At 50.4% G+C, this 72,089-nt stretch overlaps 1 long non-coding RNA gene across 1 annotated transcript; it reads left to right on the top strand.

Moving 5' to 3' along the window:
- Positions 1-25,924: 25,924 nt before the first annotated feature.
- Positions 25,925-55,425, top strand: LOC140428761 (uncharacterized). The gene is made up of 3 exons (XR_011948863.1): positions 25,925-26,023; positions 40,626-40,763; positions 54,936-55,425. It is a non-coding gene; the product is annotated as an uncharacterized lncRNA (long non-coding RNA).
- The last annotated feature ends 16,664 nt before the right edge of the window (positions 55,426-72,089 follow it).

Raw genomic sequence — 72,089 nt, 5'->3', positions numbered from 1 at the left:
CTACCTATGCGGACAAGGCCCACCCACTCATCCACTCCACCGGTTTCCCACTGACGGCCAAGGCTCACCAGGCCTTCAACCTTATCAAGGCCGACATCGCCAAGGCTGCAATTCACGCAGTTGACGAGACGCACCCCTTCCAAGTTAAGAGCGATGCATCAGGCGTCACTCTGGCCGCCACCTCAACCAGGCAGGCAGGCCCATGGCATTCTTTTCCCGCATCCTCCATGCCTCTGAAATTCGACACTCCTCCGTCAAAAAGGAGGCCCAAGCTGTCGTTGAAGCTGTGCGGCACTGGAGGCATTACCTGGCCGGTAGGAGATTCACTCTCCTCACATACCAACGGTCTGTTGCCTTCATGTTTAACAACACACAGCGGGGTAAGATAAAAAATGATAAGATCTTGCGGTGGAGGATCGAGCTCTCCACCTTTAATTACGAGATTTTGTATCACCCCGGTAAGCTCAACGAGCCCCCCGATGCCCTGTCCCGAGGTACACGTGCCAGCGCACAAGTGGACCGACTCCGGACCCTGCACGATGATCTCTGTCACCCAGGGTTCACCTGCTTTTATCACTTCATTAAGGTCCGCAATCTGCCCTAACTCCATCGACGAAGCCAGGGCTGTCACCAGAGACTGCCAGGTCTGCGCAGAGTGTAAACCGCACTTCTACCGACCAGACTGTGCGCGCCTGGTGAAGGCCTCCCATCCCTTTGAACGCCTAAGCGTGGACTTCAAAGGGCCCTTCCTTTCCACCGACCGCAACACGTATTTTCTCAATGTGGTCGATGAATATTCCAGATTCCACTTCGCCATCCCATGCCCCGTTATGACGTCTGTCACTGTCCTCAAAGCCCTCAACACCATCTTCGCTCTGTTTTGTTTCCCCGCCTATGTCCACAGCGACCGGGGATCCTCATTTATGAGCGATGAGCTGCGCCAGTACCTGCTCAACAGGGGCATTGCCTCAAGCAGGACGACCAGCTACAACCCCCGGGGAAACGGGCAGGTGGAGCGGGAGAATGGGACGGTTTGGAAGGCTGTCCAGCTGGCCCTACGGTCCAGAAATCTCCCGGCCTCCCGTTGGCAGGAGGTCCTCCCCGACGCACTTCACTCCATTCGGTCACTCCTGTGCACAGCGACTAACAAAACCCCCGATGAACGTCTCTTTGCCTTCCCCAGGAAGTCCACCTCCGGGGTTTCGCTCCCAACGTGGCTGGCAGTTCCAGGACCCGTTCTCCTCCGCAAGCACGTGCGGCTCCACAAGGCGGACCCGTTGGTTGAGAAGGTACAGCTACTCCACGCAAACCCGCAGTACGCCTACGTAGAGTACTCCGACGGCCGCCAAGACACAGTCTCCCTCAGGGACCTGGCACCAGCTGGGGTCCCCCCCACCCCCTCTGCCCCCGGAACCACCCTCCCTTCCCCCAGCGCACCTCACCACAGCCCCCGCTCCAGGAAAATCCGTCCTCCCCTTGGTGCCACTCGGGGATGAAGAGGATGTCGACACGCTCCCGGAGTCACCGACGACCGAGCCGACGCCTGACTCACCACCAGCACTACGGCACTCTCAACGATGGATCAAAGTGCCCGACCGTCTAAATTTGTAACCTTCTCTGAAATTTTAATGACAACCTGTATGTAAATAGTTTTCCACCACCCCCACTGGACTCATTTTTAACAGGGGGTGAATGTGGTAGTCACCACTGTTGTATTATATTGTATATACTGCACTGCATACGAGGGTATTACGGTAAGGCCCCTGTACTACAGGTACGGGGGTAGATCCCTGTCTGCTGGCTCCGCCTAGTAGGCGGAGTATAAATGTGTGTGCCCTCCAAACTGCAGCCATTTCGGCAGCAGCTGTAGGAGGCCACACATCTCTGTGTAATAAAGCCTCGATTACTCTCTACTCTCGTCTCGTCGTAATTGATAGTGGATCAGGGTGGGAACAGGAGATGTTTAAATTGATGGTGTTGGTCATAGTGCTGTCTCTCTCCAGATGCCAGTCACAGTGGGACCATATGGGCAGTCACAGCCCAGCTGCTTCAACAGAGTTAGAATGGGCTTCATGATGGGCTTTTCAGTTGGCATGGCGGCTGGTGCACTTTTTGGCAGGTTCTCATGCCTCCGGTGAGTATGATCATTGTTAAGTGTTTAACTTTGTTTCCTTTCGACGCAAGTACGAATGAGAGTTTCTTTAGCAGCTGACTATCCCACAAAGAAGCCCTTCCAATATCTGCCAACCACAGTTTGGGTGACCATTGACCACTGGCTGAGTTGAGGCCAGACTAGCCTCCCCTCCACAGATGGAGCAAATTCAGATTGCCCAGCTCCAACTCCCCACAGAATGGGTTCAATCACCCCAATCATCAATACCATGTCAGCAAGCTCAGGGAAAGATACGGAGCTTTGGCAATCTTAGACCAGGGTGAGTTCTATGCAGTCTGGACAACATGGCAAAGTCTTTCCCTTTCCCGCATGGGAATTGCCAAGTGGACACGGACCCTAAAGGGACCAGCTTGATTGTTTGCTGACAGAAATCGCAGTTGAATTTTCTAAGCTACTGGGCATTTGGCCATGGTCCTGTGCGGAGAGATTGAGCTTGACCTGCATTCTGGGACAATAGCTGAGTCACTGATCCTTATCCAAAATGAAGCCAGCTCTTCGAATTTTCTGACAATGGCTGTTTTTCGTTTGGGGTTACTGAATTAAATATTGTTGCCCCTTTAAGGCTGTCAGTACAGTCACTGCATTTTTCACCCACGCTGTCAGTAGCTGTCGGTTTTCTTTGCTGTGAGTTTCCTGTGCTTTTATGATCATTGGCAGGCTCCCCCCACCACTATTGGCCTTTTGTACTTTTAAAAGAACTACTGGAGGATCAGCTTTTGAATTTGCTTAAAGCTACAGCACTTTTCTCTCAGACTCTGAAGGTCTTTTTTTCACTCCGCAGTTTTTCTTCTTGCACTTTTAACTCTGCCAGCAGATTTTTATTTAACATTTTTTAACTTGAGTGCAGCATGGCCACTACTGCTGAAATCTACTGAACCTATTCTGTAATGTACAGTTTCTTTGTAACTTTTCTCAGACACTGACCAGGTCCTTTGACTCTGCAGCACTCAGTGCCTTGCAATTCCTGAATTTTTGATCACTCATTTTTGTGATTTGACCAGGTTTTTCCTTCCTTATTCTGCATCACTTGGTGTTCTCACAATTTACTCACTCTGGTGGATTCCTCAACTTCTGGGTCTGTAGCAAAGCTTCATCTTTTCCTTCAATTTGTATTCGAAGATGCATGTTTCTCCCCTCCAGCTTCAGTTGCTTTCAATTTTTCATATTTTGGGATGCTGTTCTAGGTTCATTGTTTAAAATGTCACCTTTCATATCACCGCTGAGCACCAAGTTGTGTTGTGGTGTCGGGACCACTGCTGCCAACCATGTTGTAAATATGCAGGTGTCTCCCTACTGCAGGTGTGTCTCAATGGTGAGAACATCTTGAGAGTTTTATGTTTAAACACGAACCATTTATTGTTCGTCTTTAACTATTTACAGATCCCAGTTTTTGGGCTGAATTCTCCGTTTGGGAGACTTGGGCGTGCTCTTCCCAAAAGGGAACAAAGTTCCTGAGCGAGCGCGTTTAGCCGCGTGTTTGCAGGCACTCACAGTGCTGAGAAACACATGGCTATTCAATATGATTCACTTTGAATAAAGGGCCTGAGCAGGAAACGCATGGCCGAGGCGGCACATAGCTACGCTTTTTACAATGAAGACCTCTGCTCGCCAAAACTCCCCGTTGTGGTGAAAGATCGGGACGCTATTTTTAAATGGCGTCCCAATCTGTGACGCCCCCAAAGGAATCCCCAACACCCTCCCCCCAGCCCAAACATAATATGGGAGGGTTCCCCGGCCCCCACCCCCCACACGGGGCAACCCCGGCCCAACTGTGCGTGTGTAAAAGTTGCCAGCTTGCCACCCCTGCCAGCTGGCAGTGCCACCTGGGCACCACCAGGCCAGCAACCAGGTGGCACTTCCAGGGTGACATGCTGGCATTGTCAGGGTACCCAGTTGGCACCAGCCATGCCAGGGCACCACCCTGCCCAAAGGACATGTAGCTGGGGGCCTCCAATCCCCTTGGAGACCCCGATGAGTGCCATTCCGTCTGTACTCTGTTTGTGGGGACCAATACCAAATAGCGCTCACCCGAGGTCCCGGAAGCGAAGGGATTAAATCCCAAAGCCTCAGGTACCTCGGGAATCTGCACATTAGAGTAAGGCTTACTGCCTCACTCTAATATGCAGATTTGCCAAAACGTGATCCCGCCCATTGTGGCAGGATTCAGATCACAACATCTCGCGAGATTATATTGAATTTTGCGAGGTGTTGTGAGCCAGGTAAATCCCAGGAACGGAGTCTCCATACTTTCAACGGCCACTCTGTGCGGTGGTGAGCTGCTTTTCCAGTGCACCGTGGCTGGAGGATTGCGCCCAAAGTTCTCCCACTGGAGATCAATCGCCTCTAATTTGTGCTCGTGCTTGGAGAGGGCAACCAGAGATGATTCACTATCCCTTGCCATGGAAATTTATGAATACAGGGATTGTGAGGGATTCTGTTGCAAATCCCACTATCGGGTCACCTGCTCAAAATGGTAGGGGGCTCTTTTATGGGAGCGTCTCTGGTGGGGAACCTTTAATGAGGGCTCTGATGAGGTGGTCGGGTGGGGTGGGCATGATTTGCATTGTGGGAATAAGCGGGGCCCTCCGATGGACTTTGGGGGACACCCATCTTGAACATTTACCCCTTTGACTCACTGTGAGGTCCACCATGCCAGGGTCACACTGATAAAATACCTGTACCACTACACACCCACATGAATCCGGCCAAGAGGACCGGACAATCACGGAGGCGTTGAGAATCCAGTGCCCAGCCTGTTAAGAGGATGGAAATAGGTCAATTTGACCTGTTTGCATCCTCTCGCTGTCTCAGGGCGCAAATCTTGATGATGCTCCCAACAGGGGACCAGAGCATCAGGCGGCGGGAGATGAAGAATTCAGCAATTGTCTTGCATGGTGCTGCTTCTTCACGTAGGTAAACCTCCATAGCCTGTTGCCATGTGACTTTACAATATACATCATAATGTGGGCAGTGCTACTCTCCAGTCCCATGGTAGCCCTTGCTCTTCCAAGCACCGTTGCATTAAATTGGCATACGCAGGCACATAGTGGAACAGTCACCTCCTGCAATCTTTAGGAAATAGATATATTATGCTATGACCATCCCATTGTGATCACTCAAAGAATACTCTTTGATTTCTAATCTTTCTGTTCTGCTGTCCTCAAACTTTGTTAATTTCATTTTGATGTTCAAGCAAGTTAATGATATTAATCAATGTGCTGTATGAATCAAATAAGCACTGTAAATTGTATACCTGCCCCATTCATTGCTGTTAACTGACTTTTTTGACTTGAGAGTGCTTGTTATTTCAAGGTTAGTTTATAGTCTGTGTTGGACGCTTTTGCTCCCAGGAGCAATTTTGAGTATTAGTTAACAGTTGCTTTTTCTCCATTAATACTGATACTCAAATTTATTATTGTTCCATGTCCAATTAGTGAGTAGATTCATTTGTTCTGTGTACTAAGGTTAATCGTTGCACAGCAATGCAAATTCTTGATTTCACGTTTGCTGTTTTGTGAAAACTGAAACAGTTTTTGCCAACCTTTCATAGAATTAACATAGAATGTACAGCATAAGAACAGGCCATTCAGCCCACTTGGCTTGTACTGGTGTTTTGTTTTTAAAAAAAATATTTTTATTCTTCTCCTTTTTCACGTTTTCTCCCGCATTTACACCCATCAACAATAAACAATAATCAGCAACAGATATGTCAATCCCCATAATAACAACGATCCCATCCACCCACCAACCCCCAAACCTCAGCCCGCATGTTTACATAAACAAATGACAAAAAGGAATCAGGGATTACCCATAGTTACCCTTAATATACACAGCCCCCCTCCCCCCCCAACCCTCCCACCCCCCCCCCCCAACTAATGTTCGATGTTATCCAGTTATTGAAAATGCACAATAAATAGTGCCCATGACTTGTAGAACCCCTCCGAGCTTCCACTCAGTTCGAACTTAACCTTCTCAAGGGTCAAGTATTCCAACAGGTCCCCCCGCCACGCCAGGGCACTGGGTGGAGAGGCTGCTCTCCATCCCAGCAAGATCCGCCTTCGGGCGATCAACAAGGCGAAGGCTAGGATATCAGCCTCCGCACCAGTTTCCAACCCTGGCTGGTCCGACACCCCGAATATGTCCTCCCGGGGACCCAGGTCCAGTTTCACACGCACCACCTTGGAAACTACTCTAAACACCTCCTTCCAGTACTCCCCTAGTTTTGGACAGGACCAAAGCATATGAATGTGATTAGCGCCCCTCCCCCCCCCTCCCCGCAACGCTCACATACATCCTCTACTCCTTCAAAAAATTGGCTCATCCTCGCCCTCGCCACCTTCAGCTGTATCAGCCCCAGCCTCGCATATGAGGTGGAGGCATTCACTCTCCGGAGCACCTCACACCAGACCCCCTCCTCTATAACCTCTCCCAGCTCTTCCTCACACTTTGCTTTGATCCCTTCCAGTGGTGCCTTATCCTCTTCCAAAATAGCTCCGTACACCGCTGACACTGCCCCCTTCTCCAGTCCCCTTGTCGTCAGCACCTCCTCCAGCAACGTGGAAGCCGGTTCCTCTGGGAAGCTCTGTATCCCCTTCCTGGCAAAATCGCGAACCTGCATGTACCTAAACACTTCTCCCTGCTCCAGCCAATACTTCGCTTCCAGCTCCCTCAATCCTGCAAATCGACCCCGAAGAAACAAATCTTTTAGCGTCTTAATCCCCCTCTCTTCCCATTTCCGAAAACTTCCATCCCACCTTCCTGGCTCAAATCTGCGGTTCCCCCGAATCGGCATTTCCCTTGACCCTACCCCCAACCCGAAGTGTTGGCGAAACTGCCTCCAGATTTTCAATGAAGCTATTATTATCGGACTCCCTGAGTATTTCCCCGGACCTATCGGGAGCGGCACTGTTGCTAGTGCTTTCAGCCCCGACCCCCTGCACAAACTCTCCTCCATTCTGACCCACTGGGAATCAACCCCTCTGACCCAGCTCCTCACCTTCTCCACATTCGCCGCCCAGTAGTAGTAAAACAGGTTTGGGAGAACCAAACCTTCCCCCTCTGTAGCAGCACCTTGGCTTGTACTGGTGTTTATGCTCCCCATGCACGTTCTACTTTATTTCATCTAACCCTTCTATCCTTCAACTTGCCTTTTTTCTCTCACCAGATTACACCACAGTAAATTCCCAGCAATTCTTCTGATGGTCAATTTAATCTATAATGGAAATGGCATTTTTTCTGAATTCTGCCCTTGTCTTTGCACTGAAAGATATGTGACATGTTAGAAATTAAACCTACTGCATGTTGCACTTTAGAACTAGTGGGACCAACAGAAGAAAAGTAACATTGGAAAGGCATTGCAAGAATTACTAAATGGGAAAAAAATGAAATGAATCAGCTAATTTACAATCAATCATGAACTAGCCAGAAAATCAATTCAACAAGGCATTGAATGGCATCAGGTCTCTCTATAAATAGAAGGTTTTACAATTTGGGAAGAAAACAAATTGTCGCATACAATCCAACACAGTAGTTAAACTTCAGCGGAGCCAATGAAGCAATGCCACAGTGTATCCGAGTACAAACAACAAATTACTCCAACAATATGCAAATTTAAAATTAACAACACCTCCAAGGAAAATCAAAATTTCTCTGCAGCTGAAATCAGCAGCAACTGACATAAACAATCTTATAACAACCGATCCTTTCAACATTGTATCAAACGTATGGGTAAGTAGAAATCTAATATCCTTCAGCAGAATTAACAGTCGGTCGGTGCATGTCAGTTATTATGCCAAATATTTAGGGCTATCCAAAATGTTACAAGACACGGATAATGTATGAAAGCTGAGTTTCTTTGTTTCAAAAAAAGTGTATTATAAACATGTGTATCATATTTTTCCAGTGTGAATTCTGGAAGTCATTTTTTTAAGAACATGCCTGCAACTGATCGTTTCATGAAAGATACGAAGTAGGAAATGCCTGCAACAGTGTTGCTAAACCATTTGTCAATCGACAAAGTACTGCTCTGCAATATTCATGCTGACTTTTCGTGTATGGGAAACCCGTGCACTCTATGGACCTCGTATGCACTCAGCCCCAAGAAAGTGACCCTTCTGTTTTTACAAATTGCAGCTTGTTAAGATTCTGGTTCCCAAGAATTAACCTTATTGTTCCTTTTGAGGTTTGTTCAGCTGAGATACGTGTGCGACAACTCATTGATCAGGTCAGTAATTTGTTTTAAATCGCAAGGAGGGAGTGAAATCATCATGCATTTACAGGAGTACTGCAAGGGGATTGAAAAATGTTCCACTGTTGCACAGGGAAAATCATGCACATTATGCTTATGTGATTTGGGAGATAGTTTACAAGCTACATTCATATTGATGATATTTGTAAACATTTCATGATTTTGTACTGTAACTAATAAAATGAAGCACGCAAGTATAATTGTATTTGAATTTAACATGCATAAAAGACAATCACCATTTATTGGTTTTACTATTCTCCAATATCTTGTGCATTCAAGTGGAACCATTATTATAGGACATGCAATGGAATCACAATAAAATATGTACTCCCATTTACTACCTGACATAGTAAATTATTGGTCGTTATTCTTCATGGCCATTCTCTGATATGTGAGCATTATTCCACAGCAAGAACACAGATTAGCATGAAATAAAGAGTATTGATATTTAAAAATTAAAAGATTTTCATGCACATATTTCATAAAACACAACTACATCATTGACGATTAGTATAGAATTCCATAGGTCAGTGCCGCAAAAGCCTGACAGTATAAATTAATCCTGCAATGCTGATTGAATCTTCATGATATAAAGATAGCTCCCGGTAGCAGTAAACAACTCCCCTATTTACTTTAGCGTCATTTTATCACATTGCTACCTACATTTTAACGCCGATATTCTGTAGGAGAATAATACACTGTCCAGTCAGGAGTAAAGTAGGTTAAATTTTAGCAGTCTTGGGACCTTACATCACTCCTATTTGTAATAGGCTGCCATTCTGTACACAATAATTCACAAAGCAATGTCACAATGTTTCTGAAATTGTGTAATATTACCCAGTTCTGCCCACCATGAAGATGTGGTAGATCACACAACTTTGATATAAATGACAGTGTATGCCAAGACACCCACATTGTTTTTGTGACATATGCAACACCTTCTTTTCAGTCAGCTGTATTTACTGTTCATATATCAGTCAGTGTCACTATTCTTCTTACTTTTGTCAGTGTCAGATCATCTTTCCATTCCTTCTGCTTTAGACATATGTGTGTGCTTGTGCATACTTGCACACACATGCGTATATATATATACAAAACAGCCTGTAGGAACCACTAGATTATTATCCATTCAGGAACATGGGGCGGGATTTTCCATTGCACAACGCCGAAATTGGGAATGCGATTGGGCGGAGACTAGCACCCGACGCCGAAGTCGCGGCAGGCAGCGGTTTGATGCCGAATCGCGATGCTCCGCCCCACCAAAATGGCGTCTTTGCGATGCGCACCACACGTGGTTGCAACCACGTTTGCATCTCCTTATGGGGCCCATCTGCGATGCTCCACCTCTGATGGGCCGAGTTCCCAACGGCGCGCGGTCCACTTGTGCTCTCAACAGCCATGAACCTGACGTGGTGGCTGCGGATAGAGAGAGGGCGTATTGACAGTGTCCCACACCACCATATATTTCGCCGATAGCCGTGCCCCTGGCCAGAGGGCTTCTGCCAGGGTTAGGGAGAGTAAAGGGGGTGGCCAGGAGGTCGGCTGTGGGGCCGGGATGGACAGGTACATGGTCCAGCACAACTGGCGCCTTCTTTTTGGGCGCGATCGGCGTGTGCGTGGGAGGTGTACAGTGTACGTGCGACTGCAGCTTGTCAGCAGCTGCACGTGTCCGTCACGGACCCGCCAATTCCTGAACCATTCTTTGTGTGTTCTGCAGGTGTTCCACCCAGCGACGGTGCTAGCCCCTCACCAGTAGCGGTATCGGCAAGGGTGTGGCGCCGTTTTTTCTGATGTGGAACTCCACGGATCCTCCGCTGGCGCATCAGCACTTAGACTCAGGAATGGAGAACCCAGCATGATACTTTTACAATTCTGAAAACAAAGCATCTATCAGGGGCAGCACGGTAACATAGTGGTTAGCACGGCTACTTCACAGCTCCAGGGTCCCAGGTTCGATTCCCAGCTTGGGTCACTGTCTGTGCGGAGTCTGCACGTTCTCCCAGTGTCTACGTGGGTTTCCGTCAGGTGCTCCAGTTTCCTCCCACAGTCCAAAGATCTGCAGGTTATGTAGATTGGCCATGCAAAATTGCCCTTAGTGTCCAAATAGGTTAGGTGGGGTTACTAGGTTAGGGTGGAGGCTTGGGCGTGGGTGGGTGCTCTTTCCAAGGGCTGGTGCAGACTCGATGTGCCAAATGGCCTCCTTCTGCACTGTAAATTCTCTGATTCTGTGATCAGGAACATATTTTCAGTGCTAGCTACTGTGTTGGTAAAGGCATAACAAGTTACTTGAATAGTCTTCTTTTCAGGAAGATATGCTTAAAATAGAAGAATAAACTAACAATATGAACAAATCTAAAATGCATTCTAAAGGTTTCTAAGAGGATTATACATGGAATAATGTCTATCTCATAGCGTCTCCGAGACAGAAGTCTAGTCAAAATGTTCAAGTGACATCCATAACTGGCAATTGAAATAAGATTATTCCCCTGAAATCACCTTGAGGATATTGGTTCTCTGTTAAATAATATGTCATGTTAAATTTATTTGATTACCTTATTCAGTCTGAGACCACTTTTTGTGCTAATTGAGTATTGATAGTGTCTTAATGATCAGAACAAAAGAAAAAAACTTACATTTTTATACAGTGACTTATTACATCTCTCAAACATCTAGAGGAATTCTACATACAATGAATTACTTTCAAATTCAATGACTGTTATGCAGTCAAGCTCTTGAAGAATTAGCTATTATAATGTCATTATGAGAAGTACACTGAAATAATTTATAGTAAATAACTCAGAAATGGAATGGCTACTGTCATTCTTCTGTTTTCCACTTATGAACAATGCTTGCTTTAATTCCAGGAAGAGACTGTGGTATGGCCTTTTAAGCTCTTCCTCAAGTTGTTTATAGCTGCAGGTAAAAACCTCCAATCACATACCTTTAGCTTTCTATAATTCCTCCACAACTGTTGAATTACTTGACCATTCCGTCACCTTAAGTTTTGATAACTTGCTCCTAGTAAAACTTTCTCTATGACCCATGACACCATATTTTGTTCTCTTATGTCCAAGAAGCACAAACTTGTTTGCAATGGGAAATGCAATTGGTTGTGTCCTTACCAGGGTCTGAGTTTTATGCTCTTCTGTCAATGTGCTTTGAGGCGAGGGAGGAAGCATGACATTTGAGGAATGGGATTCTCTCTGGGTTCCCACCCATGCTGACCACACAGCGATTTTACTCTGGGGTGGACAAGGCCTCAGATGGGACCCATGCTCTTGTTCCCATTGAGGCCCTTAAGTGGCCAATTACCTGTCCAGGCTCAATTTTTAGGCTGGCGGGAGGTTTGACTTGCTGTGGGGAAGCTTGAAAAAGAATGGACTTGGATCCCAGGCAGGAAGGGATGTGCGGCACCCCCTTCTGTCTGAGACACCCCTCCTGTGGCCACTAAACCTCCTTGCCATTCCCAACCCCAGGCCTTTCCTCTGACTCTATTTACACTGTCCCTACACCTCCACCGGGACCCCTTAAATTTACCTTGTCCGCCAATCCCAGGGCATAAGCTCAGGTATCTTCCTGAAGTTCCTCTTCAGGTCCATGCAGCAATTGTGACTGCAAGGACTGGAGAGCAGCCAGCCAATCATATTGGCCGGCAGTTCTCTAAGGCGGGGCTTGTACCCCGTTGAGGGACGGATGTCCCGACTGCAGCCAATTGATGAAGTGTGCAATTGTTACAGGGCAGGTGGAGTATAGTGGGAAGGGGAGCCCTGCCACGAAACATTCAGGTCCAGATCTGACTGGACCACATGAAGCGCTACAAGACCTTGCTTTGATCTGCCAAAACTGCCAAGTACTGAAAGATCATTCCACAGAGAAAGGTAACATCTGTCTTTTCTCCACTGCCAGAAATTCCTCTCCCCTGCCCTCACTTCTGAGTGTAAACATCGCATAGATTTCATGAAAATCACTTACATAGAAGAAAATAAAAGGCAATGCTGAATTGTTTACCTTTAAGTAAATTGGATGCAGGATGAAGTCTCAATTTTATCCGACAGAGTTCAATTGATGCAAAAGATTTCCCTGCAACTCTTATCAATTTAACTCCAAGGTCCAGGAGGAATCAAACTAAATATTAAAGGAGCTCGATGGAACTCTAAAGTACAAAGGTAAGAAAATGCTCTGACAATCTGTGGGCAGGATTTTCTGGCTTCCCAGACACTATCAATAGGATTTCCCATTAAAACCATGTGATGCCACTGGGCCGCCGGGGGGGGGGGGGGGGGGGGGGGTGCTGCTGCTGATGGGACCAGAGAATCCCGCCACCTACGAACAGCTGGAGAATTCTAGCCTACGTTATTCAGAATCACAAATACTCTTTGAGAAAAAAAACTTGCACATGGATGAGAACAAGACAACAAATTTAGAAGAGACTTTCCAAAACTCTTCAGAAGCTTGGAACATTCAAAACTGTGGACGATATCACGCAGAAGGCGGATGCAAAACCCATTTGCCTATTTATACCCATGGAGGTCCCGCACTCACTTCTGAAATTGGTCACAATTGAAATTGAGGCACTGCTTCAACAAAAGGCGATTTCACCAGTCACTAAACTAATAATAATAATCACTTATTGTCACAAGTAGGCTTCAATGAAGTTACTGTGAAAAGCTCCATGTTATTCTATGGCTCAACAAAAAAAGAAGAAAGGCAAAAGGGTAAGAGCAGTCTTTCGCAGTCTGCAAAATGCTGCCTTGACACTCAACATGCAATGTGAGTTTTCCAAACCTGCAATAACATTCCTAGGCCATATTTTATAGGCAACCAGAATTCCTGCAGACCCATAGAAGTCATAAGGAATTCCCAATGTCCAGGAATATCACCAAACTACAAATAAGTTTAAAAGGTGGTGAATTAACTGGGAAAATATCTACATCACTTTTGTAAGGGCCCCGAAGAATCCAGCACGAGTTTTAAGGATACAAAATAATAAAGTTTATTTACTATAACAATATATACATAGCAGTAACTTCCCTTGCTACCTTCTCCTTCCTCCTGGTTCCTGGACTGGCCAGCTTATTTATAGTAGGAGTTTCTCCGCCCCCCTCATTGGGGAAGTTCATACTCCCATAGGATTGTGGGATAGTCATTAGTCCCCAGCCAATCGTCAGTAGGCAGGTTATAACATCCCTCCCCCCCAAAGTCCAAGGAATCCACCGTAGGCCCTGGCGAAGGAAGGCGTCAAACTCGTTTGGCCGCAGGCCGGACGCCATTTGCACGCGGCGCTGGATCAGGCGGCGTATAACGAGACGGAGACCGGCGCTTCCGTGATGAACGGCGCGGTTGTACATCCACGGCCTGTGGACCCGAGGATTCTCCCTCTGATTCATCTTGTGTCTCCATCTCGGAGTCAGAGTCTGCTGCCTCCGTCATGTCAGCGTCTCTGTCCCCATTCGGTCCCGTCATGACCTGCGTAGGCTTTGAGTGAGGCACCAGTGGAAGATTTGGAGGACTACCTTCCCTTGTTTCTGGTCTTTGCCGCTGTTGAACTGAGCTCCGGGGGCGGGGAATCTTTTGCGGGGATGATCTTCTGGACCGGACGTGGTCTACATGTTTTCGCTGGAGACGACCCTGGGCTTGCACTTGGTACGATATAGGGCCCGTTTGGCGAAAGATTACCCCAGGAACCCATTGGGCACCACCAGCAAAATTCCGCACGAATACTGGGTCACCGGGCGCAAACTGCCGAATCGGACGATGCTGAGACAATCCCGGTCCCTACCGTTCTTGTGTGCGGCGTACATTTGCGCCAATGTCCGGGAAGACCATACTAAGGCGGGTGCGAAGTCTCCGGCCCATTAGGAGTTCTGCGGGAGCTACCCCAGTCACTGTATGGGGGGTGGTCCTGTACGTAAACAAAAACCGAGCCAGTCTCGTGTCCATTGATCCGGAAGACTGCTTCTTTAGGCCTCTTTTGAATGTTTGCACTGCACGCTCTGCCAACCCATTTGAAGCCGGGTGGTAAGGGGCAGTGCGGATATGGCGGATGCCGTTCATCTTTGTAAACCTAGCAAACTCCTCACTCGTGAATGGAGTGCCATTATCCGTGACCAGCACCTCGGGGAGGCCATGCGTGCTAAATGATAAACGCATTTTTTCAATTGTTGCGCAGGACGTTGTCCCCTGCATCTTATGCACCTCCAGCCATTTGGACTGGGCGTCAATTAGTAGAAGGAACATGGATCCCTGAAAAGGGCCTGCGAAATCTGCATGTAAGCGTGCCCAAGGCCGCCCTGGCCATTCCCAGTGATGTAGGGGCGCGGCCGGCGGAAGCTTCTGATGCTCCTGGCAAATGGAGCAGTTTTGGGCCACCTTCTTAATGTCGGTGTCGAGGCCTGGCCACCAGACATAACTCCGGGCCAACATTTTCATCTTGGTCACGCCCGGATGCCCATTGTGCATGTCTGATAATATCAGCTCCTGGCCTTTTTCCGGGACAACCACACGCGTCCCCCACAAGAGGATGCCCTCTTCCACGCTGAACTCTGACAGCTTGGAGGAAAATGCCCGTAACTCGCCTGGGAGCTGTCTATGCTGCCCACCATACAGGACTATGTGCCGAACCTTTGACAGGACTGGCTCCGTCTGGGTCCACTCACGGATCTGTGATGCTGTGACAGGCAAGGTGTCCATAAAATTTAGGGTTGCGACCACCTCACCGGTCGTGGGGGTCGACATGGGGCCGGTCGATAAAGGCAATCGGCTCAGTGCGTCGGCATTTGCTATCTGCGTACCTGGTTTGTGCTCCAGAGAATACTCATATGCAGCAAGCAACAAAGCCCAGCGCTGGATCCGTGCAGAAGCAATGGGCGGTATCGGCTTATCCTCTCTGAAGAGTCCCAGCAGGGGCTTATGATCAGTCACGATAATGAAATGGCGGCCGTACACATACTGGTGGAAGCGTTTCACCGCGAAAACCACTGCCAGGCCCTCCTTCTCGATCTGCGCGTACTTCTTCTCCGCTGCAGTCAATGTGCGGGAGGCGAAAGCTATCGGTCGCTCGGCCCCGTTCTCCATCTTGTGGGACAGGACAGCCCCAATACCATACGGGGATGCATCACATGTGACGAGCAAAGGCTTTCCCGGATCATAGTGGGTTAGTAACCCAGACGACGACAATTGTTGCTTTACCCGCCGGAAAGCGGTTTCTTGCGGCTGACCCCAAACCCAGGTGTGATTTTTCTTTAGCAGCAGGTGTAAGGGGGCCAGCGTAGTTGCCAGATTGGGGAGGAACTTCCCGTAATAGTTTACGAGACCGAGAAAAGAACGAAGATGCGAAGTGTCAGTCGGGGTGGGGGCATGTTGAATTGCACGCACCTTCTCTGCGATGGGGTGCAGACCCTCGCGGTCCACCCGATAACCTAGGTAGACTACTTCTTTTGCCTGAAATACGCACTTTGTGTGACGTAAACGGGCTCCAGCCTCCGAAAGGCGTTTCAGGACAGCCTCCAGATTTTCCAAATGCTCTTGCTCCGATGTCCCTGTAATCAACACGTCATCTAGGTAGACAGCCACACGTGGTAAACCTCTCAAAATGCCCTCCATAACACGTTGAAAAATTGCGCAGGCAGAGGATACTCCAAAGGGCAACCGTGTATATTCATACAGGCCCTGGTGTGTGTTAATTGTTACATATGGTCGGGAGGCAGGGTCCAGCTCCAACTGCAGGTAGGCGTGACTCATATCTAATTTTGTGAATGAGAGTCCGCCTGCAAGTTTCGCGTAGAGATCCTCTATGCGAGGCATTGGGTATCGGTCGAGTCGGGAAACTGTATTCACTGTAAGTTTATAGTCGCCACACAAGCGAACTGTGGCATCTGGCTTCATTACTGGCACAATTGGTGCTGCCCAGTCAGCAAAACGGACGGGCCTGATAATACCCAAACTCCCCAAACGAGTGAGTTCCCCTTCTACCTTCTCGAGCAAAGCGTAAGGCACTGGGCGCGCCCGGAAATAGCGCGGTGTGGCTCCTGGTTCAACTTGGATACGGGCTACGGCCCCTTTTATTTTCCCCAGACCAGGCTGGAATACCTCTGGGTATCGTCCTAGCACCTCAGTCAACCCTCCAGAAACAGTTTGGAGGATGTGCTGCCATTGCAACCGCAAATGGCGCAACCAGTCCCGACCCAACAGGCTGGGCCCATGGCCACGCACTACGATAAGTGGGAAACGCCCCTCCTGACGTCCATAGACAACAGGGGTCATTGTAGTTCCTGCAATGTCCAGTGGTTCCCCCGTGTAGGTGGCCAACCTGGCCTGTGAGTCAGTTAGTGTAAGGGTCTGTATACCCTGCTTGATGCGGTCGAATGTCCTCTGGGCGATCACGGAGACCGCTGCGCCAGTATCCAACTCCATCTCCAGCGGGTGGCCATTGACCCGTACTGTCACCTTAATGGGGGCCACACGGGGAGCTGCCACAAAATGCAGCTGCAGGCAGTCGTCCTCCGTCTCCACGTCCTCAGGAGTGGTCGCCGCAGGTTCATCCACATGGAAGGTACGGCCTCTGGGCTGGTCCCAGTTACGGCCCCTGGGCTGGTCCCAGTTTCGGTCGGAACGACGGCGCCTCTGGCGTCCCCAGGACCGCCGTCCGCGACGGGGTCGGCGCCTACAAGTCTGACACGGACATGGCTCCTCATCCATTGGCTCTGGAGAAGACTCCCTTCGGGGAGGAATGTCCGATGGCCACTGGCGTCGGTCTGGTCGTTGCCTCGCCCATGGTACCGCAGGAGTGCGGGGGGACGTTTTTGGGCGGAAAGGGTTTCGCCCCAAGGCATGCACTTCCATTCCCTGTAGCTCCTGTACTCCTCGCTCTGCGCTCTCTCGGGACAAGACTATTTGTATTGCCTGTTGAAAAGTCAATGTTGGCTCCGCTAACAACTTTCTCTGGGTGGCCGCATTGTTAATACCGCAAACCAAACGGGCGCGTAACATTTCTGACAAGGTCTCACCATAGTCACAGTATTCCGCAATCCCGCGTAGCCTGGATAAAAAAATCGGCAAGGGATTCTCCAGGGGTCCTCTCAGCGGTATTAAACCGGCAACGCTGGACTATCGTGGACGGGGTTGGGTTAAAGTGTTGCCCCACTATATTCACAAGTTCGTCAAACGTTTTGGTGTCCGGCGCAGCTGGGTACATAAGGCTCCTAATCACCCCAAACGTATGCGGCCCGCAGGCGGTGAGCAATATGACCACCTGGCGCTCGTTTTCAGTGATATTGTTTGCCCGGAAATAGTAACGCATCCGTTGCGTGTACTGGTTCCAGCTTTCCAGCGCAGCATCAAAAACATCCAAACGTCCGTACAGAGGCATGGTATAATAGAAAACAACTTCCAAGCTGTATCCAACAAAAATCCAGGGAGGTGGCTTCAGCAGTGTAGACAGCTATTCACTTTTACCTTCGTCGCCAGTTTTGTAAGGGCCCCGAAGAATCCAGCACGAGTTTTAAGGATACAAAATAATAAAGTTTATTTACTATAACAATATATACATAGCAGTAGCAGTAACTTCCCTTGCTACCTTCTCCTTCCTCCTGGTTCCTGGACTGGCCAGCTTATTTATAGAACATAGAACATAGAACATAGAACAATACAGCGCAGTACAGGCCCTTCGGCCCACGATGTTGCACCAAAACAAAAGCCATCTAACCTCATTGTAGTAGGAGTTTCTCCGCCCCCCTCATTGGGGAAGTTCATACTCCCATAGGATTGTGGGATAGTCATTAGTCCCCAGCCAATCGTCAGTAGGCAGGTTATAACAATCACTTAATTAGCCCAAGTAAATGAACCTCAGACAACGTTTGTGATGAGATCAGGCATGGTGCTGGACAAGAACTATGAACAGATGAAATCATGCTGACATCTTCAGAGGCCCTAGCGCACTATGATCCTGATTTCCAACTATTGTAGTGATGGATGCAACAGGACTAGGATCAATGCTATTCCAGGTCCAGAGTGATGGGACTAGAAGACCGGACGATGCATCAAGGCCCTTAATCAAGACTAAACAGTGCTATGTCGTCGTAGGGAAAGAAGCCTTCACAGCTAAATTCTCGGGTTACGTCTTGGGCCGACAGTTAAAGGTTGAAACTAACCATAAGCCACAGGCAACTTTGACCATGAAAGAAGTCACAAAGGTGCCATCCCCAATCCTGAGATTCAGATTGAGGCTCATGCAATACAACACTATATTATGCAGGGTAAATACCAAACTACAGCTGACCCTCTGTCATAGATGCTCACCAAGTACCCAAAACACAAGAGATAAAACTTTCATTGAGGAAGTCAAGGCCTTCGTGACCTGAGCTACTCAATACTTGCCAGCAACAAAGCAGATGTTGCAATAATTTTGAGAGGCTCATAGACAAGATACAAAATGTATGCAAATTTGTGCATACAGTCCTTGACAGATGGCCACAGTATATTCCTAGTAGCCCCCTCCTGAGGTAGTTCTTTGATCAACTTCACATTAGAGAACACCTTATAATCTGTGATGACCGATTGGTGGTATCACAAGCTCTCTGCCTGAAAATCAGCCAGAAGATTCACCAAGAATATTCTGGTATTACCAAATGTTAAGCCTGGACACAACAGTCCATATGATGGTCAGGTAGTTCATGTTGTATAGGTCTCCAGTTGCATCACTTGCGTCATTCACAAACAGGAGCAGTAAGAGCCACTTCTGCCCTCCTTCCAATCCAGGCTTTGGGAACGTTTTGGTATGGACCTATTCAAAGGGAGTGTTTCTCATAATTGTGGCTTATTATACCTGCTGGATAGAGGTGCAAAAGCTGCCTCACCTTTTGAAGCCATTATTACCTCTCTGAAAAAGATGCTTTCCACACATGCCATTGCTGACAATGGGCCACAATTTGCCAATGAGTGTTCCCATAGCGACTTTTCCACATGTCTAGTTTGTTTAAATACCCTCAGTCTAATAGAAAAGCTAAGAGTGGAGTACATACTATAAAATGTCTGCTGAGAAAAAGTGAAGACATTGAGCTAGCTTTGCTCAGTTATTGCTTGACACCAGTGCAGAAAGATTTCGCCCATGCAATTGTTTTTTGATGGACTGAAGACTAAGAACCTAATTTCCTACCCTACAATGATACCAAATGTCACCGTAGACGACCATGTTCGGGCCAGTAAAAAGGAAGAATGTTACAGAGCAAGTCAAGCCCGTACGTTCAACCAATGATACAGAGCTTATGACCTTCCCACTCTTGAAAGGGGAGAGACGGTGTAGATCAGAGACCAGCAGTAAGAAGGTAGAGTAATAGATAGGTTACAACAACCAAGGTCATATCTGGTCCAGGGCATCATCTAAAGGAACATGAGTGCCTTGATTTAAAAGTTCTTTTCAACGTTCCCTTATGTCACCTGTTGATTATTCGTCTCACGCCGATATGTAGCCTTAGATGGATTGTACATGCAGCTTTGGGCTGAATTCAAAAGAAACCCAACTCCGAGAAGACGCGATTCCAATGAGCCAAGGGCCGCTACCTGCCTCCAGCCAAGGGGAAACCAAAGTCTTATATTCCTTGAAGGTCACAGTGGCCTTCAATATCTTTGCGACAGATTCATTCCAAATCTTGACATCTGACATTGGTGGGGTCTCAACCTGCAGCACATCCTCAGGCCACCAATGTCTTCTTTGAAGGATGGATGACTTCACCTCACTCAACATAGATGTTTGACACAGACAGAGTATGACAGGATTTGCTTTCCTCTTGGTATTTCCCAGGTGCAGAGTGTAGTCAAAATCATGCCTGTGTCAATGCTGAAAGGTACATCGACCAAAAGGAAATCACTCCCTGAATGTCCAACTCCTGTGGGACCATCACAAAAAGTTTTCACATGTTTGTGGCTGCTACCCCAGCAGTTGCCATGATTCATTTGTTCTCAGGTATTCCTCAGGTATGCCAAGAATGTTTTGATCCACCATCCCCCAAACCTGCCCTGGTGCACAGCTAGATGCATGGGAAAAGGGTTACCTCCTGAGAATGAGGCTTCTCCCAGTCCAGCAACATTCCCAGACACAACCACAGAGAAGGTACAAAGAGACACCTTCACTTGAGAGTTCATATTGAACAGGCCATTGGCCTACTGAAGACGAGATTCAGGTGTCTCTGAACCCCTCCGAAGACTCGCTGCAGTGTCTACGTCAGAGTCTCCGGAATGATTATGATACATTACATGTTCCACATCCTGGCACTGAAGGTGTGGAATGAGACGACTCCTCAGATGAAGCAGGTAAATAAGAGAAAACATTCCACATTCATGAACATGTTGAGGTGGAAGTCAAACAGGAGGGCCCCCCAGAGACCAGGGAGGAGTCATGCATGTTCACATTGTGAGGAGTTCTTGTAGGATGCCATCATCACTACAGACCTTCTGATATAATGGTGCTTCACATAATGGGACCCGATCATGAGGTTGAAAGCTGACCAGGAGGTCAGAGGAGGGGTTTGGCTACAATCTGTAGCACAGTTGTTAGCACAGTTGCTTCACAGCTCCAGGGTCTCAGGTTCGATTCCCGGCTTGGGTCACTGTCTGTGCGGATTCTACACGTTCTCCCTGTGTCTGTGTGGGATTTCTCCAAGTGCTCCGGTTTCCTCCCACAGTCCAAAGATGTGCAGGTTAGGTTCATTGGCCATGATAAATTGCCCTTAGTGTCCAAAAATGCTAGACTGGGTTACGGGGATAGGGTGGAGGTGTGGGCTTAAGTGGGGTGCTCTTTCCAAGGTGCGGGGCAGACTCGATTGGCCAAATGCCCTCCTTCTGCACTGTAAATTCTATGATTCTATACACCAGCAGAAGGTGGCTGGAAGGATCCTGCAATCCAACCTGATCAAGGACTGATGAATCTCATGTGGATGCACAGCTCAGGTCAACTGAGATGACAAAGACTTTGAACCATATGGCACATCCCAGAATTCTGTACATTTGATGTACATCGTTGTCATTTTACAGAGATAAAGAGCTTTGCTATATTTACATTACTCTTGTTTCTTACTTAACATAACTAAACGTATCTAAAACCTGGAGGTGCCTTTCGCGCAGTAAGCAGCTAAGTGTCCTCTGCTCTCGGGCATTCCTACACGGTTCTTTCCTTATTACCGTGGAAGTGGTAGACGCAGGCTTCTGATGACTATATGGCTGAGACTGTAATTGTGGCCCCATTCAGAGATTTTAGCTTCTCCATCACTACTCCAACAGAACTATTGCCACTGCCCCAGAAATCTCACACCTCTTCATGCACTGCACGTGCTGCTGCATGGGTTCAGTCGCTTTCGCGTGGGTGCTTATCATGTGCTCCCCAACCCAGCACATTGTCAAGACCATAACAACAAAGGATTTCCCCATTTGGAGTGCATGATCTTGCAGTGCCTTAGGAAACTAGCGAGATGAGTATTTATCTGCCATGTAATCACTAAAAAAGGGACATTGCGAGGCTGCACCTCACTTGCCCGTGGAGCAACCCTGCCAATGCCTTCTCCTCGTTGGAGCTAGCTGTGCATCAACTCCCCAGCCTCACTCCTCCTCCGGTACATGGGTGTTGTGCTCTTCAATACGTGCTCCCTAATCTATCTCCACATTAAAATCCACCAGAGATTTTGTCTCTGGTGGCTGCTGCATTGTGAGGTTTCCTCCTGGGTTTCCTGCTGCTGACCAAGGCTGGATTCCTTTCCAGGGGTGGGACTGTAGCTGATGGACCTGTGAGAGAATGTGTGCACATTATCCACCCTCCCATTAACCACTTTCCCCAACCACTCCTGATATGGAACTGCTGACTGTCAGCACCTCCCAACTTGCACAGCTTGCTAACTTGATGAGAAGTGTTGCCCTTAGCGGTTATCCTACCTTCCCTGAATGTCATCTATCCTGCTTCCCTCTCCCTAGCAGTAAAAATTGTTGGCTGACACACACCGCCATGTATGGTGGAAGATTGGTCTTTAGCTACATGTTCCATCGCTGGGATTTGTTGATGGCCATTGCTTTCTCCTCCACAGGTTTAATGTCCCTTATGTTTGAGGTCTCACCCACAGTCCACACCATCTCCCTCAGGTGAGGGATGAGGTTTAGGAGATCCTAAACACAGTTGGGAGCTGGAATAATTTGTTGGAGAACTGAGGTGGGCCTTCTAACTGCCTACCCCCATACCTATCCTCCTCGTGCACTCGAGTGCAGCTCACAAACTGCACTGTAAACTGGGACTCTCTGTGAAAAGAGAAAATTACATGTGAATCCCCACCTGGATCAGGGTAACAGTTTGCAAGCTGCAAAAGTGCACAGGTCGGGTTTTCCCAGGCCCAGGCCTCAGCCCCTTAAAACCTAATTGCTCCAATGGGATAATCCCATCAGTAAATCATCAATTAATTTTCAGTCAATAGCCTGCAAATACCAGAAATATCAATCAGGAACAGCGGAATGGTTACAGCAACCTCCAGTTTACAGCTGTCAGTTCCACAGTTATAATTGAGAAATAAACTAATTCGTTTTTTTCTGAATGATCATAAATTCTGATATTGTGAAGGCAATTTTCCAGCCGCATTGCACCCAGCGCAAATCAAACGATGTCGGGAAAATATCGGGAGGATACTGGGTACGGGATTTGCTCCGTGCGCCAAACAGTTTGCGATGTTCCCAGGCCCTCCCAGCAGATGTATTCAGATTAGCATATTTAAATATTCATTTAAATATGCAGGATCTGTTTTAAGACATATTCTCCCGTCTCCTGCAACTCTCCCACCTGCTGTTGCAATGTGAAGCTGATGCAAATCATTACTGGTCTCCGTAAACATAGACCGGACATGATGATCAGGCTGGGAAGCTCGGAGTTCATTGTAGTCTCTGAAGTGGTCAGGGACACTGCAGGGCACTGGACTGCCTCTGCCCCCTGGTACCCTGGAATCCTGGCACTTCTAGGTTAATGCTGCCAGGTTGGCACTGCAAGGGTTCCAGAGGCAGTACCAAGAATCTGAAGGGGGTATGGCCTGGCAGGGCTGGGGCAAAAAGAGCAGGGCATGAAGGGGCGAGGCATTTGCCTACCCTATAGCGTGGTGTTGCTCACCTGGCATAGAAATGACATCCCCGGGCGGCGCATGCGTGGGAGCGTCAGCGGCCGCTGACAGTTTCCCATGCATGCGCAGTTGAGGGAGTCTCTTCCGCCTCCGCCATGGTGGAGACCGTGGCAGAGGCGGAAGGGAAAGAGTGCCCCCATGGCACAGGCCCGCCCGCGGATTGGTGGGCCCCGATCGCGGGCCAGGCCACCATGGGGGCACCCCCCGGGGTCAGATCACCCCGCGCCCCCCCCAGGACCCCGGAGCCCGCCCATGCCGCCTTGTCCCGCCGGTAAGGTAGGTGGTTTAATCCACGCCGGCGGGACAGGCAATTTATCGGCGGGACTTCGGCCCATCCGGGCCGGAGAATCGAGCGGGGGGGCGATTCCCGCCCCCGCCGAATATCCGGTACCGGAGACTTCGGCAACCGGCGGGGGCGGGATTCACGGCAGCCCCCGGCGATTCTCCAACCCGGCGGGGGGGTCGGAGAATGACGCCCCTGAGTTCAAATCCCACCAGGGCAGATGGTGAAATTTGAATTCAACAAAAATCTGGAATTAATAGTCCAATGATGACCATGCTTACGTTGTGATTGTCATAAAACCCATTTGGTTCACTAATGACCTTCAGGGAAAGAAATCTGCCATCCTTAACTGGTCTGGTTTACATGTGACTCCAGACCCACAACAATCTGGTTGACTCTTAAAATATCCTCTGAAATACAGTTCAAGGCCAATTAAGGATGGGCAATAAATGTTGGCCCAGACAGTGACCCCGTATCCTCTGAACAAATAAAAAATAAACATTCCTAATTTACTCTCCCATTCCCGCAAATACATTGGGGTAGATTCTACATTGCCGATGCTGGTAGCGGGTTCCCCGATCCGGTGGAGAATGGAGCGTCAGCGGAAACTCAGGATTAGCGCCATGACAGCAAGCTACATGCCCTGCGCCAGCTGGAGGATACAAATCATTGCCATTTGCAACTGATTAACGCTCGCTATGCACAACACCCACAGCAGGAAATCCATTTGCGTGGATTTGGTGCAACTTTTCCCAAGCATGGTCCTGACATGGTGGACCCGGTGGTGGGTCAAGAGGGTCAGTGCATAACTGAGGTGCCCCCCAAAGTCCATTGGAAGGCCCGCTCCCCCAACAATGCGAAGCCTGCCCTCCCATCTGACCCGCACCCACCGGCCCCCGGGCACCCATCAGAACCCCCATCAGATCCCGAATCAGAGGCCCAAGAGAGACCCCCACCAGACCGCCTCTATCAGAGATCCCCAAGAGAGACTCCCAACAGAGACTCTTGCCTGAAAGGTGAAGAGCAGACCAGGCAGTAGAGTGAAAAATCAGTGCATTTTTACTGACCATTCCCTTAAATCTGCTGCCTCAGACAAAAATGTTTAAAGCAGCAGCTATTACAAGTGTCAGAGGCATCCTTGAAGGCCATGTTCACGTCAAATGGTTTCAAATCCCTTGACAGCCTTTGAAATGAAAATCATCCATTCAGTTGCACTCAGCAATCATTATATTAACTAGTGATTGACAGCTTTATTACCCCAGGGACAGATGTGACGTGGATTGTTGATCTATATTTCCCTTCATGCTTGAATTCATCTCAGGTGCCCTGCTGTGATGTTAACCACAATGTTTATAAACACTCTTGCTATGATTGACATTTCCTCTTTTCCACAACCACTCAAGCCTGACACCGGGATTCCGATAGAATCCAGCGAGCTCTCCTCTGTGCATAAAATAGCTGTGTTGTAAGACTTCATAAAATAGCATGGTAAAGAAGAGGAATCGCACCTTGGTTGCGCTGCTACCGCCAGCCAAGACCAATAACAAGTCTCAGTTGTCTCCAGAACGGATAAATTCAGCCCATCATCTACGATTACAATGGTTAGTGAGTACAGGAAATTCAATGATCCTTGGTGATTCATACAAACCACTAAAAACCAGCAGTCATGAAAGTCACCACACAGAATACTGAGTGATTTGTTAAATCCCGATTATGTGGGTCATTTATTTTTCAGTATACCCTCAATTTCCATCAAAGGTCTCATTTATGCTGCACGTTGAACATGTTTGCATGTTTACTGAAGGTGAAGACTAAGGCAAACCCATGAATTCATTCTGTGAAAACTAGTGAAAGATCAAATTGTCCATAATACAAAGCTAATGTTCATCAAGGAAATAGAAGTCACCTTCAGAATTTACCCAGCTTTTATTCATTATTGTCAAGGAAAACTTTAAGAAATGGTCCTTGCAGCTCAGAATAAATAATTATGACCAATATAGCTCTGCAGGGAGAATGGGTGGGAGGAGTTCACCCACAGCTTGCCCATGTTGTCAGCTTGAGGTCAGTGCTGCATTTATATTTCAGCAGCAAACTGCAGGGGCCAAACAGCTGCCCAATTGCCAATCACCATTTCTGGAAGTGCAGGAAACTACGCTGAGTCATCTGACAGTGAGAAGCCGGAGGTAAGTGGGTGCTGTTGATCACAGACGGCTGTGAGTGTGCCATAGTTTTGTTACAGGCCCAGAAGGAACCATCACAAAAATAATCGCTTGCACTGTGAGCACATTGAGAACGCTTTACCTTACCATATCATTTCACTATGTTTCATATATCTAGAGATCGATCCTCTCCATTCTTTCTTCATAACTTGGACCCCTGACACCAGACACCAGCCTCAGGGTTCGTCTCAGCACAGCTTCTATTGTTTCAAAGTTCCCCTTGATTCTTAGTGAGCTCTGCTGTGATTTGAACGTGTCCTGTCGTACACCTGGCACATTCTGCCATTTATACAAGGTGATTAGTGACCTGATTAGCACTCATGAAAAAGTCTATAGTATGTTCATGACCTTCAATAAAGGGACTGAAGGTAAAGTGGCTAAATTTGCTGATGGTACAAAGATAAGTAGGAAGGTAAATTGCGAAGAGAAGTGAGGAGGCTCCAAAGAGGCATGCATAGGTAAAGTGATTGGTCAAAGCTCTGGCAAATGGAGTATAATGTGAAATTGTGCACTTTGGCAGGAATAATAAAAAAATAAGTTTATCATCTTAATGGTGAGAGATTGCAAACTTCTGGGGCTGGATTCTCCATTCTGGAGACGAAATGTTGACACCATCGTGAAAACTGTGGAGTTTCACGACAGCAAAAACGGCACCACAGGTGAAGGTATTCAGACAGTCCAAAGGGGCTAGCACGGGCGACATGCATAATGTCACACTCCGGAAGCGGAACTGCGGCAGATTCACCGGTTCCGTGATTGCTGCACAGCTGCAGCAGCACTTAAGGGATTCTCCCCCTCCCACACACAAGCGTCGCAGCCAACATGGTCGCAAAGAGAGCAGCACCGCGCTTCCACGATGCAGAACTGGAGACCCTCCTTGACTCCATGGAGGAGAGGCGGCTGGTGCTGTACCCTGGCCCGGGAGGGAGGTCCTCAGGCGCCAACGTTCGCCGTGCCTGGGCGGAGGTGGGAGCCGCCGTCAGCGCCGACAGCAAAGTCGCCCGGGCTGTCACCCTGTGCCGAAAAAAACTGCACGACCTCCTCAGGGTGTCCAGGGTGAGTAGTCAGCGCTAGTAGTAGGGGGTGAGTAGCCCCCTACCCCCACACATATGTGACCTGGACTCCGCCCCCCCTCCCGGCCCCAGGGATGGCCGGACCCCCACCCGGCCCCACATGCCAGCATCCATGCCAGCCACAATGGCTGTGTGTCCTGGCCACTGATGCCTTCATCTACCCAACCCATGGGCTGCATGCGTGGGACTGTGTAACACTGTTGTTATTTGTGTTCCCCCCCCCCCCCCCCCCCCCCACCCCGCCCAGGACAAGCCTGCGCTCAACCGCCGGGAGCGGGGGAAGACTGGAGGGGGACCACCAGACCTGCAACCCCTCACCATGCCCGAGCAGGGGGCAGTGGACCTGGCCGGTGACCCGGAGGAGAGGGAGGTCGGCGGAGCGCCACGAAGTGAGACCTGCTGCCTAGTTGCGGATCCTCATGACACGTGTGCCCCCCCCCCAGCCCCTCTATCCCCACCCCAGCCCCCCTCTCCCCACCCCAACCTCCCTCACCCCACCCCAACCCCCCCACACCAACCCTCACCTCAGCCCTCGCCACATCACCCCTCACCCCTATCCGGCTGTCTAACCATACATGCCGTCGTGTGTCTTACAGGAACTGCCGGGGATGGGAAGGCCCATCCGGGGGCCCCGGCCCCCAGCCAGTGCCAGAGCCGGTGCCCCCCGGATGGCAGAGCACCGATGGGAAGAACAGCCAGAACACCAACCCTCTGCCCGAGATTCAGGAGACCCCGGAGTTCGGGTCAGAGGAGGATACTGCTGTCTCCAACACCCTCCACCATCTCAGAGAATATCACCTCGGTTGGGCAGACTAGTGAAGAGGCTCCTGGGACACAATCTGGTGCGCACCACACAGCCATTCTGGTACAGCAGGTGGAGGTAGGAGCAGCCGAAGGGTTGGACGGTCGGAGGGCAGCTCGGCCCCAGCAACTGGATACCGCCCAGATGGGTCCCGGGCTACTGGAACATCCAGTCCCACCCATAGTGCAGGTGCAGTCAGAGAACCAGGCACTAGAGGAGGAGATGACTGCCGGCTTCCAGTGCCTGCAGGGGCAGGTGGAGGAATCCATCCTCGTGCAGGAGCAGGGGGTGGTGCGGTCATGCGTGTCACCCAGGCCGAAACCGCATGGGTAGCATCCGCGTTGGAGGCAATGGGGGTGACGGTGTCAGATATGGGTCAGCATGTGGAAGGCCTGGGGCATTCTGTACAGGCGGAGACCGAGTCCAAGGGCAGGGTTGCCCTCTCCCAGACAACCATGTGCCGGAGCCAGCTGGAGATTGCAGCGGCGCTCCTCAGCGTGGCCCAGTCACAGTAGGCCATGACTGAGAGCATCAGCGCCACTGCCCAGGGAAAGGCCGGCGTGGCGCGGACACAAAGGGAGGTGATCCAGCCCCAGAGGGATGTGGCCCACTCACTGGATGATGTGGCCCATACCCTGAGGGACGTGGCCCACACTATGAATGACGCGGCCCACTCACTGGCTGCTGTGGTACAGACCCTCAGGGTAGTGGCACAGTCGCATAGTGATGTGGTGCAGTCCCAGAGGGACGCGGCCCACTCACTGGCTGCTGTGGCACAGACACCCAGGGTGGTGGCACAGTCGCAGAGTGATGTGTTGCAATCCCAGATGGAGATGGCCCACTTCCTGTGCTCCACAGCCACTAACATTCAGACCCTTGTCGATACCAGAGTGGGCCTCCAGGATTGGCAGCGCCAGGTGGTGGTGGGGCCTCGGGGGATGGCTCCGCTTGCACCCCCGTCCCATGGAGAAGCCCGGGGGCCATCGGGCATGCCGATGGAGGAGGAGGTGATGGGGCCCGTGCCAGTGGCTTCCGTAGGGAAGGTGCCGGAACACCGCAGCATCTAGGACTCCCCCCCACTCCTGTTCATAGAATTTAATTGAAGTTACAGTGCAGAAGGAGGCCATTCGGCCCATCTTGTCTGCGCCGGCTCTTGGAAAGAGCACCCTACCCAAGGTCAACACCTCCACCCTATCCCCATAACCCAGCAACCCCACCCAACACCAAGGGCAATTTGGAACACTAAGGGCAATCTATCATGGCCAATCCACCTAACCTGCACATCTTTGGACTGTGGGAGGAAACCGGAACACCCGGAGGAAACCCACGCACACACTGGGAGGATGTTGCTGGTGAATCTGATGGGCAGCGGGCAGAACAGGGCAGCACCATGCTAACCGGGATGCCCGAGGAGCAGCCGGGCCCATCCAGGCCTGCCATGCGCCAACGGGGACCCTCGTCACAGCGTAGGAGTCACAGCAGTCCACCTCCACTTCTGCTGTACTGTCTGGGGAACCACAAACGTGTAGTGGTAGAGCCCGTAAGGCCAGAAAGTTAGACACCATTTAAGTTGGCACGGGTGCAGGGCACGGCTTAGTTATAGGGGCTAGGGCACAGACTGTATATATTTGTTCACAATAAACACATGTTCACACCGTTCATACCTGCCTCTATGCACCGATTGATGGGTGCGGGGGTGGTGCGGTGAGTGCTGGCCACTGGGATTGGGGGGTGGGGGACGGCTGAGACCCATTGGGTGCACCTTGTAACACCCGCCGTCACTGCCAGCCTAGTGCCCCCAGCCCATAGGGCCACGGGTATATATGACGGAGGGGGGTGTGCATGCGGGTGGTTTGGTGGTGTGGGAGGTGAGGGTGTTCGGTGGTGTGGGAGGTGAGGGGGTTCGGTAGTGTGGGAGGTGAGGGGTTTTGATGGTGTGGGGGGGGGGTGAGGGGTTTCGGTGGTGTGGGAGGTGAGGGGGTATGGGGGATGAGTGTGTTCGGTGATGTGGGGATGGGGGTGTTCGGTGGTGTGGGAGGTGAGGGTGTTCGATGGTGAGGGGGGTGAGGGTGTTCGGTGGTGTGGGGAGTGAAGGTGTTTGGTGGTGTGGGAGGTGAGGGTGTTCGGTGATGTGGGGGGTGAGGGTGTTCGATGGTGTGGGAGGTGAGGGTGTTCGATGGGGTGGGGGTGAGGGTGTTCGGTGGTGTGGGAGGTGAGGGGGTTCGGTGGTGTGGGAGGTGAGGGGGTGTGGGAGGTGAGGGTGTTCGGTGGTGTGGGAGGTGAGGGGTGTGGGAGGTGAGGGGTGTGGGAGGTGAGGGGGTTCGGTGGTGTGGGAGGTGAGGGGGTGTGGGGGGTGAGGGTGTTCGGTGGTGTGGGGGGTGAGGGGATTTGGTGGAGTGGGAGGTGAGGGGGTTTGGTGGTGTGGGAGGTGAGGGGGTTTGGTGGTGTGGGTGGTGAGGGGTGTGGGAGGTGAGGGGGTGTGGGAGGTGAGGGGGTTCGGTGGTGTGGGAGGTGAGGGGGTGTGGGGGGTGAGGGTGTTCGGTGGTGTGGGAGGTGAGGGGATTTGGTGGAGTGGGAGGTGAGGGGTTTGGTGGTGTGGGAGGTGAGGGGGTGTAGGGGGTGAGGATGTTCGGTGGTGTGGGGGGTTCGGGGGTTTGGTGGAGTGGGAGGTGAGGGGGTTTGGTGGTGTGGGAGGTGAGGGGGTGTGGGGGATGAGTGTGTTCGGTGGTGTGGGGGATGGGGGTGTTCGGTGGTGTGGGAGGTGAGGGTGTTCGGTGGTGTGGGGAGTGAGGATGTTTGGTGGTGTGGGAGGTGAGGGTGTTCGGTGGTGTGGGGGGTGAGGGTGTTCGATGATGTGGGAGGTGAGGGTGTTCGATGGTGTGGTGGGTGAGGGTGTTAGGTGGTGTGGGAGGTGAGGGGGTTCGGTGGTGTGGGAGGTGAGGGGGTGTGGGAGGTGAGGGTGTTTGGTGTGGGGAGTGAGGATTTTTGGTGGTGTGGGAGGTGAGGGTGTTCGGTGGTGTGGGGGGTGAGGGTGTTCGATGATGTGGGGGGTGAGGGTGTTCAGTGGTGTGGGGGGTGAGGGGGGTTCGGTGCAGTGGGAGGTGAGGGGGTTTGGTGGTGTTTGAGGTGAGGGGGTGTGGGGGGTGAGGGTGTTCGGTGGTGTGGGGGGTTCGGGGGTTCGGTGGAGTGGGAGGTGAGGGGGTTTGGTGGTGTGGGAGGTGAGGGGGTGTGGGAGGTGAGGGGGTGTGGGAGGTGAGGGGGTTCGGTGGTGTGGGAGATGAGGGGGTGTGGGGGTTCGGTGGTGTGGGAGGTGAGGCTGTTCGGTGGTGTGGGACGTGAGAGTGTTTGGTGGTTTGGGAGGTGAGGGTGTTTGGTGTGTGGGAGATGAGGCTGTTCGGTGGTGTGGGAGGTGAGGGTGTTCGGTGGTGTGAGAGGTGAGGGTGTTCGATGGTGTGGGGGGTGAGGGTGCTCGGTGGTGTGGGGGGTGAGGGTGCTCGGTGGTGTGGGAGGTGAGTGTGTTCAGTGGTGTGAGAGGTGAGGGTGTTCGGTGGTGTGGGGGGTGAGGGTGTTCGGTGGTGTGGGGGGTGAGGGTGTTCGGTGGTGTGGGAGGTGAGGGGGTTCGGTGGTGTGGGAGGTGAGGAGGTGTGGGAGGTGAGGGTGTTCGGTGGTGTGGGAGGTGAGGGTGTTCGGTGGTGTGGGAGGTGAGTGTGTTCAGTGGTGTGAGAGGTGAGGGTGTTCGGTGGTGTGGGGGGTGAGGGTGTTCGGTGGTGTGGGAGGTGAGGGTGTTCGGTGGTGTGGGAGGTGAGGGTGTTCAGTGGTGGTGGGAGGTGAGGGTATTCGGTGGTGTGGGAGGTGAGGGTATTCGATGGTGTCGGAGGTGAGAGGGTTCGGTGATGTGGGAGGTGAGGGGGTTTGGTGGTGTGGGGGGGGGGTGAGGGGTTTCAGTGGTGTGGGAGGTGAGGGGCTGTGGGGGGTGAGGGTGTTCGGTGGTGTGGCGGGTGAGGAGGTTCGATGGAGTGGGAGGTGAGGGGGTTTGGTGGTGTTTGAGGTGAGGTGGTGTGGGGGGTGAGGGTGTTCGGTGGTGTGGGGAGTGAGGGGGTTCGGTGGAGTGGGAGGTGAGGGTGTTTGGTGGTGAGGGGGTGTGGGAGGTGAGGGGGTGTGGGAGGTGAGGGTGTTTGGTGGTGTGGGAGGTGAGGGGCTGTGGGAGGTGAGGGGTTGTGGGGGGTGAGGGGGTTTGGTGGTGTGGGAGGTGAGGGGGTGTGGGAGGTGAGGGGGTGTGGGGGGTGAGGGGGTTTGGTGGTGTGGGAGGTGAGGGGGTGTGGGAGGTGAGGGGGTGTGGGAGGGAGGGGGTGTGGGAGGTGAGGGGGTTCAGTGGTGTGGGAGATGAGGGGGTGTGGGGGATGAGGGGGTTATGTGGTGTGGGAGGTGAGGCTGTTCGGTGGTGTGGGAGGTGAGGGTGTTTGGTGGTTTGGGAGGTGAGGGTGTTTGGTGTGTGGGAGATGAGGGTGTTCGATGGTGTGGGGGGTGAGGGTGTTCGGTGGTATGGGTGGTGAGGGGGTGTGGGGGGTGATGTGATGGGTGCTCGGGATCCGTGGAACACATACAGGCCACCAACACTTAATATAGTGCAACACTATTTTATTAAGTCAGAAACTGTTGAACTTTCACTGTGGGTTAACATAATATTAGATTGAATTAAAGACCTATGCCTTGTCCTAACCAGTCTATGCACTCAGCACATGGTGAAGATCTGTGCTGCAAGCTGTAAGCTCTGTCCTACTCGGAGGCTGCATCTCGAAATGGGCGGGAACTCTGATGTCCCCTGTCTTTATAGTGCATGTGCTCTAACTGGTGATTGGCTGCGGTGTTGTGTGTGTTGATTGGTCTTGCTGTGTGTCCATCCGTGTGTGTGTATCTGCACCATGATATACTGGTGTATATTATGACAGGGGGTGAGGGTGTACGGTGGTGTGGGAGGTGAGGGGGTGTGGGAGGTGAGGGGATGTGGGAGGTGAGGGGGTGTGGGAGGTGAGGGGGTGTGGGAGGTGAGGGGCTGTGGGAGGTGAGGGGGTGTGGGAGGTGAGGGAGTGTGGGAGGTGAGGGTGTTTGGTGGTGTGAGGGGTGAGGGTGTTCGGTGGTGTCTGAGGTGAGGGTGTTTGGTGGTGCGGGAGGTGAGGGGGTGTGGGAGGTGAGGGGGTCTGGGAGGTGAGGGTGTTCGGTGGTGTGTGAGGTGAGGGTGTTCCGTGGTGTGGGAAGTGAGGGGGTGTGGGAGGTGAGGGGGTGTGGGAGGTGAGGGGGTGTGGTATAGTGGTGTCTGGGTGCCTGGCCAGCGACCCCCTCATTCCCTAGTCTGTGAAACATGTTTCGATGAGTGCGTCCCGTGCTTGCTGGCCCTGGCGGTATGGTTGTGTGGCCTCCGGTATCCGGTCAGGCCCCATGTCCAGCTCATTGTCCCCCTCCCCCATCATCCTCCTCATCTGACGCAGCCTGCTGTTGCCCCTCATTCTCCTTCAGCACATAGCTCCCCTGCTGGGCTGTATTGTGGAGGATACAGCAGGCCACTGCAATGCGAGCGATCCTCCTGGCCTCATACTGGAGGGCCCCTCCACAGAGGTCCAGGCACCTAAAGCGCATTTTCAGGACCCCAAAGCATTTCTCGACAACACCTCTGGTCGCACAATGGGCATCATTGTTGCGGGTCTCCGGGTCGGTCAGTGGCCTCCGTACAGGCGTCATCAGCCATGACCGCAATGGGTACCCCTGACGCCCAGCAAACAGCCCCGCAACCGGGGGGGGTGTCCCTCGAACATGTCAGGGATCATCGAGTGCCTCAAGCTGAAGGAGTCATGTACACTACCCAGGAATCGGGAGCAGAGGTGCAGGATCCGCATCTGATGGTCACAGACCACCTGAATGTTCATCGAATGGTACCCTTTTCGATTGGTGAACAGCGGCTGTTATCCGCAAGTGGCCGTCGGGCGACATGCACCCCATCAATGACCCCCTGTACCCGGGGCATCCTGGCAATGGCAGCAAAGCACGCTGCCCGGGCATTCTGGGTTGGTGCGGCCCACAGGGTACTGGATGTACCGATCCGCCTGGGCATAAAGGGTGTCAGTGACTGTACCTGTACACGGATGCACCTGCGTGACGATGCCTGGGAGATGCCGGACAGACGGCGACTGGAAAGACCCTGTCGCATACAAGTTCAGCACCACTGTCATCGTGGCGGCCACCGAGAGCGTGTGTCCTCCCCCATACCCATGCGATGCCAGGTGTGCCATCATGTGGCACCTGTGTTGCACTGTCTCCCTGCTCATCCGCAGTCTCCTTCTGCATGCCCGGTCCGGAAGGTCCTCAAAGGACATGCAGTCGTTGTAAACGCGTGGCCGCATCCGGCGCCTCCTTGGCACCTCCTCCTCGTCCTGTTGGGCGGGCGCCCCTCCAGCCTGAGCCGCTGCCACTGCCACTCTGCAGCCCAATCCTCTGCTGCAGCCTCCGCCTCCTCTCTGAGCCGCCCCTGCTCATGCTGCCACAGGGCTGCATGCAGGGCAGCGGCAATGGCCACGGCGGCCAACATCACAGGTTGATGTCCAAAAGCCATAATTGCCTTGCAGAGGTTGAAAGGCAAACATGTAATCGTGGCGCATACACCGTGCCCAACCAGGTGCCATGGGCTACACGGTGCACCGGTCGTCATCGCGCGCCCCAATCACGCATGCACCCCCAATCCCGCACCCCGGACCCGTCGGTGCCCCCGGTCCTGGCGCCCGCCCCTACTGTCAGGGGCACCGTTGCATGGCTCTGCCCACACTGGGGGTTGCTGTTGGCATGGCCCTGGGTGGTCCCCCAGTGGGTGCTGCCGGTCGGGTAGGGTGGTGGGGGCCGGGGGTGGGGGGGGGGGCACCCATACAGCCGATTCCACTGCGTGCATCCAGGGGCCGGGGTGGGTGCCTGCAAGGTGTCCGCCGTAATGGCGGTCCATGCCTGGGCACTGCCCCTGTCCTGTCGTGTGCTCCCTGGCTGCTCGGCCTGTCCCCCCGCCCCCACTCCCCTGCCCTCCCCCGCCGTAGCCAGCACAGCTGGTGCCGAGCCGGAAGCCTGCAGTGCCCCCCCACGCCACCTCTTACCTCCTCTCTGAGCTGCCTCAGCCAGCACGGCAAGTTCACGATTTTTTTATACCACATTAGAAACACGCCGGCGGGAAATCGGCCCATCCGAGGCGCTGAATCGCTGTTGCCCCGGAGAATCGGTCGTCAGGACCGATAATGAGATGCAAACTGTACTTCCAGGCCATGCAACGGGCGCCGGGATTTCATCGTTTTTGGGGCCTGGAGAATGCCGATTCGGCGTGAAACCGGCGTCAGGCCTGATTTCGTCATCGGAGCCGATTCTTCGGCCGATCGCCTTTTGCGATTTCGGCGTCACCTAATGGAGAATCCAGCCCCTGGAATGCAGAGGGATGTGGATGTCTCATGCATGAAACACAAACGGTTACTATACAGGTACAGCAAGTAATTAGGAAAGCTAATAGAATGTTTCACTTGTACAGGGTATTGGTGAGACGACATTTAGAGTACTGTGCACAGTATTAGTCTCCTTAGTAAAGGAAAGATGTAAATGCATTAGAAGCAGTTCACAGAAGGTTTACTAGACTGACACCAGGCATGGGCTAATTGTCATATGAGGAAAGCTTGGAGATGTTAAGTTTGTATCCATTGGAGTTTAAAAGAGTAAGAGGTGACTTGACCAAAACCTTTAAGATATTTAGGGGTATTGACAGTCTAAATGTGGAGAGGATGTTTCCTCTTGTCGGAGAATCTAGAACTCTGGGTCATTGTTTAAAAATTAAGGGTTGCTCATTTAAGACCGGATGAGGAGAATTTTGTTCCCTCAGAGAGTTGGAGAGTCTTTGCTCCGCTCTTCCTCAAAAGACAGCGGAAGCAGAGTCTTTAAATATTTTTAACACAGAGCTAGATAGTTTCTTGATTAAAAAGGGGATGAGAGGTTATCGGGGGTAGACAGGAATGTGGAGTTGAGGTTACTGGTGCGCAATCAATTACACTCAAGACAAAGTGATTCCATAACTGAAGGCTTTAATCTGCTGGAACCTTTTCCCCAGCAGCTTCGATACAGAAAGTGAAGGCTGCTGGGACGGCACCATTTCTTCTACCCCGCCTTCAGGGCGGAGCTACGTAATACAGCCAATGGTAGACTCCTGGGTCTAACCAATGGTCATCAGCCTCTCAGGTACCGCAATACCTGGTACTACCACAGTTACAATCAGCTCAGTTGTGATCTTATTGAATGGAGGAGCAGGCTCAAGGGGCTCAATTGCCTACTCTTGCTCGGAATTTATATGTGTGTATGTTCTGCAGCTGATATTGAGCTGAATTGTTTATTCGAAGAATTTACAGCACATAAACTGACCCTGTGCCCTAACAAGTCTAGAGCATAGAACATAGAACATTACAGCGCAGTACAGGTCCTTCGGCCCTCGATGTTGCGCCGACCTGTGAAACCACTCTAAAGCCCATCTACACAATTCCCTTATCGTCCATATGTCTATCCAATGACCATTTGAATGCCCTTAGTGTTGGCGAGTCCACTACTGTTGCAGGCAGGGCATTCCATGCCCTTACTACTCTCTGAGTAAAGAACCTACCTCTGACATCTGTCTTATATCTATCTCCCCTCAATTTAAAGCTATGTCCCCTCGTGCTAGACATCACCATCCGAGGAAAAAGGCTCTCACTGTCCACCCTATCCAGTCCTCTGATCATCTTGTATGCCTCAATTAAGTCACCTCTTAACCTTCTTCTCTCTAACGAAAACAGCCTCAAGTCCCACAGCCTTTCCTCATAAGATCTTCCCTCCATACCAGGCAACATTCTGGTAAATCTCCTCTGCACCCTTTCCAATGCTTCCACATCCTTCCTATAATGCGACGACCAGAATTGCACGCAATACTCCAAATGCGGCCACACCAGAGTTTTGTACAGCTGCAACATGACCTCATGGCTCCGAAACTCAATCCCTCTCCCAATAAAAGCTAGCACACCGTACGCCTTCTTAACAACCCTCTCAACCTGGGTGGCAACTTTCAGGGATCTATGTACATGGACACCGAGATCTCTCTGCTCATCCACACTGCCAAGAATCTTACCATTAGCCCAGTACTCTGTCTTCCTGTTATTCCTTCCAAAATGAATCACCTCACACTTTTCTGCATTAAACTCCATTTGCCACCTCTCAGCCCAGCGCTGCAGCTTATCTATGTCCCTCTGTAACTTGTACAAGTTATGCAAGTGTTTATGCTCCACACAAACCACCTCCCACCTTACTCCTTCTCAAACCAACAACATATAATTTATTCTTTTCTCCTTCATGTACTCATCTAGCTTTGACTTAAATGTGTCCGTGCTATTTAAGCAGCCAGTTACCCTGTGTGATAGCTGGTTCTACATTTAAATGGCTCTGGGTAAAGAAGATTTGACTGAATTTCTTATTGCAATAATGTTAACATTATGTTGATTTATGTGACTGCTGCCCCCGTATTGATTGGAAATGGTCAGAGCCAAAAGGGACTAAATTGGATAGTGATGTGTGATTGCAATGTCAGCAGCAGACAGGCAGTGGGCCAACACATGCTGCCTGCTCATTTGGATGGTCTTTGTGTCCAGCCAGTTCATTCACTGGACACTCCAGCAGTCCAATATCATGGCTGAATTTTACCTGCGAAGGGGTGGAATTTGGCAGGCCACCCACCCATGGTCCATCTGAGGGTCATAAGTGCCCAATTCATGGCCATTTAAGGCCTCTTCCAGCCCCACTGCAATTTTGGCAGCAGCAGGTGGCGGTTGGCAGTGGGAAGCCCAGTACCTTTCACAGCTTGGACTGGTCCTAGGCATGGAGTTCGGTATCGTATTTGCATGCTCTTTGGGCCCATCAGAGCCTCAACCACTCCCCCTCCAGAAAAGTGGTAAACCTCCCCACATTTCCCCTCATCCTTGGTCTTTCCACCCAGGCTCCACCATGATGTTAGGGGTCCAGGTTATGAAGAAGGAGTGGAGAGGGGTCAAGTTCTAGATAAATCAGGTCAGCACAGTGGCACAGTGGTTAGCACTACTGCCTCACGGCGCCGAGGTCCCTGGTTCGATCCCGGCTCTGGGTCACTGTCCATGTGGAGTTTGCACATTCTCCCCATGTTTGCGTGGGTTTCACCCCCACAACCCAAAGATGTGCAGGGTAGGTGGATTGGCCACGCCAAATTGCCCCTTAATTGGAAAAAATTGGGTACTCTAAATTTTTTTTTTAATGTTCTAGATATATCAAACAAGATTAAGCAGTATAGAAAAGTGTTCCTAATACACTCTGAATACAAGTGATTACTTTTGCAGAATTTATTTTGTGAAATATTTTGGAGTGAAAATATTTGTGGCTGCCATGGATACTTAACTCCATTAACCTCATTTGATTCCATATCCTACCAAAATCTAATCCTGTTCATACTACGTTTTGTAGATAATTCAGTTGCATTTTGTCAAGGACTTTTAGGTCAGCTCAGGTATTATTATGCACTGTAACTGTGAAATTTGGATAGTATAAGTCAGCTTCTGGAGAGACTTGTCAAAGCACTCCTACTAAAAAGGAGATAGTGTGTTGATCAGATATCACATTAAGTGTACTGCACGTAGTTCTAAGGAATTATTTAAATCATTTCTGAATTATGTTTGTTTTCTGCAATTGTCACTGTGTTTATGCTATTTAATATTCAAATTATATGAAAAATATTTGAGCTGAGATTGACATAAATATCACCCAATATAGAAATGTAGGTGATCTCCTGTCAGATTTGGAGAAGGGTAACACTTTTTCTATGTTGATTCCTTACATAATTTGCATTTCTTGCAAAGAGCTTACTGTGGAATTTGAAAACTTGGTAACTAATACCAACACTGCCCCAAATGATTACTTAAAATAGAAATGATAATGATAATGTGAAAATAAAATGAAAATTAGGCTCAACGTGTCTACTATAAAATCTTTGAAAACTAGCTTGAAGGCTTTTATTCAGTGACTGCAGCTGGTTCATTTAACACAGGCAAAGAAATAAAGCCGAGAAAGAAGTGTTTAAAAATATTTAACATGTACTCTGGTTGGTAACTAATTGTTGATGAATAATGTGGATCTGGGTTTATATTGCTTCACTGAAGACAAGTCTTAAGATTTATAGTGTGAGTGAAGATGATAGTCATTAAATGAGCAGTATGCCATAATGTGCAGTTGCTCATGGTAGAATCCCTAATATTGAAATCCTACTGCTAACGAGATAAAACAAAACCTTTCAAATAAAAGCTATAAAATCACTAATGTTTAAAAGAAGAAAACAAAATTACCTAAATTGTTGGAGCCACTGCTGGATCTCAGCCAAGCCCACAATCTTGGTATTGTGCTGAGGACATTACGCCTACACATTCTTTCCTCCCTGCAATTTGGTCTGATTTCTGTGGCAGCCCATTATACAATGACAGATGCAATAGGCTTTACTATCATGCTTGTCAGCCTACCTAGGTTAGAGCTGACACAGAGGCTGGCGGGACTAACTGGATTGAATGCACACTGCCCGAACTATTATGCTCAAAAAAAAATGTTTCTCTTTTTTAATTTTAAGGAAACAAGGAGGTGCCAGAACAATGAGGAAAGCATAATTATTTAATTTTTAATTATGGGCGCAATCTAACAGTTGCGTTGCGCCCGGCGCAGATCTGTGTGAGCCGGTTAGATCGCGGGAGAGGCCGTAATCGGGATCTGCGCTGGGCACCGATCGGTTCCCGATCTAGCCAGCCAGCTCTTGTTGGCGAGTTCTGGATCCAGTTGAAACATGGTGAGGTTCCAATTAACATCAATTAAGGGCAATCTCCATCCCATTAACGGGATGCACACCTTATCTAACAGCCTCCCGAGGCCGACTGGGCGGCACAATAGCACAACGGTTAGCACTGTTGCTTCCCAGCGCCAGGGTCCCAGATTCGATTCCCGGTTTGGATCACTGTCTGTGCGGAGTCTGCATGTTCTCCTTGTGTCAGCATGGGATTCCTCCGGGCACTCCGGTTTCCTCCCAGATGTCCCGAAAGATGTGCCTGTGAGGTGAATTGGACATTCTGAATTCTCCCTCAGTGTACCCGAACAGGCGCCGTAGTGTGGCGACTGGGGGATTTTCACAGTAACTTCATTGCAGTGTTAATGTAGGCCTACTTGTGACAATAATAAAGATTATTAGATTATTATTAACGGGCTCCCCAGCGGGCGGGACTGGTCAGGGGCTGGGTGCCATCGATGAGGAGGGGTCACCGCTTGGCTAGGCGAGTGATGGGCTCAGCGCCCACGGTTCCCACAGGCCATCCAGCAGATTGTGTATCCCAATAACAGGGGCACTTCAGCTGCTGCCTGTCTGCCCACTGAACACCCTCAGGGCAGAACACTGTCCGTGGTTATATTGTGCGGGTCACTTTAATGCCCCCTGACTGTGAGCAGCCTCTGGCTGCACAGCTGATGGTTACTGCTAGTAGGGAATTGGCATGGTTAGTTATGTGAGCACTTCACAGCTCACAAGCTGTATCTTGTAGGTATACGTGCCATGTCGCAGGTGTGTGTATTACCTAGCAATTATTGTGGTTATATTGTGCAGGTCACTTTATCTCCCTCAAACTGTGAGGCCTGGATACTTTGTCTGAACCCAGAAGCGTCTATACCACAGAGACAGCAGCCAACAATCAAACACCCAACAGCTGGGCTTCAGCACTGAGGATACCCCTGTGGCCAGAGGGTGAGTGTGTGTGGATTGGGGAGGGTACCCGAGCGGGTGTCTGGGGTCCAGGGGTCCCTGCTATGTCTGGGCTATATGTGCAGGGCAGGGTCCCCCAGCACAGCTACTTCATTGGATGGCACCTTGAGAGAAGAATGGAAACATCAAGGGTGGGGGGCTTGGGGGATTTAAGGTTCCCGGGGTGGAAGCCATAACGGATTGTCTGTCTCTCACCTCCCCAATTCCTTATGGATATCACGTTCTGGATGGTATTGTGGACCCCGAAGCAGCTGTCCTCGCGGTGCTGGTGGCTGACCAGGCGGCCAGATGCCGGAGAAGGCGACGGCAGTAGCGTCGACGCAGGCTCAGGGAGGCAGCCCATGTGCATGAGCCAGCCCCACACCCTGCGACCTGATCGCCCATCAGGCTGTGGAGGGACCCAGAGTGGGAGTTCTGCGATGACCCAAGCTGTACAGGCATTATTGGTCGTTCGAGGAGATGTCGGACATCATGTGAGGCAGGAGGCTCTGCCTCAACAAGAGGACGGTGCGGCACTTGTGCCATGTCCTTGCAGACTTGTAAACTCATGGAAAAGGACATACCCACTCCTTACGGGCTTGAATGTTAACGCAGCCCTTAACTTTGCCACCAGTTCGTTGTGGAGCACGAGCGGGAAATTGTGTGATATTTCACAGCCTACTGCCCATAAGAACATCTGTGAAGTCACAAATGCCATGTATGCCCGGGCAGCTGACTATATAAACTTCGAACTGGACCAAGCCCATCAAGATACCCAGGCAGGAGGATTCTCCATCATCGCTGGGATGCGCCAGCTGTAGGCAATAATTGATGGCACGCATGTCACCTTGCACACACTGGGGCAACAGGAGTGCCCTTCATTAACAGGAGGGGTTCCAGTCCCTGAATGTTCAACTCGTGTTTGACCACCACCTCCGGATCATGAACGTGTGTGCATGCTTCCCAGGGGGTGTGCACGACAGCTACATCCTGGGACACTCTGACATCCCCGGCACCTTTGAGGACCATCCCAGGATGACGGTTTGGCTCAAGGGGGATAAGGGGTACCAGCTGAGGTCGTGGATAATGACGCCACGACAGAGGCCGGAGACCAATGCGGACACCTGGTATAACAAGGTCTATGCTGCCATTGGTGCTATCATTGAGCAGTGCATCAGACTGCTCAAGATGTGGTTCAACCACTCTGGTGGTGCACTGCAGTACACCACACCCCCGCATTGTGGTCATCTGCTGTGTCCTCCACAACCTTGCACAGCAGCGGGGTGACATGCTAGAGAAGGGGGTGGGCGCGGTTGGGGACATGGAGTTAGAATTCCTAAAGTACAGAAGGAGGCCATTCAGCCCCTCAAGTCTGCATCAACCTTCTGAAAGAGCACTCTACCTGGGCCTTCCCCCGCCCTATCCCTGCGATCCCAGAACCACACCTAACCTAAACATCTTTGGACACTAATGGGCCATCTTGCATGGTCAATCCATCTAACCTGCCCTTCTTTTGACTATGGGAGGAAACCGGAACACCCGGAGGAAAGGCACGCAGACACGGGAAGAAAGTGCAAACTCCACATCCAAGGCCGGATTTGAACCCAGGTTTCTGGCACTGTGAGGCAGCAGTGCTAACCACTGTTTCACCATTTTGCCGACATGTGGCCTTGTCTGAGGAGGAGGGCAAGGATAGACAGGACCAAGAGGGGCTGGTGGACGAGCTCGGGAAGAACCCGTGGGAGCAGCTGGAGGAAGGAGGACAGCTGGCGGCGTAAGTCTGGCATGCCCAGACGGGCAGAGAAGCTCTCATCCTTGCCCACGTCTCACAGGATGAGGCTTTGTCCATTTTCCTGCCTCTCCCCCTCCCCCCACCTCCCTTCACCCCTCCCTCCCCGCCGACTACCCTGTTCCACCCTCCCAGGGTCTGTGTAACATCACTCCAGGGTGATGGGCCTGTGTTGAACTTGTCATCGGGTCATTATACAAGGCAGGCAGGATGATGATGACCTGCTGTAAGGTAACCTCTGGGCTCCTCAATTTATGACACAGTCTGTCTCCTGTCTTTCTGCTAACAGCGTGTGCCCACCCATCAACTGTACATGATATGTCTCGGGGGACCACTGTGCCCGGGCAGCTGGGGGAGAGCAGAGTGCAATGGCGGGTGAGGATGCACGCCGGCCAGCTATGCAGAATAACATGACTGAGGCTTCACTTATCTCAGGTGAAACATGTTTTAGTTGTGAATATTTTAATCCCTAATTGTCCCAAAGTAACGATGGTGCCCCCCTTCAGTGCCCACTCAGTGATCCTCAACCTTCTTTATCCTCCATGCTCTACCGTTACGTCAAGGTGAGTCCCCAGGATGCACATCAGGGGTGGAGGCAGCCTGCTGCTTTAAACGCCCTGTGGCCTTTGAAGCCACTGGCAGGCATACTCTAGAGGCCCTGAGGCCAGAGTGCCACGGCCGCCTTACCGGTGAAACTGGTGTCACCGTGCCACCCTGTTCTGCTTGCTGGCCTTGAGATGCACCATTGACAGGAAAAGGGGTCTCAGGAGAGCTGAAGACCGCAGCCTTCAGCTGCTGGATGTTTCCGAGTCAGTCTCCGGTGCTCCCTCCTCCCAGACGATGCCCACAGGGCTCTGGTAGTCTCCATGGGATGGAGTGGCAGCTGGACTGAGCTCCAGAGGCCCTTGTGCCATCAGGCTCTGCCAGTCCTGACGACTCCCCATTGTCTGCACCATGGTGTTGACGCCCTCAGCGATGCTCTTCTGTGACTGAGCCACGCTCTGGAGTGTCTTGGCAATGCCCACCTGCGATTGGAACATGAACCGCAGAACCTCTGCAATATCCATCTGTGTCTGGGACACAGTGACTGGGACATGCAGTCGAGATGCTCAGCCATGGCTGTCATTGACTGAGCCACAACTTGGACATCACCACTCATGGCGAGGATGTCGTACTCCAGGCTTTCCACTGCGGTCACTACTCTAGCAGTGTTGGCCTTTGTGTCACACATTACCGGCGCCATCTCCTGCGCCCTTATCCTTTTTGGGCTTCTCCAATCGGTTATGCAATCACTGGAGTGTTGTTTGTCATAATATACACCAGTATATCATGGTGCAGATACACACACACTGATGGACACACAGCAAGACCAATCAACACACACAATCACCAGTTAGAGCACACTCACTATAAAGACAGGGGGCATCAGTTTTCCCGCTCATTCGTGATGCAGCCTCTCAGAAGGACAGAGCTTACAGCTTACAGCATAGATCTTCACCATGTGCTGAGTGCATAGACTGCTTAGGACAGGCATTTATCTTTAGTTTAATCTAACATCGTGTTAACCCACAGTGAAAGTATGTTCAACAGTTTCTAACTTAATAAAATAGTGTTGTACCATTTTAAGTGTTGGCGGCCTGTATGTGTTCCACGGATCCAGAGCACCCATCACATCATTGCTGATATCCCCTCCTGAATCTCACAGCCACAGCCTAGCGTCTGCATCAGCTCTGGGATAAACATGTCCAGAGGATCGACATCTGACTGGGACCCAGCTGTGTCCTGGGATCCAGCAGTACTCCGACTGCTGACTCCCTCTGATGTCCTGCCTCCGGCCAATGTGCATCAGCAACTGTGTGGTGCTCACCAGATTGTGCCCCTGAAACCTGTCAACTAAGGTTGCTCGCTGAGATGTGTGTCCCTGTGCTGGTGGATGGTGGGAGAACACCTGTGAAACATCAATAGTGGCATCCTCGGATCTCTCCTCTGAGGTGTTCTCCTGGAAGGCAGGAGGGGGGGGGGGAGGGGGGGGCACCCCAAATGGGCTGGCACCATCGATGGCCAATCTTGCTGTTGGTGACCGCTCTATCCTCGGTCACCCCGGCGATCTCAAGGGCCCGTTCCTCATAGGGGGTTAGGGCTCTGATGTCCGACACCCTGCCGCTCATTTGGACCCTTTCTTACACGTTATGCACCAACTTCTCTTGCGGGGTCTAAGAGAGGGCATTGTGAGCTACACACATGATACATCAGCAGGGTCTATGGTTGGCAACAGGCATGGGCACTACTGGGGCACAAGCGTTGTATTGTGCTGGGGCATGGCAGGCAGAATCGGTCCCGGGGGCAGGTGGCAATTTACCCGTGCGGCCTGGTGGATGTCGTTGAGCTTCTTCCTGCATTTGGACAGTAGTCCTCCTGGTCACGCTGCCCAGACTGATGGCCACTGCCATTGACTCCCAGGTGGCACTGGTGGCCCTGTGGCTGATCCTCTGACCCCCTTGGGAGAACAGGACAACCCATCTCAACTCCATAGTGCCCAGTAGCCTGGCCAGATTGGAATCTCCAAAATCTGGAGCAGGTTTTCTTAGTGCCCTGGCTGTGTGCTGTCTGGGGTATGTTCAGGGGGAACAGATTATATGCTGCTCCCCCTTGTTGCGGGGGAGCTACCCGCTGAGGCCCAGGCCAATCAGCTGGCGGGCCAGCTGTTTCCATCATGAAGCCCCTGGGGGATTCATTTCTGGCACTACTTGATGTTAGATACTGGTCGGGGCCTTGCCGACTCAGCCATCGGGAAGCTACCCACACTTAGTGCTTCTCCCATTAGATTGTGCCCACCATTTTATTTCCACATTTGTTACCTTTAATATCTTTATTTTTAACCTTATGAACATCGCTTATTTTGATCTGAACGTGTCTTATTGGAGAACATCTAGTCAAACTTGTGGGGTCAAGCTAACTCCAAGGTCAATATTCAAGAAGAATCACGAGAGTTTTGTATTAGATTTTGTATTCACCAAAGAGTAGGAATTGGTGGATGTTGAGTTTGGAGAAGGGTGTAGATAGCCTGGGTCACATTGAGATGCAAAAAGACGAGGTGTTGGGCGTCTTGAAAAATATTAAGGTAGATAAGTCCCCAGGGCCTGATGGGATCTACCCCAGAATACTGAAGGAGGCTAGAGAGGAAATTGCTGAGGTCTTGACAGAAATCTTTGGATCCTCATTGTCTTCAGGTGATGTCCCGGAGGAGTGGAGAATAGCCAGTGTTGTTCCTTTGTTTCGGAAGGGTAGCAAGGATAATCCAGGGAACTACAGGCCGGTGAGCCTTACGTCAGTGGTAGGGAAATTACTGGAGAGAATTCTTCAAGACAGGATCTACTCCCATTTGGAAGCAAATGGACGTATTAATGAGAGGCAGCATGGTTTTGTGAAGGGGCGGTCGTGTCTCACTAACTTGACAGAGTTTTTCGAAGAGGTCACAAAGATGATTGATGCAAGTAGGGCAGTGGATGTTGTCTATATGGACTTCAGTAAGGCCTTTGACAAGGTCCCTCATGGTAGACTGGTACAAAAGGTGAAGTCACACAGGATCAGGGGTGAGCTGGCAAGGTGGATACAGAACTGGCTCGGTCATAGAAGGCAGAGAGTAGCAATGGAAGGGTGCTTTTCTAATTGGAGGGCTGTGACTAGTGGTGTTCCGCAGGGATCAGTGCTGGGACCTTTGCTGTTTGTAGTATATATAAATGATTTGGAGGAAAATGTAACTGGTCTGATTAGTAAATTTGCAGATGACACAAAGGTTGGTGGAATTGTGGATAGCGATGAGGACTGTCAGAGGATACAGCAGGATTTAGATCATTTGGAGACTTGGGCGGAGAGATGGCAGATGGAGTTTAATGCGGACAAATGTGAGGTAATGCATTTTGGAAGGTCTATTGAAAGTCAAAGAGATCTAGGTGTACAGGTCCACAGGTCACTGAAAAGGGCAACACAGGTGAAGAAGGTAGTCAAGAAGGCATATGGCATGCTTGCCTTCATTGGCCGGGGCATTGAGTTTAAGAATTGGGACGTCATGTTGCAGCTGTATAGAGCCTTAGATAGGCCACACTTGGAGTATAGTGTTCAATTCTGGTCGTCACACTACCAGAAGGATGTGGAGGCTTTAGAGAGGGTGCAGAAGAGATTTACCAGGATGTTGCCTGGTATGGAGGGCATTAGCTATGAGGAGCGGTTGAATAAACTCGGTTTGTTCTCACTGGAACGATGGAGGTTGAGGAGCGACCTGATAGAGGTCTACAAAATTATGAGGGGCATAGACAGAGTGGACAGTCAGAGGCTTTTCTCCAGGGTAGAGGGGTCAATTACTAGGGGGCATAGGTTTAAGGTGCGAGGGGCAAGGTTTAGAGTAGATGTACAAGGCAAGTTTTTTACACAGAGGGTAGTGGGTGCCTGGAACTCGCAGACGGAGGAGGTGGTGGAAGCAGGGACGATAGTGACATTTAAGGGGCATCTTGACAAATACATGAATAGGATGGGAATAGAGGGATACGGACCCAGGAAGTGTAGAAGATTGTAGTTTAGTCGTGCAGCATGATCGGCACGGGCTTGGAGGGCTGAAGGGCCTGTTCCTGTGCTGTACTTTTCTTTGTTCTTTGTTCTTTGTAGATATCTGCCTATTCTGGTGGTGAGGAAGTGAGCGTTTACGTTAGAATCATTGCAGAAACTCTGGTGCAATTGACTTGAATCATTGCTTCTCCTCTTCTTCCGCCAAAAAGATTGAGGTGTTCTCCTTATTTGTTGGCAGTAATATTCCAAGTAGGGGGCAGTAAAAAACAGGGCAGAATATTGACACACAGGCTCAAAGTGCAAAATGAAAGCAAGTTTTTGAAAAATTTGTATAGACGAAATCCAATTATCATTTTTATCGTGCTTTGATCTTGAAATTAGCTTCCTTTACTTTTCCCTGTTCTTACAACCGTGGTCTCCAATTTCAGATATGCATAAATAGTGTAGTTATCATATGGAAACTGTCAGGCAGAATCTTTCGTTATGGAGTCTAAGTGTGGTGGCGGGCGGGATAATTGACATAATTCCCACTGGTCAGTGGGACGGCTAAACAGTCCACTTCCCTGTTCAGCTTCTTAATTATGAGCATGGAAAATCTCATGACGAGGTGGACAGGAGGTTTTAAATGGAACCTAGGCAGCCATGAACTGATTGCAGGCCAGAAGGTCGCATTTCTTCTCCAAAATCCTTGTGACCACACCTCAGACTGGAGAGGCTGGCAGATATGAGCAACCACATACAGGGACATACTGAATTACCATCAGTATGGCCTTTCATTCATTTCTAGATAGGAATACCACCTACAAGATACCCATGGCCGGATGAATGCTCATCAACAAAAGCTGCTTGATTGCTCCCCCTTCCACAAACATTCACTCCCTCCATCACCACCACCTCACAGTACCAGCCGTAAGTACTATCTAGAAAAATGCGCCGCGGGATCTCGCTCAGATTCCTTAGAAAGAAACCTCAAAAGCTATGACCACCACCATCTCGAAGGACAATGACAGCAGATATCTGGGAACCAACCTGACTTGGAACGATATTGCTGTCCCCTAACTGTTGCTGGGTCAAAATCCGGGAATTTCCTTTCTAACAGAACTATGGGTACACTTACACCACAGGAACTGCAGCTGTTCAAGAAAGAAGCTCACCACCATCTTTTCAATGGTACTAGCGATGGCCAATAAATGCTGGCTGAGCCAGGAAAGCCCGTATTCTACGAGTGAAGTTTCAAAGAATTAGAGTGGACCAGCAGCATGCAATACCGGCATTCGCATTTATTTGAATGTGATTAGTGGGTTTGACCCACTATCCTCCGGGCTGCCGCGATGTTCCACCTATCTCAGGCAGAAGTCACACGAGCACAGTTCAGTACAGGTATTTACAAGTGGGTATTGGGCACCATGGTTACTGAGGGAGAGAGAGAAGGTGAGAAAAATTAGAAAAATGTTTTAAATTGTGCCGCATGCCGGGAGGTGGCTGCCAGGGCCGGGGGGTGTAGCAGGGAGCGACTTGCTGACAGTTTCATGGATTCAGGATGTCCCCCTCGGGATTGGGATGGCCCGGCTCAGGCTGCCTTTGCTGCAGTATTTGTTTTAAATGCGCCCATTTGATACAAGTTCGAAGCCCCTGGCTGCTCACTCTGCTGACCACCCAGGTCAGTAAGCATTTAGAGTTAGAATTGTACAGCCGCCTCATGGCTTTAATAGCTCCCAAAATGTCTCTTTACCTTAGAGCCTCTCTCACATGGGGTGATTCCACACTCTGGCTGCAATTTAATGGCCTTGTTGTGTCCGACTTGGTGACGCAACAAGGCCATTTAATCTCGTGAGACCAAATATAATGGCACCTAGGGGGCTCTCCAGGTCATTAGAGATACTTGGGTAGACGGGCTCTGGGCAGGGTGATAACCTCACACTCCCGCTAACACCTGGACATCTTGGCACTGCCAGCCTGGCACTTTGGCTGTGCCATCTGGGAACCCTGGCAGTGCCACCAGGCTGGCATGGACGCTGCCAGGATTCCAGAATGGTGGTGCCTGGGTGCCAGGTTGCCTATGTCAGGGATCGGCCCTGGGGGTGCCTTGGCCTTAAGAAGCAGGGTGAGAAGTGGCTCGAGGACCCCATAAGAGGTAGGTTGGGTGCAGTGGGGGGGATCCGGAGGCTGCGGTGGGGTAGCTGAGAGGAGATTGAAAGATCGGGGCGGCATTTGAAAATGCGCCCTGGTCTGCGGATACTCTTCTTGCACTGGCAACTAAGCTCATCAGTGCAGGGAGAGATGCAAGCGCAGCGTTCCTTGCCGAGTCGGAAAGAAACAGTAAAATGCCGCTAAACATGCCCAAAATGGGACTCTGTTTCATTTTTGTTAAATCGCGCCCTCTGAGTCCTGATTGGTCACATAGATCATGTGACCCTGTGTTGCCCTCAAAAGGAAAATCACCGCAGTGCCATTCAATTGCCTTGTTTCCCAAGGTTAAAGTGAAAAGTTTGTCCGACCATGAGGAACGGCAAGGACAATACTTGTGGTTCAAGCAAACAAATTATACTAGTCACTGAGCAGCTGGAAAATCTTTTACATGCAATTAGAAAATAAAGTTATGAATTAAGGTTGATCAAATATGCATATAATAAATGAGCAATAATACACAAAAGAAAAGAGCAGTTGGCATAGTAAAAGCAGAGAGACAAAATTAGTTTAAAATAGAAGTCAATTTTTCAATAGTATAAATTTAATAAATGCTTATTGATTGAAATGGAATGGAAACCACTGAAGAATTGCGGGCCATCTGAATTTATATTGATGCAAAATTCATACAATTTTAATGTATTTACCATTTCCCTTCTGCCTTTTGCTTTCTATTTTGTGATGATTATATTCATATTAGACTTGATTGGGTCACAATTGTGCTTATTCTAATAACAAAATGAGACACGCGGAGAAAAATATATAGTGCAACAGTTTTACAATGACTATTATTTGTCATGTCAAATTTTCATTATTTCTCGAGTTTAGCCAATTTGAAAGCAATCTGACTTAAATAGAAATTTACTTTTTTAATCATCTCACACTGAAGGACATTTGATTGTAATAAAATGAATTAATATAAGTTTATTTCTGTGGTTTAAATATGTGAGAACTTTTAATCATTGAACTTTTTATATGAATACTTACCATGTCCAGATGACTTTCCTGTGCATGTAATTTTTACACCTTCATACAAGATTCCTATGGGTTCTATATTTTTACACAACCAATAATTCACTTGAAATAAATTTCTCACCCCAGCGCCAGTAAAAACACAGGAAACCTAACAATTTCAGAGCATAATCTCTGCCCCTCCCCCTTCTTATGGCAGCTAAGGGTGGTGATTCTGATTTTCCTGTTTACACTTCCTCTTTCCACACCTTCTGCATCTTTACCTGTCCCATTGCCATCTTTTTTTTGCCTTGCACTATCATCCCTTTTGTCATATAATCTCTCCATCCTTGCACTCTATCACAAATCTTCCTGTTTGTTCTTTTCCCCTTCCCCCCATCCCTGGCCTATCTCTGCCTTACTGTACTCCCAATTCTGAAGAAAGTTCAACAACCTGAAACACTGAGGGAATTTAACATAAACACACTCCACCTTTCCAGCAGGGTATTTGCAGGCAGGGGGCATGTAAATGAAACAAATGGCTAGCCCACTGCCTTCCTGCCCACTCCCGAGATGTCCCCATGATATGACGGGTGGCTAGGGCCCACCCTTAGACCTAGATGTCCATAACTGTCTGTGGTAATACCAGGTATTGCGGTACCAGAGAGAGGAATAACCATTGGCTAGACCGCGGGGTCTACCATTGGGCAATGTACATAGCCCCGCCCTGAGAGGCGGGGTATAAGAACCAATGCCGTCCCAGCAGCCTTCATGTCTGTAACTTCGCTGCTGGGTACAGTTCTATCTGATTAAAGCTGAATCGATATGACTCCATGTGGACTCGAGCGTATTGATTGTGTATCAATTTAATCGGATAAGTACTTTTGAAGGATGGATCTCTGCATCAAGCCGGCGTGCCTTCAGCTCAGCCCGCACGCAGAAAACTCTGCCGCGATTTTTAAGCATTGGCTGGCATGCTTCCAGAGCTACCTCGAGACGGCTGCCCACACACCCACGGAAAGGCAGAAAAAACACCTCCTACACTCGCGGGTCAGCCCGGCGATCTACCCCCTGATCGAAGGGGCGGCGAACTATGATAAAGCCATGGAACTGCTGGAAGGACACTACATTCGTCCACTTAATCAGGTCTACGCCCGTCACTTGCTGGCAACGAGATGGCAGAGCCCAGATGAGACACTAGAAGATTTCTACAGGGCACTGATCGTGCTGGGCCAAAACTGCGGCTGCCCAGCGGTGACGACGAACGAGGAATCCAAACTTTTAATTCGAGCCGCTTTCGTGGCAGGAATGATCTCCCCCGACATTCGCCGAAGGCTGCTCGAAATGGAGACGCTGGGCCTCACCGAGGCCCGGGCCCTGGCAGGGTCCATGGACGTGACGTACAAAACCGCCCTTGCATACGCCCCCATGCGCACCGCGCCCCCCTGGGCTGTGTGGCACCCCACCGCGGCAGCCCCCCAGACTTACCCGCTTAACTCCCAGACTTACCCGCTAACTCCGCAGGCCTGCGCGGCAAGGCGCCCCGCTACCGCCGCCGGCCAGTGCTGCTTCTTCTGCGGCCAGGCGAATCACCCGTGCGTGATGCCTGGCCCGCATCGTCACCTGCAAAGGGTGCGGCAAGAAAGGCCACTATGCCGTGGTCTGCCTCGCCCGCGCGGTGAACGCGGTGTCCAATGACTACCCTCAGCCATTCCTCCAGCCGCCCGTTGCGCAGCCACAGCCGTTCTTCCACGTCCCGACCATCCCAGGCCCACCGCCGCACTCCCTTTTCCCAGCCCCGCCGGCCCAACGCGCACCGCAGCCTTTGCCCCGCCAGGCAGCGTCGCAGCCGCAGCCATTCTTCCCCCCGGCAACCATGCTGGAGGAGTACGCGCAGCCATTTTGTCCCTCGCCGGTCCAATCGTTGGGGTCTCCGTCCCCAAACTCCATGGGCGATCCCTGGCCGGCGCCATCTTGGATGGGGCCTCAAGCCCCCAGCGCGGCTGGCTACGTGCTGCCGGACCAAAACCCCTTGCTGCAGCTGGCCTCCGCCACACTGGAGCAGCATGCGCCGCCAGTTTACTCCTCCCCACCGCCATCTCCGGAGTCCCCGGACTCCACGTGCGTTCCATGGCCGGCGCCATCTTGGATGGGGCCTCAAGCCCCCAGCGCGGCTGGCTACGCACTGCCCGACCAAAACCCTTTGTTGCAGCTGGCCTCCGCCTCGTGGGAGCAGAGTGCGCCGCCATTTTGTCCCTCCCCGCCGCATTTTGTTTCTCCCCGCCGCCATCTTCGGAGTCCCTGGACTCCATGTGCGATCCATGGACGGCGCCATCTTGGATGGGGCCTCAAGCCCCCAACACGGCTGACGGCTTCACTCCTTGCTGCAGCTGGCCTCCATTACCCTGGACCAGAGTCGGCCCCGAACACTAGCAAAGGCCACCACGACGATCGGCATCAACGGCCACGTGACGTCATGCCTCATCGAGCACGGAGAGCTTCGTCCACCCCGACACGGTAAGGCGCTGTTCTCTGGTCACCTACCGCACCCAACAAAGGATCTCCCTGGCCTCCGGGTCACACGCGGTGCCTCACGAACCTCACCGTCCAAGGCAGGGAATTCCGCAATTTCCGCCTATACGTGCTGCCGCACCTCTGCGCAGCCACCCTTCTGAGACTGGATTTCCAGTGCCACCTAAAAAGCCTTACTTTTAAATTTGGCGGCCCTGTACCTCCCCTTACTGTTTGCGGCCTCGCGACTCTTAAGGTCGACCCGCCTTCCCTGTTTGCGAACCTCACCCCGGATTGCAAACCCGTCGCCACCAGGAGCAGACGGTACAGCGCCCAGGACCGGACCTTCTGCAGGTCCGAGGTCCAAAGGCTGCTGAAGGAAGGGGTCATTGAAGCGAGCAACAGCCCCTGGAGGGCTCAAGTAGTGGTGGTAAAGACCGGGGAGAAGCATAGGATGGTCATCGACTATAGCCAGACCATCAACCGGTTTACGCAACTGGACGCGTACCCCCTCCCCCGTATTGCCGACCTGGTAAAAGTCTTCTCCACGGTGGATCTCAAGTCTGCCTACCACCAGCTACCCACCGCCAGTACACTGCCTTCGAAGCAGATGGACGGCTCTACCACTTTTTAAGGGTTCCCTTCGGTGTCACAAACGGGGCCTCGGTCGTCCAGCGTGAGATGGACCGAATGGTTGACCGGTACGGCTTACACGCAACGTTCCCGTATCTTGACAACGTCACCATCTGCGGCCATGACCAGCAGGACAACGACACCAACCTCCGTAAATTTCTCCAGACTGCGCACCTCCTGAATCTGACTTACAATAAGGAGAAGTGCGTGTTTAGCACCGACCGTCTAGCCATCCTCGGCTACGTAGTGCGAAATGGAGTCATAGGCCCCGACCCCGAATGCATGCGCCCCCTCATGGAGTTCCCCCTCCCTCACTGCCCCAAGGCCCTAAAGCGCTGCCTCGGCTTCTTTAGCTGCTATGCACAATGGGTCCCTAATTACGCCGACAAGGCTCGACCCCTAATCCAATCCACAAACTTCCCCCTGTCGACGGAGGCCCGCCATGGCTTCTGCCGCATCAAAGCGGACATCGCAAAAGCCACGATGCGCGCCATCGGCGAGTCCCTCCCCTTCCAGGTCGAGAGCGATGCGTCTGATGTAGCTCTGGCGGCCACCCTCAACCAAGCAGGCAGGCCCATGGCTTTCTTCTCCCGCACTCTCCGTGCCTCCGAAATTTGCCACTCCTCGGTCGAAAAGGAGGCCATAGTGGAAGCTGTGCGGCACTGGAGGCATTACCTGGCCGGCAGGAGATTAACTCTCCTCACGGACCAACGGTCGGTGGCCTTCATGTTCGATAATGCACAGCGGGGCGAGATTAAGAACGAAAAGATCTTGCGGTGGAGGATCGAACTCTCTACCTTCAATTACGAGATCTTGTATCATCCCGGGAAGCTGAACGAGCCTCCTGATGCCCTATCCCGCGGCACTTGTGCCACCGCACAAGTCGACCGCCTCCGAGCCCTCCACGAGGACCTCTGCCACCCGGGAGTCACCCGGTTCTTCCATTTTGTTAAGTCCCGGAACCTGCCTTACTCCATCGAGGAGGTCAGGACTGTCACCAGGGACTGCCGAATCTGCGCGGAGTGCAAACCGCACTTCTACCGACCAGAGAGGGCGCATCTGATAAAGGCTTCCCGTCTCTTTGAACGCCTCAGCATGGACTTCAAAGGCCCCCTCCACTCCACCGACCGCAACACGTATTTCCTGAACGTAAGTGATGAGTACTCCCGGTTCCCATTCGCCATCCCCTGCCCGGACATGACCACAACCACTGTCATCAAGGCACTTTTTACACTGTTCGGTTTCCCCGCATACATCCACAGTGATAGGGGGTCCTCCTTTATGTGCGGCGAGCTGCGCCAGTTCCTGCTTAGCAAAGGCATCGCCTCGAGCAGGACGACCAGCTACAACCCCCGGGGAAACGGGCAGGTAGAAAGGGAGAACGGAACGGTCTGGAAGACCATCCTGCTGGCCCTTCGGTCCAGGAATCTCCCAGTCTCCCGCTGGCAGGAAATCCTCCCAGTGGCCCTGCACTCCATTCGGTCACTGCTATGTACTACCATGAACTAGACACCTCATGAACGTCTCCTTGTTTTCCCCAGGAAGTCCTCCTCGGGGACCTCGCCCCCAACCTGGGTGGGAGGAAGACACCACATTCCCGGAGTCACTACTGCCGGGGCCCTCACCAGGATCGCCGCCGAAACTTAGACGCTCCAGTAGGATGACAAGGCCGCCTGATCGTCTGATTGCAGCACCATGAAGAAAATTAATAACGCAAGAACTTTCTCCTCAACCCTCGATAGCTTGGTACCTGCAATACCTGGTCCTACCATGAAAAGGCAACAGTAATACTGGCCATCACCCCGCTGGCTCTTTTTTTAACAGGGGGTGAATGTGGTAATACCAGGTATTGCGGTACCAGAGAGAGGAATAACCATTGGCTAGACCGCGGGGTCTACCATTGGGCAATGTACATAGCCCCGCCCTGAGAGGCGGGGTATAAGAACCGATGCCGTCCCAGCAGCCTTCACTTCTGTAACTTCGCTGCTGGGTACAGTTCTATCTGATTAAAGCTGAATCGATATGACTCCATGTGGACTCAAGCGTATTGATTGTGTACCTCTGTCCAATTAATGGACATGCAGTGAAGGGCCTGTTTCAATCTTGCCGCAATAATACATGCGGCTTGGGAATGCAGAATGATTGATGCCAGCCCACTCTTTCATAACCTTGGGTTAAAAGGCAGAAAGGAACTCCCTTTGGGTTTGCCCTTTACCAATCGAGTCAATCCCCTCACAAGATGGTACCTCTGCCCTTTATTTCTCACCCACCTCAGCCTCCAGAACCTGAACCCTCTACCCATAGACATTGGACCACTGGAAAATGTGGCTGGATAAGTAGATCATAGCTCATAGATCATTGATCATAGAATTTACAGTGCAGAAGGAGGCCATTCGGCCCATCGAGTCTGCACCAGCTCTTGGAAAGAGCACCCTACCCAAGGTCCACACCTCCACCCTATCCCCATAACCCAGTAACCCCACCCAACACTAAGGCCAATTTTGGACATTAAGGGCAATTTATCATGGCCAATCCACCTAACCCGCACATCTTTGGACTGTGGGAGGAAACCGGAGCACCCGGAGGAAACCCACGCACACACGGGGAGGATGTGCAGACTCTGCACAGACAGTGACCCAAGCCGGAATCGAACCTGGGACCCTGGAGCTGTGAAGCAATTGTGCTATCCACAATGCTACCGTGCTGCCCACTATGTAGTAATATGAATGAAATGAATGAACATCACTTATTGTCACAAGTAGCTTCAAATGAAGTTACTGTGAAAAGCCCCTAGTTGCCACATTCCGGCACCTGTTCGGGGAGGCTGGTACGGGAATTGAACCGTGCTGCTGGCCTGCCTTGGTCTGCTTTCAAAGCCAGTGATTTAGCTCTGTGGGAAATGGCAGATGAACTGAATAGTTACTTTGCATCAGTCTTCATGGTGGAAGACACCAGTGAGATGCCAGAGCTCCAGGAGAACCAGGGGGCAGAGGTGAGTGCAGTGACCATTACTAAGGACAAGGTTCTGGGGAAACTGGAAGGCCTGAAGGTGGATAAATCACCTGGACCGGATGGACTACACCCCAGGGTTCTAAAAGAGATGGCTCAGGAGATTGTGGAGGCATTGGTGGTGATCTTTCAGGAATCACTGGAGGCAGGAAGGGTCCCAGAGGACTGGAAAGTGTCTAATGTAACACCCCAGTTTAAGTAGGGAGGGAGGCAGAAGACGGGAAATTATAGGCCAGTTAGCCTGACATGGGTCATTGGGAAGATTTTAGAGTCCATTATTAAAGATGAGATCACGGAGTACTTGGAAGTGCATGATGAAATAGGACTGAGTCAGCACGGCTTCGTCAAGGCGAGGTCATGATTGACAAATCTGTTAGAGTTCTTTGAGGAAGTAACAAGGAAGTTAGACAAAGGAGAACCAGTGGACGTGATTTATTTCGATTTCCAGAAGGGCTTTGACAAGGTGCCGCACAGGATACTGTTCAATAAGTTAAGAGCACATGTTAAGGATAAGATCCTGGCACGGATAGAGGATTGGCTGACTGGCAAAAGGCAAAGAGTGAGGATAAAGGGGTATTTTTCAGGATGGCAGCCGGTGACTGGTGGTGTGCCTCAGGGGTTGGTGCTGGGACCACAACTTTTCACAATACATATTAATGACCTGGAAGAAGGAACTGAAGGCACAGTTGCTAAGTTTGCAGATGATACAAAGATCTGTAGAGGGGCAGGTAGTATTGAGGATGCAGGCAGGCTGCAGAAGGACGTGGACAGGCTAGGAGAGTGGGCAAACAAGTGGCAGATGGAATACAATGTGGAAAAGTGAGAGGTTATGCACTTTGGAAGGAGAAATGGAGGCATAGACTATTTTCTGAATAGAAAGATGCTTAGGAAATCAGAAGCACAAAGGGACTTGGGAGTCCTTGTTCACGATTCTTTTAAGGTTAACGTGCAGGTTCAGTCGGCAGTTAGGAAGGCAAATGCAATGTTCGCATTCATGTCAAGAGGGCAAGAATACAAGAGCAGGGGTGTACTTCTGAGGCTGTATAAGGCTCTGGTCAGACCCTATTTGGAATATTGTGAGCAGTTTAGGGCCCCGTATCTAAGGAAGGATGTGCTGGCCTTAGAAAGACTCCAGAGGAGGTTCACAAGAATTATCCCTGGAATGAAGAGCTTGTCATATGAGGAATGGTTGAGGACTCTGGGTCTGTACTCATTGGAGTTTAGAAGGATGAGGGGGGATCTTATTGAAACTTACAGGATACTGCGTGACCTGGATAGAGTAGATGTGGAGAGGATGTTTCCACTTGTAGGAAAAACTAGAAGCAGAGGACACAATCTCAGACTAAAGGGACGATCCTTTAAAACAGAGATGAGGAGGAATTTCTTCAGCCAGAGTGTGGTGAATCTGTGGAGCTCTTTGCCACAGAAGGCTGTGGAGGCCAAATCACTGCATGTCTTTAAGACAGAGATAGATAGGTTCTTGTTCAATAAGGGGATCAGGGGTTATGGGGAGAAGGCAGGAGAATGGAGATGAGAAAAATATCACCCATGATTGATTGGCGGAGCAGACTCGATGGGCCGAGTGGCCTCATTCTGCTCCTATGTCTTATGGTCTGATGGTATTATCCCTCGGATCCCTATCTCACCCAACCAAAGACACTAGACTCACCTGTAGTCCAGCATCCGTGATCTTCTGCTTGGCGTCCCAGCAGCGGTTATTGCTGAGTTCTGGTGCTGCTGGGATACTCAGCTGCCAGTCAATCAGATTAGCCAGCAACTCACTTCCTTTTACTGAGGGGCGGAAGGCTCACTCTGAACTCATTAAGGCCACCCCACTCCCTCCCCCTCCCCCCAATGGTTTATCGAATCCTTTGTTTAAGGTTGGTCGGCCAATGACCAGTTTTTCTACTGGGAAGGGAAAACAGTACACCCCACCCCTTTAAAATTCATCCCATTAATTCTGTTTCTCGTTCCACAGATACTGTAAGATCTGCTGAGTATTTCCAGCATTATCTGTTTTCATTGCTGGAAACCGAATGGAAGCATGAGCTTTTAGTGATCTGCCTATCTGTATGTATATAAGGGATTAATGTTTAGAAGTAACAGTTGAGTAACCACTAGATGGCAGCACTAGAGACGGGTAGAAAAAGACAGACTCATGCTGAGTTCTCGCCTCTTTGTGGACGTAGTGACTAATAACCGGAGGTAGAGAGAGATAGCTCAGAGTTCAGGTGTTGTTAATCATCATTAATACATATTTAATCTTATTTATTTAATCTCTAGTATAGTTGTTGGAGAGAGAACAAACTCACAGTTTATTTGTTTATGTTATTTAATAAATAATTTGCTTTAACTGGAAGAGTTTGAGTGTTAATGAACATGGAATACAAGATCATCTTGGTAAGAAGCAAATGAGTAACATATATTACACAAGGAAATAGAACAGAGCTAACTATCTAATTAAAGGTGCAGGAATTAAAACATTTTCATCCATTTTCTGAGAAGTGGAGTGCCTTTAAAACTCCAACATCATGTCCATTGCATTTGTCCATAGCTTTGGGGTGAATCACACTGAAAAGTATATTTCTGAAGACAGTGAAGAGCCTCTGGAGTATGCAGATAATGTTATTAATTAGTGTGTAACACTGATTGACACAAGCAATGCCATTTTGAAGCTCAACACTCCAGTTGATACTATTTCTTAACCTTGCATAGCTAAACATGTATCAAGAGGAAGGAGTATCCCTGCCGTTAATACTTACTGGTTAGTCAGTGGTTGATTTCTTATGATTGCTGCTTCAATTCTACAAGTATTTACTGCGTTCTATGGTTGGCTACATTGTAAAATGAGTGGGATGGAAAGTGCTAAAGGAGTTTTTTGCTGCTTCAAGGCTTCTGCACTAACCAGTTCCTCCCAGACACGAGTGTAGCAGTTGGCATTCCACTTGGAATACAGCATGACGTGGAAAGTGAACAGAGGTCACTCAGATCATGGCAAGCTGCTGAATGACACAGGGGGAGAAAGGCTTTCTGCTCGAAGCTATATCCAGCAAAGGGGTTCAGGAGGCAATTTTCCTACCTGAACCTGAAAGTAATGATACAAAAGAGTCCTGCATTTCAGCAAGGACAGCTTCACTGAAATCTATCACCTGCTACAGTCACAACTGCAATCTCCGAGCAAGTGTCTGTGAAGGTAACATTGCTGATCAACATTTGGCTTCTTCCAGTCTTGAGGTGGAGTTGTTTTCAGTATCTAGCAGTTTACCATACATTTTTACGAAAAGAAAGGCACGGAAGCTCTCTATTCAATGGGTGCGAACAACATTTCATTCTTTCTTGCCAGGGACAGGCTGACAAAGTGAGGACATGGCTTCACTTGGTCTACAGGATTCCCCAATCGTGCACGCTGCATTGACTCTGCCATCAACAGGAACCAAAAAGGATTCCACTCGTTCAGCAACTCATTGGTTGGTGACCCTATGCAATGCATCGTGTACGTCAATGCCATATCCTGGCAACAATCTTAATGCCCTCATTCTGCAGCAGTAACTGTGTCAGCTGCATTTGAACTATCTCAACAAACCTCAGGGTGGCTATTTGCTGATTAAATGGCTTATTATACCAGACTATATAGAGAGGAAGCCATGCTTCCACATGTAATGTAATAGAGCAGACCATTGGCATATTGAAACAGCTGGAGGAATTCTGCAGTACTCTGGAAAATGGGTGTTATGATTTGTAGTGGTTTTCATAACCTCAATATCATAAGGGAACAGCCCAGGCCACCAGTTAAATAGTTGAGGGGCAGAATCACGAGGAGGAGGAGGGAGACGAGGAAGGAGGAAATCCATAAAGCTCCTTCCTGACTGGGCTCTCCATGAAGAACTCATAAGAATGCAGTACTCATAGTCCCAACCCCAATTCCCCATTCACCAACAGTCCTAAACGTTACCATCTCTAAGTTATTGACTATCACATTGTACCCTTGACCATAAAGGAAAAATAAAAGCCACCAGAAAGGAAACATCACAAAAATGAAATTATGCCATATTAATCCATAATTGAATTACCCTTACGCATTTTCTTGGTGCTTGTCTTCCTTGTGCCTTTGCTTATTCTAGTACTCCGACCCTGTGCAATCCTAGTCACTGCAGCACAGCTGCTGACTTTCATTGGGTTAAACTGCAGATGGCCTTGGAGGATGGGTTCAAACAGCACTGGTCCTATAGGACCTGACTATGTACTATCATGGCAGCAGCAGTCTGGTTTGGCTAGCTGACATGCAACATCAAGAGCATGTGCTCCAACTCTCCACAACAACCTGTGTCAAGTTATACAATGCTCCTTTATGTTGACTGCAATGTTTCTGGAAGACTTGCCAATGGGCCAACCATTTTGTTTTGCGTACCCATTGTCATTCTCCTGTAGGCTGCTCTATTAAAATCCACATCTGAGTTCTCTGCAGCAGGACTCATATGTGACCTTTTCCTCCAGTAACCTGTGCTATCCTGTACAAAACTTTGGTAAGGCCACATTTGGAGTACTGTGTACAGTTCTGATCACCTCATTTTAGGAAGGATGTGGAAGCTTTGGAAAAGGTGCAAAGGAGATTTACCAGGATGTTGCCTGGAATGGAGAGTAGGTCTTACGAGGAAAGGTTGAGGGTGCTAGGCCTTTTCTCATTGAAACGGAGAAGGATGAGGGGTGACTTGATAGAGGTTTATAAGATGATCAGGGGAATAGATAGAGTAGACAGTCAGAGACTTTTTCCCCGGGTGGAACAAACCATTACAAGGGGACATAAATTTAAGGTGAATGGTGGAAGATATAGGGGGGATGTCAAAGGTAGGTTCTTTACCCAGAGAGTAGTGGGGGCATGGAATGCACTGCCTGTGGAAGCAGTTGAGTCGGAAACATTAGGGACCTTCAAGCAGCTATTGGATAGGTACATGGATTACAGTAAAATGATATTGTGTAGATTTATTTGTTCTTAAGGGCAGCATCGTAGCATTGTGGATAGCACAATTGCTTCACAGCTCCAGGGTCCCAGGTTCGATTCCGGCTTGGGTCACTGTCTGTGCGGAGTCTGCACATCCTCCCCGTGTCTGCATGGGTTTCCTCCAGGTGCTCCGGTTTCCTCCCACAGTCCAAAGATGTGCAGGTTAGGTGGATTGGCCATGGTAAATTGTCCTTAGTGTCCAAAATTGCCCTTAGTGATGGGTGGCGGTGTTGACTTTGGGTAGGGTGCTCTTACCAAGAGCCGGTGCAGACTCAATGGGCCGAATGGCGTCCTTCTGCACTGTAAATTCAATGATAATCTATGATTAATCTAGGACAAAGGTTCGGCTCAACATCGTGGGCCGAAGGGCCTGTTCTGTGCTGTATTTTTCTATGTTCTATGTTCTATGTTCTATCCTTGTCCCTTGCCCTGTCCGTAGGCCACTCATACCCAGTGGCTCACTACCACTGATCTCACTTCTAATCAATCCTCTCAGTTATGCGCAGTGTTAATATTTCAGCTCATTCCTCACTGCCTGGTTAGATTACACCTCTTGGTATTTGAAAAGAGCAAAGCACAAGGGCCAGGTTATGGTGTGAGGACATTGGAGAAAGGAAGAGGTGAATGTTTACACAATTGGCAGCTTAGAAATTAGAGGTTGTGGGATGTGGAGAAGGTGGGATATGAGAAGAACGATTTGTGATGAAAAGCATATTCCATGCATTAAGCCCTACCTCTGGCCATGTCACCAGCAGTGTTCATCTCAATAGCCAGCACCATCTCCCCCAGAGAAGTAAGGACAGGCAGACGTTCCTGTCAGTTCCTATTTCCTCTGCTTGTGCACCGCCTTATGGTGAAAGGGAGGGGGAGTATACAATGGAGATGAAGCATGACTACAACAAGGAATGAGTGTTGAATTCGCTATGGGTGGGATATTGCCAGTGCGTTTCTCTTGAGCTATAATTGATTAACATTCAGACTCTGACTTAGAACTCTAAAACTGCACGCTGGCTGAAAAGCCTGGTTTAATAGAAACTTCCTGGCAGTGGCAGATATCTGTCAATCAATTGAATGTGGTTCCCTGAATAGGTGTTAATTATTGCAGAAGAAAGCTGACATTGCAGTTTCAACTTGGGAGTGAGCCACCAGCCATTTATGAAGAAGACAGCTTTTTCAATCACACAGTGGGAGCACAGAGCAAAGAGATCTGCGGATGTCAAGGAAAGGGTGCTGACTTGGGAATTTGATGCAGCTGAGAATTCAGTGTGGCGAGGAAAAGGAGATGTTGCTCTATAAACCTTTCTTTCCACCTCCAGTAGCTGGTGAGTATTCTGAGGCATTAATTAGGTGAGCAAGTAGGTGATTGGTTGGTGAGTTTTAAGATTTGTTATGAAAACCAAGTTTACGTCGAAACAGAAAAATAAAGAAATGAGGATCAGGAGTAGGCTATTCAGCCTTTTGGACCTGCTCTGCCATTTGTTATGATCATGGCTGATCCTTGATATTAATGTCATAGTCTCGCCTTCTCTCCATAACGTTTGATGTTATGAAAGTCTAAAAAATTATCTATCTCCCTCTTAAATATATTCAGTGCCTTGGCCTCCACGCCTCCACAGGCTTTTGTGGTAGAGAATTCCAGAGGTTTAGAATTTCATAGTTTTAGTACAATTTGAGTGAAGAAATGTTTCCTCATTTCAGTCCTCATTTCAATGATGTTCCCGGGGAACAGTGGGGAATGCGGCCCACCACTGATTGGGGGGGGGGGGGGAAGGGGTACGATCGCGCAGGTTTCACGCCGACGTAAAACGTGACTTTGGCATTCTCACAATATTTTCTGTTCCTGTTGCTGAACCCGGCCGATGCTAATTGAAGTGGAAAATCCCAGCTGTAAAATCTGGAACCTTTAATCTTGATAAGAACTGTATAGGAAATTATTTGGGATGCAAGAGGGCAGCAAATTGTGAGCCACTGTAATGAGCTTGCTGGAGTTTTCAAGAAATGGACAATGAGAATGATGAAATGACTGCTGGAAATAGCTCTGATGATTGAAAATGATACTTTTTCTATATAACTATTTGCTATCATCACCTTCCTGCTCTGTCCTCCTTTGTAATCTAATCTGGCTGTCACAGATCTGACACATGTTGGCTGGTGTTACAGGTGATGGAAAGAGTAAAGCGCTAGTTTTGGTCACTCTTTCTCCCAATTTTTCCTGCTGGAGACTGTCTGTAGAAATTGTTGTAATTGGATTAATAGACATAGAATTTACAGTGCAGAAGGAGGCCATTTGGCCCATCGAGTCTGCACGGAAAGACCAACCCACCTAAGCCCACACCTCCACTCTATCCCCACAACCCAGTAACCCCACCTAACCTATTTGAACACTATGGGCAATTTAGTATAGCCAATCCACTTAACCTGCACATCTTTGGACTGTGGGAGGAAACCGGAGCACCCGGAGGAAACCCACACAGACACGGGGGGAATGTGCAGAATGTGCATACTCAGCACAGACAGTGACCCAAGCCAGGAATCGAACCTGGGACCCTCGAGCTGTGAAGCAACTGTGCAAACCACTGTGCTATCATGCCCCATGGTGCTAACCACTGTGCTACCGTGCTGCCCACATTAATGTTGAACTGGAGCAGTTTCCTCAGTCAGTACAGGTAAGTGTGCCATGGGGCCGCAGATACAGGATCTGGTTTTCCTACCTACTGATCTCCTGGCGTGCTTGCTTTCTTCTTGTACTATATCTATCATCCATTACTATTTGGTCTCCTCGGTATGTCCGCATCTTTTTAATGCAGGCAGTAAAGAAGGCAAATGATATATTGGCCTTTGTAGCGAGAGAATTTGACTATAGGAATAGGGAGGCTTTACTACAACTGTATAGGGCACTGATAAGGCCACAACTGGAGTATTGTGTTTAATTTTGGTGTCCTTATCTGAAGAAGCATGATCTTGTGATGGAGGGAGTGCAGCAAAGGTTTACCAGGTTGATTCCTGGGATAGCGGGACTGTCATATGAGAAGAGACTAAGTTAGTTACAATTATATTCATTGGAGTTTAGAAGAGTGAGAACTAACAGGATTAGACAGAGTAGATTCAGAAAGAATGTTCCCAATGGTGCGGGAGTCCAGAAGTAGGGGGTCATAGTTTGAGGACAAGGGGTAAACCTTTGAAGACTGAGGTGAAGTGAAATTTCTTAGACCAGAGAGTACTGAGTTTGTGGAATTCACTATCACAAAAAGTTGTTGAGGCCAAAATATTGTGTAGATGAGCGGCACGGTGGTGTAGTGGTTTGCACTGCTGCCTCACAGCGGCAGCGACCCAGGTTCAATTCCAGTCTTAGGTGACTGTGTGGAGTTTGCACTTTCTTCCCGTATCTGTGGGGTTTCCTCCGGGTGCTCTGGTTTCCCCTCACAGTCCAAAGGTGTGCAGGTTCGGTGGATTGGCCATGCTAAGATGCCTCTTATTGTCCAAAGGTTGGGTGGGGTTACGAGGATAGGGTGGGAGAGTGGGCCTAGGTAGGGTGTTCTTTCTGACGGTCGGTGCAGACTCGATGGGCCACATGGCCTCCTTCTGCACTGTAGGAAATCCCTAATTCAATGATCTTGGATGCAATTCTTCCAAAAGGGAACAAATCCCCTACAAGCGCGTTTAGCCTTGTGTTTCCCGGCGCTCGCAGAGCCGAGAAGCACATGGCTATTCAATGTGACTCGCATTTTATAAGGGGCCTGAATGGGGAACCTGCGTCCGAGGTCGCACATAGCCTCGTTTTGTGGTGTGGGGAGCTCCGCTCGCCGGAACTCCACAGTGTACCAAGAGACCAGGACGCCATTTTTAAATGCATCCTAATCTCCTAGGCCCCTGAAGCGATCCCCAACCTCCCCCAGCCAAAATGAACTATGGGACATCCCAGCCTGATCTCCCATGTGCAAAAATGCCAGCCTGGCATCTTGGCAGTGCCAACTTGGCAGTTCCTATTCCAGCTGGAAGTGCCACCTGGGCACCTTGGCACTGCCAGGGTGCCCAGGTGGAACCAGCAGTGCCAGGGCACCATCCTTTCCAAAGGTATGCAGCTGGGGAACTCTGATCCCCTGGGAGACCCCCACGAGTGTCACTCTGTCTAGTCCCCATTTGTGTGGACTAGTCGTTTTTTCAAAAAATATACTATATTCATAAAATCTATACTAAACATTACAGGACATTTTGAATTGTCTTGACTGTACATTTCCATCGGAGTTACACATTCCCTTGACTTTCTTCCATTCAATTTTGATAACATTACACACATATCGCTCTTCACGTTACAATTCCTTCTTAAACATTTACATTGTCATGTTTCTTTTATACATTGGAGTGTTAATGACCCAGACCAAGGGGTCTTTACACTGTTACCTGCCCCTCAGTGTACATTTGCTGGTAAGACCTTACAGTGGTCTTTCCCCATTGCGCCTTGGCGGCAGTTGCCCCAAGCTTGAGTGCGTCCTCAGTGCTGAACAGCACTCGCCCGAGGTCTCTGAGACAAAGTGGATGAATCCCAAATTCTCAGGTACCTTGGGAGTCTGCACATTAGAGTGAGACTAGCTGTCTCACTCTAATATGTAGATTTGCCAAAACGTTATCCCGCCCACAATGGGTGGAATTTTCATCACAACGTCTCGGGAGATCGCGTTGCATCTCGCGAGGCATTGCGAGTCGGGTAGATCCCAGGAGCGGGGTCTCCCAGTTTTTATCGGCCGTGGTGAGCTGCTTTGTCGACGCAGCGTGGCCATTGGATTGCGCCCCGAATCTATGATTCTAATTTCAAGAAAGAATTAGTTGTTGCTCATGGGGCTCAAGGGATATAGTGGGAAGGTGGGGTCAGTGTATTGAACTTGCTGATCAGCCATGATCATAATAAATGGTGGAGCTGGCTCGAAAGGCTGAAAGCTCCTCCTGCTTCTATTTTCTATGTATGCTTCTATGTACATTGTGTTGAACCTTCGCCAAGACTTTCAATTACCCTCATACATCTGGGGTTTTGCAGACAATATCCAGTCATTTTTGCTTCTATATAAATGTTCCCTATATTTCCTGATGTTCTCTTTACAAATTTACATTTAAAAAGACACTGAATTTTTAAAAAAGTGATTAATAAAATGGCAAAATAATACATAAACCTTCACACAAATCAATGCTAATTCTGAGGACATTGTTGTAAAGGAAGCATCAGTTTGTGAAATATCGCAAAAAAGGGGGTAACCATTTAAGCCAGAGATGAGGAGAATTTTTTCCCCTGAGGTTTGTGAGTCTTTGGAATTCTTCCTCAAAAGGCAGTGAAGCAGGCTCTTTGAATATTTTGAAGTGAGTGGTTGACAGATTCTTGATAAATAAGGGGGTGAAAGGCGTTTGGTGGGAATGTGGAGTTGAGATTACAATCAGGTCAGCTATGATCTTATTGAATGACAATTGAGCCTCGAAGAGCCAAGTAGCCTGCTCCTGCTCCGAATTCGTATGTTCACATGATCATCCTTTTTTGTTGGGTGCAGATGGGCTAGCAAAGTGCTAAGTGCAATCCTGTCTGAAACAGATGGAAAATGCACCAGTTTACAATCCTGCCCACCAAAGGATTTGAAATTCATGCCTAAAGTCAACGGGCCTTTTGTTGCTCTGTCCAATTTTCTGCTCCTGCCCACAACGATTCTCGCGGCAGGCAGGAGTGCAAAATCCTGCCGAGTGTTTCCATTGGCATCTTTATTGATAAGATGCTCGGAGCATTTAAAATGTATCATATGCCTCTCTCTCACGTAATATGCTGGCAGTTACAGTTCCATCTCCTCACACTGAGCATGTGGCGAAAAAATCGAGAATTTCCTTAATTTCTCCCACTCCACTGCCATAACTTTGCTGGAGGAGCATGGTAGCACAGTGATTAGCACAATTGCTTCACAGCTCCCGGGTCCCAGGTTCGATTCCCGGCTTGGGTTACTGTCTGTGCAGAGTCTGCACGTTCTCCCCGTGTCTGCGTGGGTTTCCTCCGGGTGCTCCGGTTTCCTCCCACAGTCCAAAGGTGTGCAGGTTAGGTGGATTGGCCATGCTAAATTGCCCTTAGTTTCCAAAATTGCCCTTAGTGTTGGGTGGGGTTGCTGGGTTGTGGGGATGGGGTGGAGATGTGGACGTTGGGTAGGGTGCTCTTTCCAAGAGCTGGTGCAGACTCGATGGGCCGAATGGCCTCCTTCTGCACTGTAAATTCTACAAATTCTATGAAAACGGCCATCGATCCTCCTGGGGACTAGCAGCCAAGCAGCGTAGAGCACCTGGCTCTAGCTGCCGATACGGCCAGGAGAATTGCCAGGTCCATGGCCCCTCATGCGCATGACCCGACTTGTGAAATAGTACCCCCCTTTGGTCGGCTCGCGAGCACCGGGACCACCCCTGAACAGTGCCCCCAGCCCATGACAGAGTCCCCCCTACCTGCGGATCGGCCCTCCCCCGACTGTGGTGGCGCTGGACTGAGTCCGCAGCTGCCACGCCGAGTTCCCAATGGGTGAGAACGTGAGAGACCCACGGCGTTGGGAATTCGGCTGGTCTGGGGTGGAGCATTGGTGGATGGGCCTCAGGCACCGCCCCCGATTTGGTCGGAAACAAGTATTCTCCGGCCAATCGGCGAACCCGATTTTGCCGTTGGTGACCGGAGAATCCCGCCCAGGATTTCTAACGTACTTTTGGTGCAGCTGGAGCAGCTCCCAAGGAAGTTCCAGCCATAAGAACATAAAGAGAGCATGGAACAAGAAAATCCCATTTTGTCTAACAAGGAAGAAGATGTAATGATGTGTCTTTCATATCCTCAGGCATCACAAAGCACTTTATACTAACAAATTACTTTTGAAATGTAGTCGCAAATGTTTTGTAGGCAATAAATGTGGCAGCCAATTTATAAACAGCAAGGTCCGACAAGCTGCAATTACCAGTTAACCTGGTTTTCATGCTGCTCATTGTAGAAATGAATGTGTGGTAAACCACTGTTAGTGTATTATATGTATTGTGGTAAACTGTTACTGTACTACATGTATTGTGGTGAACAACTGCCTGATGGCTCCGCCTGTGGCTCCTCCCCTCAGGCTCGGTATAAAGGTGGCTGACCTCCGGCCCTGCCCCAGTTCGGGATCAGTGGCCAGGAGGCTTTCTGTTTAGCTTATTAAAGCCACAGTTTTGTTCACTACTCGTCTTGTGTTAATTGTTGGCACATCAATTTAATAAGCTAAACTTTTAAGATGAATTCATTACTCAAGCCTGATCGCCTGGAGCTGGACTCACAGGCAGCCGGCCCTGCGACATTCGAGCACTGGCTAAGCTGCTTCGAAGCTTACCTCAGATCCTCCACCGACGACGTCACCTACCTCCAAAAGCTTCAAATACTCAACGCATGGGTGAGCCTGCAAGTTTTCCTCCTTATCAGAGACACCCCCTCGTATACGGAGGCAATAATGCTGCTGAAGGAACAGTATGTAAAGGCATTAAACGAGGTGTACACCAGACACTTCCTTCCCACGAGGCGACAACGCCCCAGAGAATCACAAGTCGAATTCCTGCGTGCCTTGCGGGTATTCGGCCAGAACTGTGCTTGCCAGGCGGTATCGGCTGTCCAACACATGGAGCCGCTGATCAGGGACGCCTATATCGCGGGCATTAAATCCAGGGGGTACACTCGGCCTCCCAGAGACAGTGCAGCTCTTGAACTCGCTGGAAGTGGCTTTCCAGGACATGGAGGCCTACACCTCTGACCATGCGGCACCCTTGTGGACGTCGTGGGCGCCGTCATAACCCGACTCGAGTGCGGCACAAGCCTGTGCTGCACAGCAGCCCGCCAACTCCGGAAGCCCGAAATGCTACTTTTGCAGCCAGGGTAAGCACCCCTGACAACGCTGCCCTGCACGGAACGCGATTTGCAACGGGTGTGGGAGGAAGAGCCACTATGCCAAAGTCTGCCAGGCCCGAATTGTCCCTAAAGTTCCTAGGCCCAGCAGCACTGTCTATTGCCTGTAAGGACGGGGTGTCAGGGGGGGGTCAGGGGGGTGTCCCCATCTGCCGTGCCATCCGCCATGTGCGACCCGTGGGGCGGCCATCTTCGCTGCCATCTTTTATTCCACCCGCCATGCGCGCACCATGGGGGCCGCCATTTTTGACGCTACCTTCAATGCCACCCGCCACGGCGACCCATGGGGGCCGCCATTTTGGAATCACTCCGCCGCCTCCCGGACCCCTGCTCACCCGGTCGTACGCTGGCCACCGCTACCTCCAACCGGCCCACCCATCACCTTCCGAAGCTCGCCTCCATCACACTCGACCAGTCTCGACCTCATCATCTCACGAAATCCACGATGACCGTCCGGATCAATGGGCACGAGACGGCCTGCCTCTTCGACTCCGGGAGCACAGACAGCTTTATCCACCCAGATACGGTAAGGCGCTGCTCCCTCCCAATTTTACCCGCGACCCAGAAAATCTCCCTCGCTTCCGGATCACATTCCGTAGAAATCCGGGGTACTGTGTCGCAACCCTTTCGGTACAGGCCGTAGAGTACATTAACTTTAAGCTCTACATCCTCCCCCATCTCTGCGCTGCCCTATTACTGGGGCTCGACTTTCAGTGCCACATCCAAAGCCCTGCCCCCCCTCACCATCTGTAGACTCGCGACACTTAAGGTCGCCCCACCCTCGCTCTTCGCTAAACTCACCCCGGACTGTAAGCCCATCACCACTAGGAGCAGATGATACAGTGCCCGGGACAGTGCCTTTATCAGGTCGGAGGGCCAGCGACTCCTACGAGAGGAGATCATTGAGGCTAGTACCAGCATCTGGAGAGCCCAAGTGGTGGTCGTCAAAGGGGAGAAGCACCGGATGGTCATCGACTACAGTCAGACCATCGACCGGTACACGCAGCTCGATGCGTACCTCGTCCCCCGCATAGCTGACATGGTCAATCAGATTACGCAGTATCGGGTCTTCTCCACAGTTGACTTGAAGTCCGTGTACCACCTGCTCCCTATCCGCCCGGAGGACCGCCAATACACTGCCTTCGAGGCAGATGGCCGCCTCTACCACTTCCTCAGGGTTCCCTTCGGCGTCACCATTGGGGTCTCGGTCTTCCAGCGAGAAATGGACCGAATGGTTGACTAGTATGGGCTGCGGGCCACATTCCCGTACCTAGATAATGTCAACATCTGCGGCCATGACCAGCAGGACCATGACGCTAACCTCCAACATTTCCTCCACACCGCTAAGCTCCTTAACCTCACACACAATAAGGAGAAATGTGTTTTCCGCACAACCCGCCTAGCCATCCTTGGCTACGTTGTGGAAAACGGAGTCCTAGGGCCCGACCCCGACCGCATGCGCCCCCTCCTGGAACTTCCCCTCCCCCACTGCCCCAAGGCCCTGAAGAGATGCCTGGGGTTCTTCTCTTACTATGCCCAGTGGGTCCCCAATTATGCGGACAAGGCTTGTCCAGTCATTAAATCCACCATTTTTCCCGACGGCCTGAAGCCCGCCTGGCCTTCAGCCGCATCAAGGCAGATATTGCCAAAGCCGCGATGCAGGCCGTGGACGAGTCCATTCCGTTCTAGGTGGAGAGCGATGCGACGGGCTTTGCTCTGGCCGCTACCCTCAACCAGGTGGGCAGACCCATGACTTTCTTCTCCCGTACCCTCCAAGCCTCCTCCGTCGAAAAGGATCCCAAGCCATTGTGGAAGCTGTACGACATTGGCGGCATTACCTGGCCGGCAGGCGATTCACTCTCCTCACTGACCAACGGTCGGTTGCCTTCATGTTTAATAATACACAGCGGGGCAAGATCAAGAACGACAAGATTCTGAGGTGGAGGATCGAACTCTCCACCTACAACTACGATATCTTGTACCGACCTGGGAAGCTCAATGAGCCCCCAGTTGCCCTATCCCGGGATACATGTGCCAGCGCACAAGTAGACCGACTTCGGGCCCTCCACAATGACCTCTGTCATCCGGGGGTCACCCGTTATTTTCATTTTATCAAGGCTTGCAACCTGCCTTACTCCATCGAGGAGGTCAGGACCATGACCAGGGACTGCCAGGTCTGCACGGAATGCAAACTGCACTTCTATCAGCCCGACAAGCACACCTGGTAAACGCCTCCCGCCCCTTTGAGCGCCTCAGCAGCGACTTCAAAGGGCCCCTCCCCTCCACTGACAGTAACGTGTACTTCCTCAACGTTGTTGATGAGTACCCGCGATTCCCCTTTGCCATCTCATGCCCTGACATGACCTCTGCCACCGTCATCAAGACCCTGCACAGTCTCTTCACCTTGTTTGGTTTCCCCACTTACATCCTTAGCGATCGGGGGTCCTCCTTCATGAGCGACGAGTTGCGTCAGTTCCTGCTTAGCAAGGGCATCGCATCAAGCAGGACCACCAACTACAACCCACGGGGCAACGGACAGGTGGAGAGGGAGAACGCGACGGTCTGGAAGGCCGTCCTCCTGGCCCTGCGGTCTAGAAGTCTCCCAGTCTCCCGCTGGCAGGAGGTCCTTCCTGATGCACTCCACTCCATCCGGTCGCTCCTGTGCACTGCCACCAATTAGACGTATGTTTGCCTTCCCTAGGAAGTCCATCTCAGGGGTCTCGCTCCCGTCCTGGCTGACAGTCCCACGGCCCGTCCTCCTCCGGA

This window comes from Scyliorhinus torazame, chromosome 8, assembly GCF_047496885.1.
Source record: "Scyliorhinus torazame isolate Kashiwa2021f chromosome 8, sScyTor2.1, whole genome shotgun sequence".
Taxonomy (NCBI): Eukaryota; Metazoa; Chordata; class Chondrichthyes; order Carcharhiniformes; family Scyliorhinidae; genus Scyliorhinus; species Scyliorhinus torazame.
The sequence above is the reverse complement of the archived record's forward strand: the minus strand, read 5'-3'. Positions and strand labels throughout refer to the sequence as shown.